The sequence below is a fragment of the Beta vulgaris genome, chromosome 9 (assembly GCF_026745355.1).
Source record: "Beta vulgaris subsp. vulgaris cultivar EL10 chromosome 9, EL10.2, whole genome shotgun sequence".
In the NCBI taxonomy this organism is placed as follows: Eukaryota; Viridiplantae; Streptophyta; class Magnoliopsida; order Caryophyllales; family Amaranthaceae; genus Beta; species Beta vulgaris.
The window spans coordinates 36,743,542-36,815,630 of NC_079210.1; the positions used below are offsets into that span (position 1 = coordinate 36,743,542).

General features: G+C 35.4%; 2 protein-coding genes across 11 annotated transcripts in view; both read right to left on the bottom strand.

The window, feature by feature from the left end:
• Positions 1-1,445: 1,445 nt before the first annotated feature.
• LOC104903667 (inorganic pyrophosphatase 2) lies at positions 1,446-33,017 on the bottom strand. Of its 3 annotated transcripts, none has more exons than XM_048636440.2 (5): positions 32,746-32,992; positions 3,641-3,762; positions 3,320-3,524; positions 2,400-2,747; positions 1,446-1,829 (listed from the first exon to the last, which is right to left on the bottom strand). In XM_048636440.2, the coding sequence occupies exons 1-5, from the start codon at positions 32,881-32,883 to the stop codon at positions 1,647-1,649; spliced, it is 996 nt and encodes a 331-aa protein (XP_048492397.1). In that variant the 5' UTR covers positions 32,884-32,992; the 3' UTR covers positions 1,446-1,646. The 3 variants fall into 3 exon arrangements, with proteins under 3 accessions (XP_048492397.1, XP_019107434.2, XP_010690045.1); XM_019251889.3 differs by lacking the exon at positions 32,746-32,992 and adding an exon at positions 4,119-4,343; XM_010691743.4 differs by lacking the exons at positions 1,446-1,829; positions 2,400-2,747; positions 3,320-3,524; positions 3,641-3,762 and adding exons at positions 30,782-31,415; positions 31,991-32,195; positions 32,311-32,432 and having other exon boundaries at positions 32,746-33,017.
• Positions 33,018-65,008: 31,991 nt separating this feature from the next.
• LOC104903669 (hypothetical protein) overlaps positions 65,009-72,089 on the bottom strand; it is an 11,280-nt gene continuing 4,199 nt past the window's right edge. For 7 of the 8 annotated variants that reach the window (XM_048636429.2, XM_010691747.4, XM_048636430.2 and 4 more), the window contains 11 exons: positions 72,021-72,089; positions 71,258-71,325; positions 70,797-70,850; positions 70,358-70,707; positions 70,151-70,219; positions 69,989-70,077; positions 67,273-69,390; positions 67,049-67,126; positions 66,820-66,931; positions 65,727-65,798; positions 65,009-65,641 (listed from right to left, as the gene is read on the bottom strand). The exon at positions 72,021-72,089 is cut by the window's right edge. In XM_048636429.2, the coding sequence (XP_048492386.1) occupies positions 65,591-65,641; positions 65,727-65,798; positions 66,820-66,931; positions 67,049-67,126; positions 67,273-69,390; positions 69,989-70,077; positions 70,151-70,219; positions 70,358-70,707; positions 70,797-70,850; positions 71,258-71,325; positions 72,021-72,089 (3,130 nt within the window). In that variant the 3' untranslated portion in view covers positions 65,009-65,590. The remainder of the gene's footprint in view (positions 65,642-65,726; positions 65,799-66,819; positions 66,932-67,048; positions 67,127-67,272; positions 69,391-69,988; positions 70,078-70,150; positions 70,220-70,357; positions 70,708-70,796; positions 70,851-71,257; positions 71,326-72,020) is intronic. The other variant, XM_010691748.4, reaches the window with a different exon arrangement.

Consider the following 72,089-nt stretch of genomic DNA (forward strand, 5'->3'; position numbering starts at 1 on the left):
AAGTTCCCTGGAGGAAAGCTATTTGTAAGAGCAGATATTCTCCTAAAGCTATTTTCATTGCTTAAGTGATTATTGATGAGAGGTCAAGCACTAAAACTAGACTCTATTAGTGGGGTTTAGTTCCCGATAAGGATTGTGTGTGTAGTAGAGTTGAGGAAACAGTGGAAAATTTGTTCTTTGAATGCACTCTCAGCGCTCATATTTGCAAGAATTGCTTCCAGCTACTAGGCATTAATAGAAATATTCTTGCTTGGAATAATGAAGTTCACCTGATCATCAAAAGCAATAGAAAAGATCAAGGAGTTATACAACTGTACAACATGTTGTTTACTGAAGTAATCTACCATATAAGGATCCATAGAAATACTTTACTCAAACTATGCTATCGTCACAGCAGACCATGAATTCAATCATTTTTCCTATTGCTGGTAGAGTTGATGCTAAGCTTCGAAATAAGTTGTTAATGCAATTTCTCTGGGTTTTTTTGGAGTCTGTAGGTTATGTTGATTTGTTTTTTGCTTAGCTTTGGTTTGGTTGAATGTTGCAGGGAGATACTGAGCTTGTTCAGGTGGTAGTTGCTGCATTGCTTAGGAATTGCTCATGAAGGTGGGAGTTTAGGAGTAATGAGGCTGTTACTCTCTTTGCTTCTGTGATGCTTGCTTATACTCATTTTTTTTTTGGTGTTCAATAATAACTTTGAATTGTCAAAAAAAAAATAGAGTAGAAGTAAAAATAAAGTAAGGGGAAGGGTAACTGGAGGATTCCACCACACATGTGTATAAAGAGGGGTGAGGGACTGAGAGTGAAATAAAGATAGTTAGTGGAGGGACCTACATCACATATGGTAAGTATGTTTGGTGGGAGTAAGTATTCTATTTAAGATAATAGGACAATTATTTAGGAACTAATTATATAGTATAAATAATTAATTAAGGACGGAGTCTGTATATGTCACCATCTAGAAGTTTTAAAACGAGATACGTAAGGTTTTATTTCAAATGATATTTTTGACATATTACTTGTCGAAAAGATCTGGGACTAAAATTTGGCAATTTAGTGTTCAGGATATACTTCATCTTTTTTATGTATTTGCAACATTAGACACTAGTGAAAGATAACCTTATGTGCTGAATTTTTTGCATGAATAATGTTAAAAGGACTATTAATTCCTGATATACGTCAAAGTTCAAACTAATTTCATGGATACCGTCCACGTCAACGTAGGACAGTATGCGAGAAATTTTTGCTTTTTGTTTTTATCAAATTCAACCGCTACTCAAAGTAGCAGCTCAGTTAAACCGCTACTGATGAGCTTGAACCACCACTCGAAATAGCGGTTGGCTATGGCGAATTGGCCGCTGCCCAAATTTGGGCATTTTTAAACCATTATTTAGAGTAGCGGTTTACATGCCCGGCCACACCTCTAAAAAATTAAATACTTATCATAACACAAGGTCTACCTCTCTCTACCATGAGGCGATAGATCTCATAAACTAATCAGGTTCAAATTCACACATTAAGTTTAAAGTCTTAAAACATAAAGACAGAAATACAAGGATATAGATCCAAAAACAAAGGAAGTATGGAACAAAAGACGGCACCAAAAAATCTGAGGTTTACACGTCTTAAACAAAGTTCTGGCAGATTTAGAAACCGTGCGAAATTCGAGAGTTTGACTGCAATCGTGCAGTGAGCAGGTTCTTCAATTGATTTGGTCCTGATGTTTTTCCGCCACGTGAACCCTTCGGTATCTTGTTCTTGTATGATATGCCAAAAGACGCGGATCTTGAAATGTGTGGATGCACAATGCAACATTTTTGCGGACCAACCTGCATGTGAACCAAATATTTTATACAAACATTAGCCTAAAACTATGGCAAATGTACAAACCATTCATAATGATAATGCTTCACAAGAGTCCTTTCAGAAAAATTTGACAGTCACAGACCTATACATTTTTACAACAGGATAACTAAAATATTTTTTCTCAATATTCAAACAATTATAAGAGAAATTAAAATAAAATAAAGCTTAGAAATGTAGGCTCGTGAAAACAAAATTTGTTTTAAACTACGATGATAGAATAACATGAGAGGATAGAAGAAGTGTTAAAAAAAATATTGTGACTTGCAAGTGGCAACATTGAAAGATTTCCATTCCTTAATTGCTTTATTTGAGCAACACAAAGGTTAGTTACATATACGTAGGGTCCAATCCCCAAAAACAAAAAGGAAATTTGAGGTATTGGTTAATTAACTATCAGTTTGATTCTAATCCTACCAAACAACACTCACAAAAGTGATGTTCTTTATCTTTCGCACATTTGGTTCTCTTAGTGGCATTACATGCAGAAAAACTATAGTAAACAAGAAGGTAATTTAAAGTTTCTAAAAAGGTACTCCGAGAGCTTGAGGCAAGGTGTCATGGGAAGAAATTGGCAAGGACTCAAACTTGCAGTCACGATTGAAGAAATGAGCAGCATCGTTATCATCTGCATTTGAGATGATAGCTTGAATCAGTGACAATAGAACGCGTTCGAAATCTTCGCCGTTGGTCCATTCATGGATTTTTGATGTTATGAGCTCTGGATTGTTTGAGATTAAATCCCAAACTGGGAAGTTCTTCCTTGGCATAACATAATCACCTTCTCTTAGCCTCAATGAAGGACAATAATCTCCAAGTCCATCTCCTAAATAGATGAATTTCTTGTTTCCATGCTTACATAATAGCCTTTTGATCACCATACCCTGCAATTTTTTTACAAGATATATGTTAGGTATACTATGATCTAGAGTAATAGAAATGCCATGTAGACAATTGCTATTCTAGATTGATTCAAGTTCATGCTGGTTTAGTACATAGTAATGAATTAAGTACATTAACATTAACAAGTATAAAATGATTTTGCAACTTAATTTTCATGACCATATCAATAAGTAATGATTGTACAGCCTCAGCTATTGGTTTTTTCACATGAATTTGACGATTGTATAATATGTGCATGCTTTTTTTGTTACTATTAAAAGAAACTAAGATTCTTTTCATTACCGCCATTTATTATCGCCTACCAAAACCGGTAATACTTCCTCCGTTTCATATTACTCGCTACACTCAAGAGGTAGAGGGTAAAAAGAAAAGAGATCCATGTGAGAGGAGATGTGAAACTTCCCACAATGAAAAGTGTAGCGAGTATTAAGAAATGGAAAAAGTATATCTCTTACATGAAAAACAAACCCACATAAAAATTATCACTGTTCTACCATGAATCATCCAAACTATACCAACAAAATGTGTAACCAAATATAATATAATATAATACCTTGCACATATTTGGAGGGCAAGGGTTGGTGCATCCATGAGAAGATTTGGTGAAATCATGGTGAGGTAAAATCCTTAATCTCCCTTCTTCATCAACATAACCAGGATTAGTGTTAATCTCCGAGAAGTAATCGCTCAAACCTAAATGTTCCAATATGGTCTCAATGAAGAACAAATTTGCATCACTAACAATCCTCAAATCACACCTGGAAAAAATAACCCAGATCAGAAATTAACAATTTGAAATTACCCAGAAAAACCCACAAAAAAAGATTTTTTTTTTTTTTCTTCTGAAATTTAAGAAAGAGATAATTTTAATTACCCTGCAGCATGGGCAGCTCTAATGGCTGGAACAATTCGAGGATGAATTGGAATTCTTTTCAAAACATCAGCAATATCATCGATTGTTATTCCTTCTTCATGCATTTCCTTCATCAGTACATCCTGTAATTAGAGAGAGAAAGTCAGAAAAACTTACCAAAAACAAAGAAATTCTTGATAAAGAAAAAACAAAAATAGAGTTGCAAATTATTTTAATAATGTAGATACATGTAAAATTTCAATAAACCCCAATATTTTCAAATCAATTCACCAAATACAGGAAAGGAAGTTCATCAAATTAACCAAAAAAACATAGAAATTGTTTAAACTGCAGAATTTTTTTCAAAACGAATACAAAAAAAAAAAAAAAAAAAAAATCTCCAATTGTTTGAATTCAGAAACATAATAAGAATGGACGAAAATAAACTTTAAATGAAATCAAAAAAAAAAAAAAAAAAAAGTTAATTGAAGAAACTAACCATCATAGAATTCCAGGGCATGGTATTAAGAAGTTGATTGAAGAGATCAGTAAAACCCAATTCATCAACAACCCAATTATCACTATCACAATCAATAATGGTTTTATCAAAATCAAAAACAACAACTATTCCTTCCATTCTTAAAAATACTCGAACAAAAAATAACTAACTCTGAAGAATTCTGGGTTCTTTTTTCTTTGTTATAATTTTGGTTGTGTTAACTGTAATAAGTAACCTAGTCGAGTGGTTGTATTTATATGTAAAATTTGATACCAAGGAATATTACTATTATATGCTTTTTTGTATGGCAAGGCATTAAGGACTCCTGTTTTCTAGGTGAATTAGGAATTAGAAAACACGTTTTTTGTTATTAAGAATTCTCTGGTACAGGATTAGATGCGATAGAACACACCCATTAGAAGATCAGGATCGTTGAAGAGGAGGATAAATCTAATCTAACGGTCAGGAATTATAATCAGTGGGTTTTTACCAAATTGATTCGGTTAAAGCAGTATTTTGAGTAGCCTGATTAGAGAAATATACTCAATATATTGATAAATAAGGGCGGGAAATATACTATACTGTGTACTTGACAGTCCCAAAAACAATTGGGTCGTGGATGTCTACTTTGAATAGCATTTTACCCAAGCTAATATTGAAGGGAATATCCTAAGTTTTGTCCGATGGATATTAGGATACTAGTTGTAAGTTTTAAGTTAGGTTTTATATTATGCTTTGGACTTTAATTATCACCAAAGGATTTATGCTCCTTCTGTTATTGACAAGTTCAGTTGTACTCTAGCACATTTTAATCATCGTCAAGGGGTAATTATATCTATATATATATTTAAAGTAGAATTCTTGAGGCCACGTGTCGTTCTGTTAGCGATTTCAATCCCACGTGGCATGACGTGGCATGCTCCTTTGATCAGTATTTTTTTGAAGCTCATTTAGACTGTCCACGTGTCACACGGTTCAAAGATTGTGAAATTGACGTCAATTAAGGATTTTAATTGATACGTAATCTACATAATTAAGGAAACGTTTATTCCCATAATTATGTTTAAATTTGTTTAAATTTGGCCGAAAAATTTGGAGATTCACTCCATATGGAAATAAGCAATTATAAACTTCAATCATGTACAAGTTGATCACCTAAATCAAAATCATTCCTAATTTGAATGACGTAATTTTAGGGATTAATTCAATCAAGCTTTAGTATGGAAATTCGTGATTTAATGATATTTTATTAATTTTTTTTTAAAAAAAAATGAGTAAAAAAACAACCTTTATTTTTCACTATAAATACCCTACTCATATCTGCATTGCACTACAACATCAGAATTTATAACCCTAAACATGTTTCCATACATCATTTGAGAAAAAAAATTATGTCAATCATCATTCACGGTTTGCAACAACATCCAATTTTTTGTAGAAGGTGAATTCGTCACAACATCAAATGGGAATATCAATTCGTTATTCATGGCTTGCGTGAATGAAATAGTGTATCATATCTCACGTGGTTGCTTAATATTTTTGCATGGGATTGCATTATATTTTTTTGTAACAATGTTTAACATTATTTATCATTTTATTTTTGTCGTGATTGTAACACAATTTGTCATTAGTTTCTTCTATATCATTATTTTTTTGTAACAATGTTTGGAGTTGAAGGGATGAACCAAAGAAAAATTTACTAAAAAAACGTTAGCACTCATCCTAATGACTTCCTAACCAAATTGAACATTTCCTTACTTTTGCATTACTAGCAATCAAATTCATAACACGCTTTTATACAATCTTCAATCATCAGGCAAATTCCAATATATCTCTCACTAATCTAATTCAAAGTCCAAATCATCTGTAATCAATAGCACTTATCCAAATCATCCCACTAATCTAATTCAAAGTCCAAATCATCTAGAGTTTGATAATAGAATTTTCTAATCTTACTTTTCACTTATGGAAAAAAACAAAGTCGTTTTATTAGTATTATAGAATTTTCTTTATCTTATTAGTACTAATAAAACGGAAGAATCTGATCTTTAAATAAGTAAGCCGGCCAAACTAAATTATAAAAGTACTTAACATGTTCATAAAAACAAATAATGAAGAGAAAAAAGAATGAAATATGGAGGTATTGTTGAAAGTTGAAACTGAAAAAAGATCAGATTCTGCAACAAGATTATTTTCCTTAATTATGAGGAGCCTTCTTTCCTAAATTGATCCAAAGCCGGCAACTTTCTAACCCGACTAAGATAACTTACCATCATTCTCATCTTTTTTTTATAGCCATACATTCAACATGTTCATTCTCAATTGCTGCTTTTATTGTATACATTGCTATGTCTTCTTCGTAGTTCCACACAGCTGTAGCAAGTTAGAATAAGAAAACATTAGACTAACACTATAATAAAAGTATATGTCTAGTTGAGAAGGCGTCTATAGATGAATATGACAGACGTTTTACTACATGAGTTTCTCATAAACATATATAAAAAGTGATTTCTAAAAGATAGTTTTTATTATAAAAAAAAATAGTTTTTGATAAAATTCAAAAAGAAGGGAAAAAAAAGGTGAGAACTCAGTGTCTTTGAAATTCTCTATGGGCATGTTTGGCGAAACTAGATCTATTCTATCACATGAAATTTTCAAATGTAAAGAAATGGGTTGGTTATTTTATTAAACACTTATCGAATCGTATTAATCATACTATAAGTTTAAATATTGACAAATCCAAACTTGGTGTGTTAATTTTCTTTAACACCTAAATATTCAGATCATGATTTTAATAGTGGAACTAAATAAATGTCTATAATACCCCTTTATTCTAGAGATAGGCGATAGGTGAATGTCAAGTAGTATAAATTGAAGTCAATATTTTTGTTCAATTTGAAGTTAATTGTATGATTAGTGGGGTGGCTATGGGAATAAAATTAAATGGATGAGGGTGGTTTATATTTAAGGTTGGTTTACATTGAATAGGGCAAAACAATATGAAAAATAGTATATGCTAAATTCTGATTTTACTAAGTTGCATAATAGAGGTGTGGTTTAATTTAGTATGCATTTATTTAGGTCGAGTAGGACCACTTTCTATTAGTAAGTTATGATAATTATGGTAATCATAATTCTTTATGTTATTCACTTATAATTTTTAAAGAAAAATCATAAATTTGTTTGAATAAAATTAATGACTTTAAAATAACATGGATTATATAAATAATGACATTAACGTGATGTATTTATCTCATGTCGTTTCATTTTTTATTTTTTTTGCACGGGCTATCTTATCACGTGCATTTTTATTAAACGTAAATTATGAATTATTTAATTTTCTACGAAAACAAATCATATTTTCTACCAATGGGTAGCGTATTTTTTCTACTAAATTTATTTAATTGTCGTACATGGATACTCGAACATTCATCTTCGAGGTCATAAATATGTTCAAGCTAAGGGGCTCTAAATAAAAGGAGACTACACTACTAAAATGAGAATAAAAAAAGATGGAAAAACAACCAATCAGGCGATGGTAAGGACACGGGGTGGCTCAAGGAGCCAGCAACAAGAAAATCAATCACGTTACTTTTTTAGCTGGGGAAAGGGAAATGATCATGTATATATCAACTATATATAGTAGAAAATATATATTTGGTATTTCCTAGAGAATCATTTAAAGGGGGCATGTCAAGGAAAGGGGAGTAATATGGTATTTATACTCCGTATGACACTCATTCTGTCAAATGGACAAAATTTCCCTTGGATTGTGTTTTGCAATGACTATACATAAAAGTCAAAGATATCTCTATCACATATGGGTTTGTATCTTCCAAGTTCGGTTTTCAGCCATAGTCAATTTCATGTGGTCATTTCTAAAGTCACGGGTAGAAAGTGTATAATAATACTGATTTGTGATAAAGAACATGATATGTCTAATATTACAGCTAATGACATATATAATTAAGTCTTCTACAACCCTAAGAGTGTCATGTATTTGCAAAACAACTTTATAATTAACATAAAGGAGCATTTTTTGTCTTTCTATGTAAAGTGCATCATTGATGCTTTGTTTTTGGTTAAATATGTATAGGATTATTCTGTATTTCAATACGTCGTTCAAAGTTTATTAATTTAATATGGTATAGAGGTTAAATTTATTTTAGTTTCGAGTAGTACATAAGCGTATATTAACTCGAGTAGACGTAGAGAATCTTTTATATGCTTTTACTGTAGTTGGTATATAAACACGCTTATTAAACAAAAAAATTCCCGTGCATTTTTGCTCGGGTCCAAATGAATTTAACCTCTACGTCTACTCGATACAAATAGATGAGTAAAAGATGGTGAAAATTCAAAAGTTGCTTTAAGTAGAAAGTTCATTCCTACCGTAAAAATGTAGATGGTATATATTATGAGACAAAAGAAAATAAAGTACTAAAATTACTCTAAAGAAAAGTGAGTACTATTATAAATTAGTTTACATTAATTTTCAATAGAACACACAATGCTACAAGACTATAAATTAAAACCAAGTCTATATAACAAAACTATTATAAGACTTTTATCACATGTTATTAAAAAATCTTATTTATGTGCAATCACTCCGTTATTTGTAGTTACTGCCAAAATTTTCTATATAGATAACGTCTGCCAAAATAGCCAACGATACAGAACATCGGTGGTGCAAGACAATAAGAGAGAACTGAATGCACAAGTTAAAATCATAATATAATTTTTGTAAGAGATAATTTTTAGGTTGTTATGTATAATTAATAATCAAGTTTTTAAATTTGATATTTTTGCATGTTTTTTTTCCAGATATTTCTGATTTCTTTATGAGTATTTGCGTTTACTCATATTGTAACAGTTATTAAATAACGATCATTTTTAAATTTGGGATAAGCGTAATGTGAGTCAACTTTATTGCAAGTAAATAAATCTATTGAATTCTTTTCTATTGATTTGGGACAAAAATAGATGCAAGTAAATGTTATATATATATATATATATATATATATATATATATATATATATATAATAATATATATATATATATATATATATATATATATATATATATATATATATATATACAAGATATAATACAGTTAAGCAAAAGGTATATAACTATATGAGAATCTTGACAAGAAAATTACATAGTGGTATTTCAAGTTCAACAAGTACATGCCAATCATAAAATTTTGACGAAGGTTCTTATTAATCTTAATGTAAGATCTATAGCTTTGTTTTGTTAATTTATTTATTTTATATAGTTGTTGTTAAATCGTTTCAATCATATATATTAAGGATAAACATATTAGTCTATATAGTGTAATTGCTTGCCATAATGTAGAAGGCAGAATCAAATTCTAATAGAAAGTAACAATAAACGCGATTTTTTTGGTGTGATTTTTAGTAGAATAATTTAAATTGTGATATAAATAATATCTACAACTTTATAGAATATAACACCAACTACAAAAAGACACTAGATGTAATTAAGTATACAATAAAATACTATAAATACTCAAGCATATCGGAATATTAAAGTTTTGTGTGCAACCTACACTGGAGTATAGCAATATGTTCAAAATGAATATATTTTTTCAACAAAGTAATAACAAACATTAAAAATAATTTTGGTGAAAATACCACTCCTTCTATTTTCTTTTGTAATCGAAAAAGCCAATATAACTTTAAAAATGGGAAAGATTTCATTATTTTAAATAAAATGAAATGAACTAAAATAAAGAATATAAGCCTTTGAGTTAATCTGATAGGCAACCATTAACACAAAAGTTTGAGAGGTAAAAGATGAAGTATTTATCATTAGTGTGAACAAATTTGTTGGAGTTTAAAATCAATGGAGATTTAAGTCATAAAATCAATGGAGAACGCACCCTAAATTTTTAAAGCATTTATGATATGGTGAATCATATGATACATTATCAATCACGAAAATCATGAAAAATATCTTGAAAGATGACCATAAATTTTTGGGGTGAGAGTTCATGTTGCAGAGAGAAAACACTTGGAAAGTGTATTATGTATATTATACATATACATATTTTCATGGGTAAAAGTATATACATATTTTCATGGTTTAGTGTGCATTTTGGTCGAGTAGGACCACTTTCTATTAGTAAGTTATGATAGTTATGGTAATCATAATTCTTTATGTTATTCTCTTATAATTCTTTAAAGAAAAACCATAATTTTGTTTGAGTAAAATTAATGACTTTAAATAACATGGATTATACAAATAATGACATCAACGTGATGTATTTATCTCATGCCGTTTGAGTTTTTTTTTTATTGCACGGACTATCTCATCCCGTGCATTTTTATTAAACGTAAATTATGAATTATTTAATTTTCTACAAAACAAGTCATATTTTCTACCAATGGGTAGCGTATTTCTTACTTCTACTAAATTTGGTTAATTGTGGTACATGGATAATCGAACATTCATATTCGAGGTCATAGACATGTTCAAGCTAAGGGGCTCCAAATAAAAGGAGACTACACTACTAAAATGAGAATAAAAAAAGATAGAAAAACAACCAATCAGGCGGTGGTAAGGACACGGGGTGGCTCAAGGAGCCAGCAACAAGAAAATCAATCACGTTACTTTTTTAGCTGGGGAAAGGGAAATGATCCTATATCAACTATATATAAGTAAAAACATATATTTGGTATTTTCTAGAGAATCATTTAAAGGGGTCTGAGTATGTCAAGGAAAGGGGAGTAGTATGGTATTTATACCCCGTATGACACTCATTCTGTCAAATGGAATAAAATTTCCCTTGAATTGTGTTTTGCAAAGATTATAAATAAAAGTCAAATATATCCCTATCACATATGGGTTTGTATCTCCCAAGTTCGGTTTTCAGCCATAGCCATTTTTATGTGGTCATATTTAAAGTCACGGGTAGAAAGTGTATAATAATACTGATTAGTGAGAAAGAACATGATATGTCTAATATTACAGCTAATGACATATATAATTAAGTCTTCTACAACCCTAAGAGTGTCATGTATTTGCAAAACAACTTTATAATTAACATAAAGGAGCATTTTTTGTCTTTATGTGTAAAGTGCATCATTGATGCTTTGTTTTTGGTTACATATGTATAGGATTATTTTGTATTTCAATACATCGTTCAAAGTTTATTAATTTAATATGGTATAGAGGTTAAACTCATTTGAGTTTCGAGCAATACATAAGCTTATATTAAATCGAGTAGACGTAGAGAATCTTTTATATGCTTTTACTGTAGTTGGTATATAAACACGCTTATTAAACAAAAAAGTTCCCGTGCATTTTTGCACGGGTCCAAAAGCTAGTTTATATTATATTGAGAGTGAGGGATAGCCTAGTAGTTAGAGCTTCCCTTCCGGGTTTAGGAGGTCCTGGGATCGATTCACACCCTTAACAAGTTGAGATACCTTTTACTCCCCCCAACTTATTAAGGTTTCTCCTTACCTTACATATATATATATATATATATATATATATATATATATAACGCCAAGGATCTGGGGGTTTTAACAGATAATACAGAGATAAAATAAAATCTTAAAAATAAAACATTAAACAATTAAAACTAAGGCGGTTTAACCAGCCATTGCTTAAAATGAAAGACTTACAAATCGTCTTGATATGAAACTGAAAATACTAAAGAGAGTTACAAATTTATTTGTGGAAGAAGAGAGAGAGAGAGAGATTTTCTGAGGAGCTTTTGTTCTTGTGTATTTTGCTCTGCCCTTAAACTGAAGGAGAGTCCTCAATATATAGGCAGGGGAGAAGTAGTAATGTCACGTTGTTTTACTGTGTATGAATAATTTGTCTTCTGCTTTAAACTGTTCACAATTTTGTCTTGTAGAAGCTTTATACTGTTGATGAATAGTTTTGTAGCTTTATACTGTTGAGAAACTTGTCTGTTGCTGTTCAAAATTACTAGTAAGACTGTAGTTCTGAAGCATTTTGTCTGTTTGCTGCGTAAAACCTGTTGCTGCTTTGAGGATAGTGAGCGATAACTTCTTTTTTTTCTTTTTTTTTTTTTTTTTTTAAGTCTGGAAACCAGCATCTTCTTCATCGTCACTCAGGTGGATGGAGGAGTCTGCTATTGTTTCATTGTCCGAGGTTATGGAGGATTCAGACATGCTATTAGCTAGCTGTCGAAGGATCCGTGCGTAATCTTCGGGGGTTTTAGCTGAGGCAAGCAAGGAATTTGCTTGTGATTTTCGGGCTAGGAACTGAGATTGTTCTGCCCCTGATGTCATGATACCTGTGTTACTATTTTTCTTTAGCCATTCTCTAATGGCTGGTTCGAGAATAAACTGCGGAGCATTGAAATTTGACCACCATCTAGTTTTAAATTTTCTTTGTAGGACCATGCCCCTTGATCTTGGTTGATTTCGAGGAACCATTGACAAACCCAAGGGAGGTAGAACTTCATTGAAAATAAACATAAGGCAGGAAAACGCCTTTCAATATTTGAAGGTTTATATTGGGTTCTAAAAGTATTATAGCTTTTTGTGACTTCAGGGTGAAGGATTTCTGTAGAAGAGCCATAGAATTTCCACCAATGTGTAAACCAAGATGGCAATTTTTCTGGCTGTATGGTTTTAGTGTTAAAGTAGATTAACCAAGAATGGGATAATCTATTGTTTTGTATTAGGAAGGTGGAGAACCAAGCCTGTTGGTAATCCCAATAATTAAAGATTTTACAATGTGGGAAAGTGTTGTTGAAGCTAATAGGGAAGGCTTTGTGTTTTGAAAGGTCTTGATTCCAGTCGTGAGGACTGAGAACCTTTAGGATTTTGATGGTTGAATAAGAAGGCTCAGTATGTTCATTCTTATAGAAAAAATGCTTGAATTCAGCAGAGCCAGTGGTTTCAAGGATCGTCTGGTAATAATCTGTTGTTTTAGTACGATCCCATGGTTTGTAGAACCAGTTTTTCCCAAAAATCTTTTGAATTGAAACATAAGGATCATCATCATGATACCCATGTTCAATAGTTATAATGTTTTGAGAAGCAGTTTTTACAAAATATTCGGAAGTCTCATTTTTCTTTGGTTGAGCCAACACAACCTGAGAGCTGCCTGTTTTAACAAATTGTTTTTGAGGAAGGGTTTTTTGCGAAGATTCTCCTTCCTCTGGTTTTGAAGTAACTGTAATATTTTTACCTGCGTTATTTTTGTCTTCTATGACTGCTTTGTTGGAGTTTTCCTGGCTTTGCTTTGAGCTTTGGAAAGCTTGGAGTATTTGGGGGTGTTTTAGGATAGAAGAAGGGTGCTCAGAGATGGAAAGGAGCCATCTTGAACTTCCTGAGTTCTATCAATGGAGGAGGTTTCACTTTCCATATTCTGAACTGCGTCGTACCAGGTTTTTATTGGCTTTTGTGTGGTGCATATGGTTTTCTCAGGAGGAGGTCGGGACTTCTCCTTATCTTTTGTCTTTTTTGGCATTTCTGTAAGAAATTCACGGGTTAAGAAGTCAGGGATAGAATTCTCTTCTCCTTTTATATGCTCAATCTCAAATTCAAAAATGCTTAAAATAGACTGCCATCTGGCAAAAATGTGTTTTGCAGCAATGTTTTGGACATCCTTTTTTAAAACAGCTTTAGCAGCTTGACAATCAACTCGTAAGAGGAATTTTCTATTTAATAAATCAGACTGGAATTTAGTAATACAAAGAACAATTGACAACATTTCTTGTTTTATAGTAGAGTATTTTTTCTGGGTATCATTCCAGTGCCCTGAGGTAAACCTGATAATGTATTCTTTTCCATTGTCGACTTGTTTTAAGATACCTCCGTAACCTTTGTCACTGGCATCTGTTTCAACAATTTTAGATAGGTTAGGGTTTGCTAAACTAAGGCATGGAATTTCTAAAACACGGGTTTTTATTGTTTTAACAGCCTGGGTATGGACATCAGACCAAGGTGGTGGGTTTTTCTTTAATCTATCATGGAGAGGTTTGGCAATTCTACAAAGATTTGGATAAAAGTCTAAGACATAATTTAAGCTACCAAGAAATCTCTGTAGCTGTGTTTTGTCTAGGATTTTATCAGGAAATTTGCTGGTGAATGGAGAGATCTATCAATAGGGGTAATAGTTCCACAAGACACCAAGTGACCAAGGAATCTAATCTTTGTTTGAAATAAGGAAATCTTTTTTGCTGAAACGACGAGACCATTTTTTTTTATTAGATAGAAAAAGGTCTTTAGATTTTTGAAATGCTGGTCAATCGTGCTTGAGTAAACTAGCACATCATCAATGTAAACTATGCAAAATTCTGAATAGGGGTTAAAGATATCGTTCATTATCCGTTGATATTCAGAAGGAGCATTTTTAAGGCCAAAAGGCATTACATTCCATTCATATTGGCCAAAAGGAACAGTAAAAGCGGTTTTATAACGGTGTTGTGGTTTGATCTGTATCTGCCAGAATCCAGATTTCATATCAAATTTTGAAAAGATGAAAGCATGGTGTAACTTCTGCATCAAGTCTTTTTTATTGGGTATAGGATAACGAATCCATCTAAGGGCGTCGTTAAGAGGTTTATAATTTATAACTAATCTGGGTGTGCCACGTTCAATTTCTGAAGCTTTGTTAACGTAAAACGCTGCACAACTCCAAGGGGAGCGGGATTTTGAAATTAAGCCTTTACTCTCGAGAAATATAATCTCTTCATGACAATGACGTTCTAAATCGGCATTCATATGGGTTGGCCGGGCCTTGGTAGGGATATTCTTCTCATCATAATCTGGTTCATAAGGTAAGTCGACCATGTGTTGCTTTCTATCCCAGAAGGCATTTGGAAGATCAGAGCAAACTTCACGTTCAAGGAGACTTTGGAAGTCAGCTATTTGGGTTTTTAGAGCACTACTTTGTAACTGATCTTCGATCTTTTGTAAATGGATTTTTTGTTTTAGATCGTGCACATATCTTTGCTTTCGGTTGATAAGAGAATTTATCTCACTATTGTAAATAGAACTTGCTTTTATAATGTTGAGATTCCTAGTTTTTGGTTTTTCTAGGAAAAGGAATTCTAGTTTCTTTATTTTTGGTTTTGAAGGATATCCTATCATAGCTAACATTGTAAGGGGTTATTATATTTATGAAAGGCGTTCCCAAAATTACAGAATGGTGTATATTGGTAACAAGGACAAACTGGCTTTTTAGCGAAAGACCTTGATTAAGAATGCTGGCTTCAGTTTTTCCTTCTATTTGCATCTTGGTGTTATTAGCCGAGCTAAGTCTTTCAGAAGTTTTTTGATGAAAACGTCTCGGGACAAGACTAGATTTAATACAATTTAAATCTGCCCCGGTATCGAATAAAGCTATGGTATTAATTATGAAATCACTAGAAAATTCAAGTGTAACCTTTATATAATATTTTCTAGAACTGATCTCTTTTAAAACAAAGAGGAAATCCTCTGGGACTTTTGGGCTATTTTCTTCACCTGGGTCGGTGTCAGGATCACTCTCGTTAGGGGTGTCTGTAGTAATATGAGAGGTTAGAAGTTGAATTATGGCAGAGTCATGCTGTTGTTTTGTTTTAAGATCTCTTATGTCAGCTTTAATGGTTTTAACTTCGGCCTGAAGATCCTGTATGGTTCTTTCTGGCTTCTTTCTAGAACTCCTCTTTTCTAGAATAGAGGTGAGGTTGTATGGTTCAGTGCTGGGGAGGGGGGGTTGAGATCTTTTTCTTTAGGTTTTTCTTCAAGGGATTCACGAAGGCGCTCAAGGTATTGTTTTTGTAAATCAGGGTTGCTAATATCCTGGATAACATCTAGGATAAGGCTTTGTTCTTTGGTTAGAACGTTTAGGGCATAAGGTTCATCTTCTTCCGAAGATGAGGATTCAATTTCATCAATCTGAGGTCCATGACTCTCAGCAGAATTATAAGATTCAGTCTCTTCATCAGAAGATTCTATTAGAAGAGCTGAAATTCTTCCTAGAGTCTCATCATCTAGGTCAAGATTTTGGATCTTGTTAGAAACTCTACAATATCTGGCAGTATGACCCTTTTTACCACATTTGAAACAAGTTATATTTTTAAAGTCGGGTTTTGGGGTGGTTTGTTGGTGTTTCTTATGGGACTTCCATTTTCGTTGCTCAAAGGGTTTTTTATGGAAGACTTTCTCAGTCTTTTTATAAAACCTTCGGGTTCTATAGGGTTTTTGGTAGGTGGTTGGTTTACTACAACTTCCTTTGCAAGTTTTTGCTTGGGGGAAGGAGTTATCAAACTGTTGGCAGAAGGATCCTAACTCCTTTTTAGTTTCTTTTAACGGTTTTTTCACCATATACCCCTGACAAATTTTTTTTTGCACCATATACCCTTTCAACTTTTGAAATTCACCATATACCCCTCACTTTTGAAAAAATACATCCAGTTACCCTTAATGACTAACGGCGTTAAACTCCGTTAGTCATTAACCCCTAATCACCCTCTAATCCTACTTAACTAACCTAAATCTAACCCTAAACCTAATCCTAATCCTAATACTCTATCCCTAATACCCTAACCCTAACCCCATCCCCCACTCCCATCCCCACCCCCACCACCACCACTACAGTCTCCCTCCCCACCACCCCCGAACCCCCCCCCCTCTGCCACCCGCAGCGTCGCGCCCTCCCCATTTCGCCGCCCACAGCAACGCAACCCCCTCTACCTTCCGACATCTATGCCGCAGCAGTCCCACTCCCACCCCCCCATTGCAGTCCCACTCCCACCCCCCACTGACGTCCCGCCACTGCAGTCCCACTCCCACCCCCACTCCAGTTACCTCACACTACAGTCCCACCCCCCCTCCCTCGCAAAATTGATTTCGGCCTGAAATCTGGCTTTTATCAGGGATGGTGCGACGTTTTTTTAGGGAGGTACAATGATGGTGCGAGGTTTTCGGGGTGGTGCGAAGGGTTTTCGAGGTGGTGCGAGGATTTTTAGGGTAGTTGCGAGGGTTTTAGGAGTGGTGCGAGGGTGTGCGATAATTTTAGGGGTGTTGCGAGGGTGGTGTGGGGGTTGTGCAACAGTTTCAGAGTAGAGAATCCGGCGGGGTGGGGTCGGCGAAAATCCGGTCAGGGTGGGAGTAGGGGTCAGGTGCGAAAATCCGGCGGGGTGGGGTTGGTGCGAAAATCCGATCAGGGTGGGGGGTAGGGTCAGGTGCGAAAATCCGGTGGGGTGAGGGTGGGGGTCAGGGGAGTAGGGAAGGGGGTTGCTGGGGAGTGGGGAGGGAGTGGTGGTGAGGAGGTGGTGGTGGCGAGGGGGTGATGTGGCAGTGGGTAAGGTGAGGGGGTGATGTGGCACTGAGGGTGATGTGGCAGTGGGTAAGGTGAGGAGGTGATGTGGCACTGAGGGTGATGTGGTAGTAGGGGTAAGGGGTGGGGTGATGTGGCAGTGGGGGGTTAGGGTTAGGGTTTAGTTTAGGTTAGTTAATTAGGGTTAGAGGGAATTAGGGGTTAATGACTAACGGAAGTTTAACACCGTTAGTCAAAAGGGTAAGTTGATGTATTTTTCGAAATGTGAGGGGTATATGATGAATTTGGAAAGTTGAAAGGGTATACGGTGCAAAAAAAAATTTGTCGGGGGTATATGGTGAAAAAACCGTTCTTTTAACTCCTTCTTAAGATGTTTTTGAAGCTTTAAATCCTGACATATTTGAAGGCCTTGTTTAGAGGTTAGGCTAACTAATTCACCGTAGGTTAGTCTATCATAAGGGATGATATGTTCCCCAAAGTCTTCCCGGATTCTGTTTCTGACTTTTTCTCCTAGGATGGTTGGGAGTCCTGCTAGGAATTTTTCTTTCCAAAAGGGTTGGTTAGAATTAGGGATGGCAACGGGTCGGATCTGGACCGGGTCCAGGTGGACCCGGATCCAGATCCGTTTTCGGACCCTGGGTCCAGATCCGACCCGGATCCGCCGGGTCTAAGAATGTTGGACCCAGATCCAGATCCGACGGATCCTGCGGATCCGGGTCCAAAACGGGTCCAAAACGGATCCGGCTTATTTCATGCAATTTCACCTACTTTATGATATTAAAATGATTTAAAAGGCGATTAAAATGATTTCCGAAGCGTTGAAACGCTAATTGTTCACATCTCCTAGACTCCAACGGATGGAAGATCAATTTCATTACAACTAAGAAATAGAAAAACCAATAAAACTACAATAAATTGTACACAAATGTCTTTCCAATAACCATCCGAATAATATAATAAAAAGAAACAAAGTATCAACAACATCTCATCATGAAACGTTCATCTCCCACACTTCCATTTCCCAAGAGCTCTAATCTTCATCACTACTAATATCATCAACATCCTACAACATAAAACCAACCAACAAAAATTTATTAAAAAAAATCTATGATATCATATTTGTAAATATAATATGTAAATAATAAATTTCTTAGCATTACCATGTCAATAATATCTATCATTTCCGCATCATCCTCACAATCTTCATTAATAGTGGAACAAGCATGAGTTCCTTCAAGGGTGTCTTTATCATAAAGAAGAAAAAACAAAAAAAAAATTAGATAATAATATCAATTACAAAATAAGAGGGAGAACCATAAGTATATACGACTTATAAAGTTAAAATTACCTTTGACATCATCAATCATCCAATTTTGCAAACACATCAAAGCCTCCACGGTTTGTGAATGAAGCCTAGAACGGTGAGCACTAACTACTCTTCCACCCATGCTAAATGCACTTTCCGAAGCAACCGATGAGACCGGAATTGCAAGAATATCTTTTGCAATTTTTTTCAAAGTAGGGTAATGTTTGTCTCTTTTCCACCAATCAAGAACATCAAATGCATTATCCTCGGGTTCGGTAGCACTCTCCAAGTATTGTTCAACCTCACCCTTCACCGGCATCACCCCTATTTTTAGTCTCTTTGCTCTAGCAAACTCATCCTCATCACCATCCTCATGAAACCCTTTTGTTAATGGTGATTGTTCATTCACTACATGACTTTTATTTTGATACTCAAGGACAAGATTATCAAGAGTCTTTCTTACTCTTATCAATTCAACATTAGCACCATCTCCATACAACCTCCCAAAATAATGAGTCACACAATCCATTTTGTTTCTTGGATCTAAAATAGCGGCAATGGCCAAAATCCCATTAATGTGTGACCAATATTTGTCAAACTTTTCAACCATACTCTTAGCCATAGTCCTAACAACCTCATTATCTCCATCTTCCATCCAACGACTCAAAGCAAGTCTAATCTCACAAACCGTCCTAAAAAACAAATTCGAAGTAGGACGATTCCTAATAGAGAAAACCTTAGTCGCCTTATAGAAAATTTCCAACTTTTGACAAACAATAGTAGCCATATTCCAATCATGTTCACTAGGAACAACAAATTTCAACCTTTTATTTAAACGTTTCAACTTATTAAAAACTTCTTTGAAAGGCAAACTAGATTCAAGCATCAAAAAGGTAGAATTCCATCTAGTTTTGCAATCAAGACCAACCCTTTTAACCTTAGTCATATTCAAAACACGACAAACCTCTTCAAACTTTTCAATCCTTTTAGGGGTGGACATCCAAAAAGCAATACACTCCCGAACTTTTACAATTGCAGAATCAATCATATTTAACCCATCTTTAACAATCAAATTTAAAATATGAGCACTACACCTCATATGTAAAAAGTCTCCACCCAACACTAAACAACTACTTTCCAATTTCTCCATTAACACATTAATCATGGCATCATTTGTTGTACAATTATCAACAACAATAGAAGAAATTTTGTTCTCCAAACAATAATGAGAAAAACAATCCATAAGAATCTTAGCAATAACCCCCTTAGTGTGCGGGCATGGAACAAAACAAAACCTATACAAAACCATACATAACAAATAAATAACCACCCAACACTAAATTATTATCATATAATCACAAAATAAACAAACTAATTAAAACATTACCTCAATGTTCGATTATGCAAGACCCAATTTTGATCGATGAATGTGATGTCACGGCCATATAACCCTTTCTTTTTGGTTGGAAGCAGTCCACATGTCAGTTGTAATAGCCACTCTACCCCTCACTATTCTCCAACAAAGCTTTAAGCGAACTCCTCTCATTGTTGTACATTTTCAACACATCACTCTCTCAATGTGTTTCTTGAAATCATCTTGAAATTATCATTCAAGCTCTTTACAAAGCTCCTAAAACCCATGTGATCAACAATGGACAACGGGTATTCATGGATTACCACCATTCTAACCAACTCCCTCCTCGAAACTTCTTGATCAAATATCACTTTCTTTTGCTTTTCCTTAATCGCCAAAGAAGTAGATCCATCTGATTCTTCTTTGATCTTCAACTGTGTTTGACCCGCTGCAAGGTTTAAATGTCTTGCTGAACATGTTTTATTGGCATGTTTGAGGAGGTGTGAAGTGCCACTACTTCCACTATAAGAGAGTGTTTTTTTACAATTCTTACACTTTGCCTTTTTCACACCATTAACCATTACCAAGTCAAAATAATTCCATGCCCCAGAAGTTAGTTTCTTATTTGACTTAAGATCACAACTTGCCTCTTTTTCTTTGTCACCCTCAACAAAGCCTTCGGAATCCCCTTCTTCCCCATCCAAATCATGCACCTCAAATGGTTGTTCATTAGGGTGAGTAGAACTAGCATCACTATGTTTAGGAGTAACTCCATCCATATTCTAAAATCTGAATATATTATTTAATAAATTCAAATCAATTTTTCAATTCAATTTAAACAATACTAACTACACTAACATACTAACTATAGTAGCATATTTTAGTATACTAAGTACTTGCAAAGTTGCAAAAAGATACAACATACTAACTATACTAAGTACTAACATACTAACTAAACTTCAAAATCAAATTATTTGACTTAACTATACTAACATACAAATGAAATTCGAAATTCAATGGCAAAGAAAACATTCACTATACTTTAATCTTCATAATTCTAACTTAAATTTAATTCTAACAAAAAAACCACAACAAACAATACAAGTACAACAAACAACGAACAATAACCATAATTCCACAATTCCACAATCATAAAAACGAAACAATAACCACAAAGTCCACAATCCACAAACAATACAATTTATAGTATTATACAAACAACAAAACAAAATAAAAACCGGCCGGAATTGGTGCAGAGAGAGAAGCAGAGAACAAATGAAACATTAGGGATTAAAATAAAAGAGAGAGAAAGACCTAAGCGTTGGAGAAACGCGCTGGAATTGATGCAGAAAACCGGCCGGAAGTTGGTGAGCCAGCAGCAGCAGTCGCCGGAACAGGTGGAGAAATTGCAAAAATCGCCGGAAGTTGGTGACAGGGACCGTAGCAGTGAGCCAGCAGCAGGGACCGTAGCAGTCGCCGGAATTACTAGGGTTTTAGACTTTGTGACTTTTGAGTTTTGTGTTTTACGTGTTTAGGAGAGGAGAGGCAGAAGAAGTAAATTAGGACTTTAGGAGAGTTACTAAAATGGACCAGCCGGCCCAGCAGAATGTCAACATTTTTTTAAAAAAACGGATCCGCGGATCCGGGTCCGGGTCTGTTATGCATATCCGGATCCGGATCCGTGATATGACAAATGGACCCGAATCCGACCCGGATCCAACGGGTCCATAATTCTAGGGTCCAGACCCGGGAAAACGGATCCGGGTCCACGGATCCGGGCCGGGTCCAGGATCCACTGCCATCTCTAGTTAGAATCTTCCCTAAGCATAACCCTAGTGAGAAAAGTATTCTTATACCATTGAAAATCACTAAGTTTTTTGCACCTAAGATTAGATAAAAGATCTGCGTTTTTATCTCTTAGATGGGAGGAATCTCCAATGAAATGTAGAGATAAGGTAAAGATTAGGGTCGAGACAGAATCTTGGGTTGGTTCTCCATTCTGGTTGAGAATGGGAACCCCATCTTCTGTTGTTTGGATAGCATTTAAAATGTCCAGTTGCTGTTGTTTGGTGAGATAGAAATCCCACCATCCCTTTAACTGGCCAGAGAAGCCTGCAATTAACAGTTCTGCAACCGTTTTATCTGACGTACCAGATTGGGTTTTATAAGCATTTGAAGCCATGGTCATCTGTTGTAAAAGGTTTAAAATCTGGTGTTCACTCATGCCATCTATGTTCCATTCATAAATGGAAGATGCGTTATATTTTGGTTGAACAATTGTGTTAGGCTGACTTCCAACCTGGAATTCACTAGATCTTATAGGAATAACATCAAGAGGACCAGAATTTTGCCAAGAGAGCTTAGCTATTTCAGGTGTTTTGTCATGGATGGAGGTAGTCTCGGTATCGGTGTCTTCACCTAAGTTTAGGACACTGATAGTGTTATTCTGGACTGTTTCTTCCTCAACAACTCGTGAGGTAGAAGGTTCCACCCTGCTAAGTTGGTCTTTGATAGCCTGAAGAAATTCGGTTTTTGAAGTCATGACCTCGTTTTGTGCCTTTTGCGAAATCTGAAATGGTTTAAAAATCGGATTTCGGAGGATCTTATCTACAGGGGTTGAGAACCGAGTTTGTATCAGTTTTAAGGTTATGTTTCTCAATTCTGGAAAGTTGCTTTCCTAACGTGTTGAGGGTAATATTGGTGAAGTTGTTTTGTAGGACAATATTTTTGAGGTTTGTGGTATCTTCATCTTGAGGTATCTTTAGAGGTGAGGCCTCTACCTTGTGTTCTCCTACGGAGAAGGTAATTTGTCGCAAGGGAGGATGGTCAGCTTGAACAGTGCCATCTGGAGTCTCCCAGACGGATGTCCTTCTGCTGGTGTTTACAGGTTCTATGGATTTAAAAGGGTAAACAATGTTGTGGTCAAAACTATAGAGTTCAAACCAGTCAAAAAATAAAATATGAGCTTTGTGTTGAACTAAAAAGTTGTAGTAACTTTCTTGTATTTGTGCACGTATATCTAGGAAATGTTCAAAAAACCACGTTCTCTTTGAGAGATTATGTGTGGCATAAAAGTCTTCATGAACTAATTTTTTATTGACCTCAAAGTTCTTTTCAAGGACGTTTAGCTCATTTGCAATGTTCTCAGTTATAACCGAAGCCGATGGCGAGTCTGGAGGAGACTGTCGTTCAGCATAAACGGGGTGTGGAACTTGGGTTCTATATTCAACATTTTGGATGGAAGGTGAGGGTATATCTGAGGTAGAATACCTTGGCCTTTCTGGATAATTATTTTTAGGACAACTGATTTGTCGTTTGTAATGCATGTTGTTTATAGAAGGTAGATGAGAAGACCTTATAAAGTTTTATATATATATATATTTATATATATATATTTATTTATTTATTTATACTAGATTAGCCAATTATAGGCATGAAAATTTTATTATATGCCACGTCACATATTTAATCGGCCCATTAAAGTTTTAGAATCAAATGTTGACTTTTATTAATGGGTGATCATCTAAGTTAATTAATTTGCGCTTATTATTAAATTAGGCTTATTTTAATTTAGTCATTTGTTGTTGGGTCATTGACTCATTAAATAAAAGTTGGACTCTTAAGTGGATTATGTTCATGAGGCCTAGGATGTAAGATAAGTGGAAACCATAGGGTCATCCTAACTTTATAAATAGAGTTCTCCTATTCATTTGTCAGGAGAAAAAAAATAGAAGACTAGAAAGATAGAGAGAGAAAGTTGCTTCAGAGTTCAGAAACTCTCCCAGTCTACACATCCAAATCAAATCATTCAACCTAGAAGAAGAAGAACAAGCATTAAAGTCGTTCTGTTCTAAAAACCATACTTGAAGGAGATCAAGCCCAGAGGCCCTCATTTAACGAAATCAAAATCAATTCCTGGAGATCGAATCAGTGGATATATATTAGAGATTGTACTCAAATTTTAATATTAATAAAATTATCATTTGTTCATATCTTTTGATTCTATTTTGCAGACATCTAAAATTTATGTTTATAAATTTTTGGCATGCTCGGTGGGACAATCTCTACCACTCATCTCTTTCTCCAAACAAAGTTCAAATCTTTTCCAAGCAATGGCACCAAAGAAAAATATATCTCATCCTGATGTGGAGAACACTGATCAATTCCAACGAAGATCCATGACTCAGGGTGATTTTATTGATGATGTAACCCTTGGTTTCCATATTAGGGGGATGAAGAAGGCTTCTATCAAGAGTGCTGCTTCCAACTTGCGCACTAAACCATGTGTTTTATCCAATTCGGAATCATCCATGGCACCACTTTTCATTGGAGCGCGTGAAGTTGATGTGCTTAATTCAAACCCTTTTACATATGAAAAGTTAAATTATGCTATGTTCGAAGGGTTCTCCTCGAACCCCCTCTTCCAACCACGTGGCCAACAATGATGATAGTAACAGTTGTTCTTCCTCTGCATCACATCTGTCAATTCTGACTACCACTATGACTGCGTCCACCGCTTTGGCGTCCTCCCCTCACATCCTTTGCTACCTCCTATTAGACCACTACTATATCAATCGATATTAGGACCTACTAGAGATGGCAGTGGATCCTGGACCCGGCCCGGATCCGTGGACCCGGATCAGTTTTCCCGGGTCTGGACCCTAGAATTATGGACCCGTTGGATCCGGGTCGGATTCGGGTCCATTTGTCATATCACGGATCCGGATCCGGATATGCATAACAGACCCGGACCCGGATCCGCGGATCCGTTTTTTTAAAAAAATGTTGACATTCTGCTGGGCCGGCTGGTCCATTTTAGTAACTCTCCTAAAGTCCTAATTTACTTCTTCTGCCTCTCCTCTCCTAAACACGTAAAACACAAAACTCAAAAGTCACAAAGTCTAAAACCCTAGTAATTCCGGCGACTGCTACGGTCCCTGCTGCTGGCTCACTGCTACGGTCCCTGTCACCAACTTCCGGCGAGTTTTTGCAATTTCTCCACCTGTTCCGGCGACTGCTGCTGCTGGCTCACCAACTTCCGGCCGGTTTTCTGCATCAATTCCAGCGCGTTTCTCCAACGCTTAGGTCTTTCTCTCTCTTTTATTTTAATCCCTAATGTTTCATTTGTTCTCTGCTTCTCTCTCTGCACCAATTCCGGCCGGTTTTTAATTTGTTTGTTGTTTGTATAATACTATAAATTGTATTGTTTGTGGATTGTGGACTTTGTGGTTATTGTTTCGTTTTTATGATTGTGGAATTGTGGAATTATGGTTATTGTTCGTTGTTTGTTGTACTTGTATTGTTTGTTGTGGTTTTTGGTTTGTTAGAATTAAATTTAAGTGAATTTGAAGAATTAAAGTATAGTGAATGTTTTCTTTGCCATTGAATTTCGAATTTCATTTGTATGTTAGTATAGTTAAGTCAAATAATTTGATTTTGAAGTTTAGTTAGTATGTTAGTACTTAGTATAGTTAGTATGTTGTATCTTGTTTGCAACTTTGCAAGTACTTAGTATACTAAAATATGCTACTATAGTTAGTATGTTAGTGTAGTTAGTATTGTTTAAATTGAATTGAAAAATTGATTTGAATTTATTAAATAATATATTCAGATTTTAGAATATGGATGGAGTTACTCCTAAACATAGTGATGCTAGTTCTACTCACCCTAATGAACAACCATTTGAGGTGCATGATTTGGATGGGGAAGAAGGGGATTCCGAAGGCTTTGTTGAGGGTGACAAAGAAAAAGAGGCAAGTTGTGATCTTAAGTCAAATAAGAAACTAACTTCTGGGGCATGGAATTATTTTGACTTGGTAATGGTTAATGGTGTGAAAAAGGCAAAGTGTAAGAATTGTAAAAAAACACTCTCTTATAGTGGCAGTAGTGGCACTTCACACCTCCTCAAACATGCCAATAAAACATGTTCAGCAAGACATTTAAACCTTGCAGCGGGTCAAACACAGTTGAAGATCAAAGAAGAATCAGATGGATCTACTTCTTTGGCGATTAAGGAAAAGCAAAAGAAAGTGATATTTGATCAAGAAGTTTCGAGGAGGGAGTTGGTTAGAATGGTGGTAATCCATGAATACCCGTTGTCCATTGTTGATCACATGGGTTTTAGGAGCTTTGTAAAGAGCTTGAATGATAATTTCAAGATGATTTCAAGAAACACATTGAAGAGTGATGTGTTGAAAATGTACAACAATGAGAGGAGTTCGCTTAAAGCTTTGTTGGAGAATAGTGAGGGTAGAGTGGCTATTACAACTGACATGTGGACTGCTTCCAACCAAAAGAAAGGGTATATGGCCGTGACATCACATTTCATCGATCAAAATTGGGTCTTGCATAATCGAACATTGAGGTAATGTTTTAATTAGTTTGTTTATTTTGTGATTATATGATAATAATTTAGTGTTGGGTGGTTATTTATTTGTTATGTATGGTTTTGTATAGGTTTTGTTTTGTTCCATGCCCGCACACTAAGGGGTTATTGCTAAGATTCTTATGGATTGTTTTTCTCATTATTGTTTGGAGAACAAAATTTCTTCTATTGTTGTTGATAATTGTACAACAAATGATGCCATGATTAATGTGTTAATGGAGAAATTGGAAAGTAGTTGTTTAGTGTTGGGTGGAGACTTTTTACATATGAGGTGTAGTGCTCATATTTTAAATTTGATTGTTAAAGATGGGTTAAATATGATTGATTCTGCAATTGTAAAAGTTCGGGAGTGTATTGCTTTTTGGATGTCCACCCCTAAAAGGATTGAAAAGTTTGAAGAGGTTTGTCGTGTTTTGAATATGACTAAGGTTAAAAGGGTTGGTCTTGATTGCAAAACTAGATGGAATTCTACCTTTTTGATGCTTGAATCTAGTTTGCCTTTCAAAGAAGTTTTTAATAAGTTGAAACGTTTAAATAAAAGGTTGAAATTTGTTGTTCCTAGTGAACATGATTGGAATATGGCTACTATTGTTTGTCAAAAGTTGGAAATTTTCTATAAGGCGACTAAGGTTTTCTCTATTAGGAATCGTCCTACTTCGAATTTGTTTTTTAGGACGGTTTGTGAGATTAGACTTGCTTTGAGTCGTTGGATGGAAGATGGAGATAATGAGGTTGTTAGGACTATGGCTAAGAGTATGGTTGAAAAGTTTGACAAATATTGGTCACACATTAATGGGATTTTGGCCATTGCCGCTATTTTAGATCCAAGAAACAAAATGGATTGTGTGACTCATTATTTTGGGAGGTTGTATGGAGATGGTGCTAATGTTGAATTGATAAGAGTAAGAAAGACTCTTGATAATCTTGTCCTTGAGTATCAAAATAAAAGTCATGTAGTGAATGAACAATCACCATTAACAAAAGGGTTTCATGAGGATGGTGATGAGGATGAGTTTGCTAGAGCAAAGAGACAAAAATAGGGGTGATGCCGGTGAAGGGTGAGGTTGAACAATACTTGGAGAGTGCTACCGAACCCGAGGATAATGCATTTGATGTTCTTGATTGGTGGAAAAGAGACAAACATTACCCTACTTTGAAAAAAATTGCAAAAGATATTCTTGCAATTCCGGTCTCATCGGTTGCTTCGGAAAGTGCATTTAGCATGGGTGGAAGAGTAGTTAGTGCTCACCGTTCTAGGCTTCATTCACAAACCGTGGAGGCTTTGATGTGTTTGCAAAATTGGATGATTGATGATGTCAAAGGTAATTTTAACTTTATAAGTCGTATATACTTATGGTTCTCCCTCTTATTTTGTAATTGATATTATTATCTAATTTTTTTTTTGTTTTTTCTTCTTTATGATAAAGACACCCTTGAAGGAACTCATGCTTGTTCCACTATTAATGAAGATTGTGAGGATGATGCGGAAATGATAGATATTATTGACATGGTAATGCTAAGAAATTTATTATTTACATATTATATTTACAAATATGATATCATAGATTTTTTTTAATAAATTTTTGTTGGTTGGTTTTATGTTGTAGGATGTTGATGATATTAGTAGCGATGAAGATTAGAGCTCTTGGGAAATGGAAGTGTGGGAGATGAACGTTTCATGATGAGATGTTGTTGATACTTTGTTTCTTTTTTATTATATTATTCGGATGGTTATTGGAAAGACATTTGTGTACAATTTATTGTAGTTTTATTGGTTTTTCTATTTCTTAGTTGTAATGAAATTGATCTTCCATCCGTTGGAGTCTAGGAGATGTGAACAATTAGCGTTTCAACGCTTCGGAAATCATTTTAATCGCCTTTTGAAATCATTTTAATATCATAAAGTAGGTGAAATTGCATGAAATAAGCCGGATCCGTTTTGGACCCGTTTTGGACCCGGATCCGCAGGATCCGTCGGATCTGGATCTGGGTCCAACATTCTTAGACCCGGCGGATCCGGGTCGGATCTGGACCCAGGGTCCGAAAACGGATCTGGATCCGGGTCCACCTGGACCCGGTCCAGATCCGACCCGTTGCCATCCCTAGGACCTACATTTTGGACAGGCAGAAGGTGTATTGGAGGTGATTCCATTGCTAATGAAGTAACTTAAGGATCTTAACTGATTTAGCTATCTCCTTTTGTAAAACATTTTGGATTGTAGAATTCCTTAAAATTGTGATTTGAGTTTTTAAATTTGTTGATGTAATTATTTAATTCATGTAGGTGTTTCATAACTACAACTACAAGTGTATTTAAAATTGACTTATCACCATTTCTTTGTTGCTGAAAGGTTTTAGTTTGACTTTAACCATATATAAACTAGGATGTTTTGCACGCGATGCGTGCTAGAAATGTTTTCGAAACAGAAATGCGTTTTTCGAGAAAAGGTCCCATCCTTCAATATCATGATTGGGTTAACCAGGCCAGATCATGAGTCAAATATAATGATTGGGTCGACCCTCGATTTTCTTCGGCATAAGAGTCAAAATTTGAACATTAGACATATGAAATATAATTGTTTTTAGTTGCAAAATTTGATTGGTATAGTTTATGTCACTTAAGTCTCTCACCATTCTTTTTGTCTTTTTTTTTTTTTTTTACTTTTCAAAGTTAAATTTTATGAACTAAATAGAAATTTTATTGAATTTTTTTGAATTAAGTACAGTACTTCATAAATTGTAAAGAAAGTGGACACTTTGATTTCAAGTCAATTTTTTCATAAGTTGTATTTTGTAAGTGAATTTTTAAGTTTTTGTAAAGTTTTTTCATATTAGTAATTCGCATAACGTAAATTATGAAATTTTATGATTTTAGTTGACTTGTGAGTGATTGTTATAATTATATTTTTGCTATTTTTATTTGAAGCCCCCTTTGATTTGTAAGTAAATTTGTAATTTATAATAGAAAGGGGGTAACATAGTCTCTTCATTTAGGGACAACATAACTCCCCCCTTCCCTTATATAATAGAGATATGTTGTACTTTAATTCTTGAATGATATTTTACATAAGCCTTTTTACCTTGATAATTAGTCGCTATTATATAATAGAAAAAGATAGGTCCAAATATATGTAAAAGTTTCAATATATATAGGAAACACTATAAAAAATAAAGTAAATAATGTTTTTTCTTGTCTAACTTCTAAATTCTAATTTCACTACAAATACACCTCTATTTTTTATCATGACCCACCATAGCTGTGAATGGTTCTTGAGAATAGTGATTTGTAAGTAAATTTTTGCAAATATTTTTGTATGTATTGACGTTCTAGGTTATTAGTTTTGGTTTGTATGTTAATTTTAAGTTTTAATAAAGTTTCCTGATTATTTGAGCGATTTGCGTGATTTTCTCAATTTTATGAGTGATTTGTATTTTCTTCTTTTAAGTGATTTGTGAGTGAGTGTCGTAAATTAATTTTCGATAGTTTTCTTTGAGTGCGATTTTGATTTTGACATTCCTTTTGTAATTTAGAAAGGAAAGGAGGGCAAAATAGGCATTTCAAAAGAGGACACCATTGCTCCTCCCTTCCCTTATGTAATAGAGATATACATTAGAGATAAAGGTTTTAGCTTGGTGATTGTCTCGTAAAATTAGGATCGAATACTTCTTAGTAATGAAAGATGACTAATTGGTTCAATTTAATCTATTATACTACTGCAACTATCACAAAATGTGATATTTTATAATTACTTTAGAGTTTTTTGCGTGAATATACCAGGATAAATGAGCATTTTGTGGGGATATACCTCACTAAAATTTTTCTAAGGAAATACCAATTTAAATTTAAGTTTTGTTAAAAAGGTACAAAAAACGCTATTTCTGGCTAGAAAGTCAAATTTCCGACATTTGACTTGCTTAATTACTCTTTAAATAGTGCGTGATATTCATTTGCTTCTATTACGTTCATTTTCCTCCAACTTCCAACTGTCACTTTGTGGCTCACTTAGAGTTCTTACCAAATTAAAGGGCAGGCATTTGACTTTTTTTTAATCGAAAATAGTATTTTTAGTATATTTTAACAAAACTTAAATTTTGGTTAGTATATCCCCATAAAAAAAAAAAAATATCCTCATAAAATATCATATTACCTCGATATATCCCCACATAAAACTCATTACTTTATGATGGTAAATCGCACATAAATAAAATGATATGTGATATTATTGGGGCCAACAACTAGTTTGTTCTAAACAACCATCATAAAGTAACACAACCAAAAAGGACGTTAGCATGATATTCATGGTACGAAAGAAGCACTTATAGAAAAGAAGAACAAAAAAGTAGAGTGACTCACAACATTAAGAGATAATCATACACTTAATTGATTGCTTCATTTTAGCAACACAAAAGGTTAGTGACATAAACCTAAGGTCCAATCCGCAAAAAAGAAAAAGAAAATTTGAGGGCTTGATTAATTAACTTCTAGTTTGATTCTATTTCTACCAAACAACAGTCACAAAGGGTTTTTTTTTCCCTTCCCACATTTAAGTCTCTTAGTGGCGTCACATGAAAAAAAAAAAAAAACTGTATTATAAAAAAGGCAGTATAAATTTCTAAAAAGGTACTCCGAGAGCTTGAGGCAAGGTTTTATGCGAAGCAATTGGGAAAGACTTAAACTTCCAGTCAAGATTCAACAACTGAGCAGCATTGTTATCATCTGCATTTGAGATGATAGCTTGAATCAGTGACAATAGAATACGTTCGAAATCTTCGCCGTCACTCCATTCATGGATTTTCGATGTCATGCGTTCTGGATTGTTTGAGATTAAATCCCAAACTGGGAAGTTCTTCCTTGGCATAACATGATCACCTTCTCTTAGCTTCAATGAAGGACAATAGTCTCCAAGTCCATCTCCTAAGTAGATAAATTTCTTGTTTCCATGCTCACATAATAGCCTTTTGATCACTGAACCCTGCAATTATTTTACAAGAAATATGTTAGGCATGTTCTCCCCAACTTATTTTCAGTTCAGTTCAACTCCAGATAATACTTTAATTTTACTCTCACATATCACTATTTATTTCAATTCAATTCAGCTATTTTATGCCGAAGAGAACATGCCTTAGTTATACTATGATCTAGAGTAATAGAAACACCACGTAGAAAATTCCACTTTTAGATTGAGTCAAGTTCATGTTGTTTTAGTGGTTTAGTACATAGTAATGAAACACATTAACGTTAACAAGTATAGAATGATTTTGCAACTTAATATTCATGATTATATCAACAAGTAATGATTGTACAGCCTTAACTATTGGGTTTTTCACATGAATTTGACGATTGTATATACATTACTATCAATATGTGCATGCTCTTTTTGTTATTATTATAAAAAACTAAGATTCATTAAATTACCGCCATTATTATGGCCTACCAAAACCATAATATATGTCGTACATGAAAATCAAACCCACATAAAAATTATCACTCTTCTAGCATGAATAAACAAAACTATACAAACAAATGTAGTGTAAACTAATATGATACCTTGCACATATTTGGAGGACAAGGGTTGGTGCATCCATGAAGAGATTTGGTGAAATCATGGTGAGGTAAAATCCTTAATCTCCCTTCTTCATCAACATAACCAGGATTAGTGTTAATCTCTGAGAAGCAATCGCTCAAACCTAAATGTTCCAATATGGTCTCAATGAAGAATAAATTTGCATCACTAACAATCCTCAAATCACACCTGAAAAAAATAACTCAGATCAGAAATCAACAATTTGAGAACACTCATAAAAACCCACAAAAAAGTTTTTTTTTTTTTCTAAAAAATATAAAAAAAAAGAGATAATTTTAATTACCCTGCAGCATGGGCATCTCTAATGGCTGGAACAATTCTAGGATGAATTGGAATTCTTTTCAAAACTTCAGCAATCTCGTTGATTGTTATTCCTTTTTCATGCATTCTCTTCATCAATACATCCTGTAATTTTGAGAGATAAAGTCAGAAAAATTTACCAAAAACAAAGAAATTCTTGAAAAATAATACAAAAAAAAGGGAAAACAGAGTTACCAATTTGTTTGAATGCAGATACATAATTAAATAGAGTAAATATTAAATAAAACCCAAATTTCTCAAAAAAAAAGATTCTTCGAATTACAGGTGAATTATTTGAATTACAGAAGATTATAATTTTCAAAAATAAAGAATACTAAAACAGAGGAAAACAAAGTTGTCAAATTTTTTGAATGCAGAAAAGTAAAACAAACATAAAATAAAAGGCACAAAAACTAACCATCATAGAATTCCAAGGCATGGTATTAAGGAGTTGATTGAAGAGATCAGTAAAACCCAATTCATCAACAACCCAATTATCACTATCACAATCAATAATGGTTTTATCAAAATCAAAAACAACAACTATTCCTTCCATTCTTAAAAATACTCGAACAAAAAATAACTAACTCTGAAGAATTCTGGGTTCTTTTTTCTTTGCTATAATTTTGGTTGTGTTACTAAGTAACCTAGTTTGTTGGTGGTATTTATAGGTTTAATTTGATACCAAGGAATATTACAATTATATGCTTTTTTGTATGGCAAGGCATTAAAGACTCCCGTTTTGTAGGTGTGGATTAGGAATTAGAAAACACGGGTTTTTTGTAAATTAAGAAATTTCTGGCACAGAATTTGATGCGTGTTGAACATACATACTAGAAGATCAGGATCGTTGATAGAGGTGGACCAATTAAATCTAAGGGTTATAAATTATAATTGGTGGGTTTTTGCCAAATCTATACTAATATATTAAAAGGCGTGCGTAAACGACGAATGGTGCCACGTGGCGCTGTCCCTAGGGAGTTTTAGTTCATGTATTAAAGTTTTAACCACTAGACCAAGTTGTATTTAGTATTATCATATCAAAGTACAATATTAATAACTGAAATTTTTTTCTACCCGAGGCATAGCCGGGGCCTAATAAGTAGTTGATTTAGTAAGAGGAGTATTTTCATTAGCTTAATAATAAATTGATAAATAAGGGCGGGAATATGAGGGAATATACTTTGGATTTGGCAGCCCAAAAATAAGAAGAGACTTGGGTTATGGATGTCCTACTTTGAATCGCATTTTACCCAATTCTTGGAAGTATTATTAAAGGGAATAATGGCATGGAATATCCTAAGTTTTGTCCCATGGATATTAGGATTCTAATTAGGTTCTTCTTGGTCATTTTAGTCATGTTTTAAATTAGATTTTGTATTCTACTTTGGACTTTAATAATCGCGAAAGGATTTATGCTCCTTGTGGTATTGATGGGTTCAATTATATTCTTGGACATACTTTGATCATTGCCAAAGAGTAATTATATTGAGGATAATTTTGACATTGAGTATTTAAGGTTTGGTGAAATTTCACGTTGGATATCTCAGTTTGTAGGCTCGGGCAATGCCCCGGGAACTTATTGTTTTTATTATTAATATTTTACTTTAAAAATAATATCACCAAATATCATTTAGTTTAGTGGTTAAGACTTTAATATATAAACTTGAAGTCATGGGATCAAATTCTATATTAAGCATTTACTCTCTTTTTTTGTTGTACGTGGTCCCATGTCGTAAAATAATCTAAACGAGAGAGCCACGTGGCACTGTTCCATGATTTAGAACACCTTTTAATATATTAGTACAGATTTACTGATTGCAAAAATTCAATTTTGGTACCCAACTTTACATATATAATTCCACTTTTGATACCTAAGTTCACAACAGTTTCATTTTACCACTGTTACAATTTTTATTTATTTTTACCGACATAGCAAAACTTATTTGTCAAGCCAAATATTAGCCTCCTCAGTTATCAATTTAGCATATATACATATGCAATTGAATTCATGAAACAAAGAAATCTTAAACATCGAAAAAATGTGAATCTAAGTCCAATTCTATTGAGGGCCTGTTCTCCCCAGCTTATTTTCAGTTCAGTTCAGCTCTAATCAGTTCAGTTCAATTCAGCTCTAATCGGTTCAATTCAGTTCAGGTCCAATCAGTTCAGTTCAGCTCCATTCTTTTATAACCATTTTGTTAAATATTATTATGCTGGTATAATTTATTTTAATAATTACTCTTATTATTATTATTATTATTATTATTATTATTATTATTATTACTATTATTTATTTTTATATCATTACTATTAAGTATTATTGTTATTATTGTTATTATTATTGTTGTTGTTGTTGTTGTTGTTTCTATATATTATTTTGTTTATTATAGCTTTATTCATTATTATTACTATTATTATTAGGAGGAACATGGTTTACGTCAAAGCACAAATAAACCCACGTTTTTAGCCCATAAACGAATCAAATCGCGTCAAGACGGTTTATGATGTAATTTTCGCGGTCCAACCCAATCATCATTTTTATTGCTAAATATTATTATATTATTAAAATAGTAATATTGATTTACTTCTTAGATATTATTGTTATTATATATCATCATCAAGTATTATTATATATTAATACATATAATATAAAATAATTATTATTAATTATCATTATTATCATTAATTATTATTATTATTATTATTAATTTATGATTATTAATATTATTTATTTATAACTATCATTTATAAATATCCAAAATACTATTATTCATTATTATTACTTATCATTATAATTATTATTTAATATTTATATTATTATTATTTAAATATTATTTATATATTTATTACATTCAATTTAATTCAATTTAATTTAATTCAATTCAGTTCAGTTCAGTTCAGTTTAGCTGTTTTATGTCGAAGAGAATAGGCCCTAAATGCATTAAAGGTAAAATGCACTAATCTTCCTGTCATTAAAGATTTATAAAAGATTCATCTTCTTAAATCGTTTGTGAAATTCAACCATACAAATCGAGTATTTCATTCTACGAAAACTAAGAAAAAGTATTCCCTCGGTTTTTTATCCTTCTCAATTTTCTGTGTGCATCATCGCAATGCACCTCCTTCAACTTACATATATATCTTTTATTATATTTTAGTAAAATTATAACGGTTGAATATTAATAAAGTACGAATTGAGACGACTCAAACAAGACCTTACATGACTTTATTTTTTCTTATAAATTCAGAAAAATTAAGAAGATTCTCTTTAAATATAAATAGTGTCAAAATTTTAAGTGAGAAAGATAAAAAAAAAAAAGAGGAAATACTATTCAAACCTATTGTTGATAGTTTAAGGTAATTTTATTACTTGGAATTTTCATCGTCTTCCGGTCAATAAAGAAAAAAAGCGATTTTTTAGATTCAGATATAATCAGTTTCACATCAATAAAATTTGCTGAAAACCCCTACTAGATTTAGGAAAACTCCTCAACTGGAGTGATTATCATTGATCAACATATATTTTTTGATACATCCTAGGATAGTCCTATTATGATTAGGAAACCTATGCAGAGTAGAATTCTACGAACAAAATATATCATAACTATATTTATATTCTATTACACCCCTACAGTCGGAGCAGGAGGAGGGTGAATGCTGAGACTAGACTTGAACTCAAGAGTAACGGTCGTAGAAGACCTTTAGTGAAAATGTCTGCAAACTAATATTTAGTAGGAACATGCGATTCACGTACCTAACCCAACGCAACCTTTTCCCAAACAAAATGAATATCCATCTCAACACGTTTAGTGCGTTGGTATTGTACTGGGTTGTGAGATAAATAAAGAGCGTCGATATTATCTCAATAAACAATAGTAGCATGTCTGAGAGGACAATGTAACTCCAAAAGAAAATTACGTAACCAACAAGCTTCCTCGCAACAACATTTGCGACGCCTCTGCCTCAGCACTTGATCTAGAAAGCGTAGGCTGACGCTTAGACGGTCAAGAAATCAGGTATCACTAAGAAAACAACAATAACAAAAATTAGAACGACGAGTGTCAAGACACCCGCCCTAATTAGCGTCATTATAAGGGATCCAATGCAACTGAGTAGTAGGATATAAATGTAATCCATGATCAATGGTTGCTTGAATATAACGTAGGATACGCTTTAATGCATTATAATGAGTCTCCCGGGGATCATACATAAAAGGCAAACTTGCTGAATAGCATAACCAATATTAGAACGAGTAAACGTGAGGTACTACAGAGCATCCGCTAAACTGCGATAATGAGTCGGATTAACCACAGGAGGACCCGAATCAGCACTAAGCTTGGAGTTAGTGTCAACAGGAGTTGTTGCAGGCTTACAAGTCCCCATACATGCGCGCTCCAATATTTCCTTTGCATACTTTTTCTGAGAAAGAAGCATGTAGGAAGGTGTACGAGTAACCGAAATACCCGAAAAATAACTGAGTGGCCCCAAATTAGACATGGAAAATTCAGATTTCAAATGAGCAATGATACGATCCTGTAAAGCATTAGAAGATGTGCATAAAATAATATCATCTACAGAAGAAGATATGTCATATCGTTGCCCTGAGGAAAAGTGAATAAAGAGTTGTCACTCTAAGCAACAACAAATCCCATCTGAAGAAGAAAATGTGCAAAATGTTGATACCAACCTAGTTGCTTGATTGAGACCATAGAGAGTCTTGCGTAGGCGACAAACATAATGAGGCAATCTCTTATCAACAAACTCGGGGGGTTAATGCATATATATTGTTTCTTATAAATCACCATGTATAATAGCATTTTTGACATCAAGTTGATGAATAGACCAGTTCCGAGCCATTGCTAACCCGAACACTATACGAATTGTAGCAGGACGAACAACTGGATTAAAAGTTTCATCACAATCCACACCAACCCCCCGAGACCTGTCATCACAAACAAGACGAGCTTTGTGCCTTTGAAGGTCACCTTTATCATTTCCTTCGTGAGTATAAATCCACATGCAATTTACAATATTCACCCAGGCCTACGTATTAATTCTCATGACCCTGATTTAATTAAAGCACCATATTCATCATGCATCACCGCATTCCAATTCGGGCCAGTAAAGGTAATTTTGTGTGATTTTGGAATTAGGGATCTAGAGAGAGGGGAGGATATGGCCATAGAATGTAAGCTGTATTGGGGATTGGGATTTTTGAGCGTGTGTGCATTTGGTGAGGAGAGGGAGGGGTGGGCGTGTGAGCTTGATGAGGCCATGCAAGGGAGGGGGACTGTAGCATGGCTGGGCCAAGGAGGAGGCATGGGAGCACACAATGGGAGTGCAGGGATCTGGGTTAAACGCGGGGGAGCGTGGAGCTGGGCTAGGGTCTTGATAGGCCCAATAGGGGAAGGGGGCGTGTCAATGTGGTTGGGATGCGGGCAGGAGGGGGTGCTGAAGCTGGGCCCAAGCGAATTATGGTGAGGCCAAGCTGGATTGATAAGAGGGCTTGGGGTTGTGTCATCAAGGAATGTGTAATTCAATGGCCTAAACGTCCTATATTGGCAAAAGGAAAGGTTTGGTCATCAAAAGTGACATGTCTAGAGATAGATGAGTTTATTTGTGTTAAGATCAAGATAACGGTAACCATGGTGATGGGAGGGATATCCCAATAACACACAAGGAGTGGACCAGAGAGCCAATTTATGTGCGTGGAGCAGTAGCAAATAAATTTAGGAAGCAAAGACGACATCCAAAAACCCGAATATGATCGTAAGAAGGTATTTTCCCAAATAAACATTCAACATGAGTTATGTTAGGAAGGGCTTTGGTAGGTAAGAGATTGACAAGATAGCTAGTTGTTTCAAGAGCTTCCACCCAATATGGAGGGAGAAGAAGCATGGCATAAAGAAGTGCGGGACATGTTATTCAATGTTTTAAGCATGCGTTCAAGTTTCCCATTTTGAAAGGAAGTATGTGGACAAGAAAATCTAAAAATTATCCCATGTTGAACACAAAATAATTTAAAAGGTGTATTATCAAATTCCCGCCCATGGTCACATTGAAAAGCTTTAATACGTTCAAATTGGGTATGAACATAGTGATGGAATTTAATGAAAGTTTGATATACCTCAAAATTAAATATAAGAGGAACAATCCACACATAATGGGTGAAATCAACTAATAGCACTAAATAATATTTATGACCTTGACGACCCGTTTGGTAGTTGGTCATAAATGGTGGTAATGGGAATGAATTTGTGTGTAAATTTGTGAAAAATATCATTGTCCATTCCCATGGTAATGCTAATTTATCCTAAAGTGTCCACTTTCCTTCTTGAATTTTCATTCCCATCCAATACCACCTTGTAAGGTGGTAATGAGTGGTAATGAAAATTGCTTCCCCTTTGAAACAAAAACACAAGTTTAGGAGTGAGATTGCTTGCTCATGGAGAAAAAATGTCTCCCCATGGAGATTTTAAGGGTGATTCCCTAATAAAATTACACTTAAAATTCATTCCCATTACCGCAATTTATTAACGTCTACCAAACGGGCCGTGAGAGATACGAATAGGAGAGGTCCATAAATCAGCATGATAATGTCGAAAGCAGAACTTGTTGTACTATTAGATGTGTGAAACGGTAAACGAAGATGTTCGCCTACTTGATAAGAATTGCAAAAATCACTAGTAGGTTCATGATTACAAGAAATCAAAACTATAGAGACCTAAGAAAGCGTAAAGTTTGGGATCCCGGATGTCCAAGGCGACTATGCCAGGTTGTGGAAAATGATCTCGTGAGGGAAGTAGCAAGACAATTAGATGGGGAAGTATAGCTCCCCCAAACTACTGCATTTCGCTACGATATTCCCCGTTTGAAGGTCCTTCACAAGAAAACCATAAGGATCAAATTCTATGGAAGCATTATTATTAATGGTAAATTTATGGACAAAATTGAGGTTCTTAATGATTTATGGAGCAAAAAGGACATCATGGAGGGTTAATGATGGGTGAGGGGAGGGTAGAGTGGAGTGACCATAACCATGAAGAGGAATGTGATGACCATTACCAACTAAAATATGATTATTCGTGCTCAAATTAAAAAGGGGCATAACAGTACCTGAAGAATTAGTCATGTGGGCCATCGCATCAGAATCCATGTACCAAGAGTTGTCTAACGGTAAAGTCATAGTGGTAAAAGAATTACGCAATTCAGTTGGCGTTATTAAGGGGCCAAAATTAGAATAAGAGGTTGGGTAGGCCTGTTGTGCCTGTTGGATAAGGGGCAGGGCTGGAGGCCCATACGCTGGCTGGGCAAGCATGTAGTATGGCGCAGGCTGGGCCTGCTATAGATATGGGAGTGTTGCCTGGGCCCAGGTAGGAGACGCTTACTGATTTGTGCTGGGCCAGTCCATTGGACTGGAGAAGCATGGGGTTGCTACGTGTTATTGTTGTTGTGTTGCTGCTGGTTCATGGAACCTCGACCCCTTCCCCTGCCACAGCCTTGGCAGCCACCATGGACACGGCCACGAGCACCACCACCTGAACCACCATGGTGGCCCTGGAGAGTGGAGTACTTTGCTGCGACAATGAGGATGATGGTGGTTGTCCGACGTTGGATTGGGTAACAAAGGCGAAATTTTGCGGCGTTTGATCACTTGAACATAGCGTTTCTTCAAGAAGAAGACTTGAGCGTGCCGTTTCAAAGTGGGTAGGGGCTCAGTTTGTTGTATTATGGTTGCAACGACATCAAAATCGGTGTTGAGAAGGCCATTAACAAGACGTAGGACTGATTTTTGTTAGGAAACAACATGATCAACATTGGCTAATTGATCTTTAAGAGTTTTTAATATATGACGATATGAGAAGATATCTAAAAACTATCTAAAGAATTTTTCTATATTAATTGAAGTATATTAATTGATGTACATATAATGAAATTAATATATTGTTTTTAAAAAGAACTTCCTTTCCGAGATTCACCAATCGTCATGTCCTTTATTAGAAATGCCAGTCTTGTACGAGATTGTCGAATTTTAATTTAAAATTAGGCAACGGCCTAACCCAATACTAAGAAAAAAATGAACTACCTTTTTTGAATAAGTGACTAATTTAATATATTTAGTGATCAGTTTAATTCATTCAGTAATCATATGATTCTTTAGTCATTTAGTGACTAATGAATCCATTTATTGACTAGTTTAATCCTTTTGATAAGATTGTCGGGTTATTTTTTAAAACTAGTTATTAGCAGGAGTCATGAAACTAATTTTCTTGACAAGTCTTTAACACATAACCTCTGGCTTGAAAGGTAAGAATATATACATCATTCGAGAACAATCTTACAGTATCACACTGAAATATGAGATTCATGAATCTATATCTATATATATACAAATATATTAAAAGGCATGCGTGATAATGTATACACGCTACGTGACACCTCTGTTACTCCAATTAGAATTGCTCAATGTGTATATAACTCATGTCAATTAACAAAAGTAAAACTAGCTTACAATAAGATTTGAACCCGTAATCTCTCGCTATTATACATGACATAATTAGCATCTCAACCAACTTTTAATCATACTTTAAGTGTAAATTATTATATTCGTACCTTTTAAATGTTGAGTTTTCCTTAATATATTTAGGAATGGAAAAAAATGCATATTAAGTTACTAAGCAAGGAAGTATGCCATGTGGCGATATCGCGTAGAGTCTTTATTTATGAAAACACACCATACAATAAAAAAGAAATAGAAAATGAATCTTATAAGATGTGATCCCATGACCTCAAACTTATACACTAAAGCCTTAACCAACAAATCAATTACTGTTTTGTGTTATATTTATAAAGTAAAATGTTAGCAAAAAATATTATAATTAGCCCAAACCTAAAAACTAGTAAATATATTAAAAGGCGTGCATAAACAAGAAATTATACCACGTGACGCTCTTTCTTGGGAGTTTTAGTTCATATAATCCATGTATAATACTTTTTTTTTTAGAAATTGCGTAGTATAGGGTTTCATCCCGAGACCTGAAGTACATATATTAAGATCTTAACCACTAGACTAGGTTGTATTTAGTATCGTTATCATAAAGTATTATATTAGTAGATGAAATTATTTCTTACCTGGGGCATAACCCGGCCTAATAACTAGTAAATATATTAAAAGACGTTTTTAAACAAAGAGTAGGTGCCACGTGACGCTTTTCCTAGGGAGTGTTTGGTTTATATGATTCTAGTATAAGGTATGGGTTTAGAATGTATAAAACTCATACTTAGTGTTTGTTTAATAATTTGATAGATTTAAAATCCATACCTCAAGGCCATAAGGTATGAGGTTTAGAAACTCAAGGGGGGAGGTGGGTTTGGTTCATACCAATACCTCTAGGTATTAAATAGAAGAAAAAAAATTATTCCTAAATAAAACTAAATACATGGTATTAGGTATCAAGTTTCAAATCTATACCACCCTGGTTTCATTCCTTATTCCAAACCCGTACGACTATATGAACCAAACACCCCCTAAGTAGTTTTAGTTCACGTAATTCATGTACAATAAAATAATAAAAATTGCATAGTATAGGTTTTGATCACGTGACCTCAAGTTAATATACTAAAGTTTTAATCATTAGACCAAGTTGTATTTAGTTTTATCATTTTAAAATAAAATATTAGTAAATAAATATTTTTCTCATACACAACCTGTCTTATAACATTCTTTAGACTTATCTAGCTACTTAATTTTAGGAGATAATATCTTGTTTGGTTATCTTGTTATTCTACTATTAATGTAGTTGTGATATGGGTTAGTAGCAAATCTGTCAAAATTGATCTGACCCAAAATCGACCAAATACAATAAGATCTTAAACAAAAATGTTGTAACTGGAAATCTAAACTTATGCCAACCTAATTTTCTTGGATCAAAACTGACCCATTCCGGTTTTGACCTGGTTGAATCAAAAGTCATGACATTTATAACTATAAAATGGGATTACAAAAAAAAAAATTATGACTCCCTTTTTTGTAGATACAAAATAAAATTATGAAATACACATTATACTATTATAGCCAATTTAATAAGATATTCTATGATAATATACTTTATGATTAGGTTGAGATGGTGGAGTAGTGACATCACTTCTCACTTTGTATTCCTGGGGTTTAGGGATCAAACTTAATATGACTCATTTGAGGAGTTAAGTATAAAAGAAGATACTCAAATTTGCCCAAAGTTGCAGTTTATTCACACAAGTTGCAAAAGTTGTAGTTTGGTTACTCAAACCCAAATTTTGTTACTTTTGTTGTTAACTTTAATAAAATAATAATAATAATAATAAACTATTTGTGCATAAAATCTTCATTTCTCTTTCTAGAAAAAATATTATGTCTTCCTCTCACTTTCCCTCCACTAGGCCACTAGGCCACCAACCCACCACCTTTTGACCGCCGACAACCACACAACCACCACTTTCACCATCGTCCACCACACCCACCACCACCTTCATCATCGACAACCACACAACCACCACTTTCACCACCATCCACCACACCCACCACACCTTCACCAGCCCTCACCACTGCCAGTTTAGCGACCACCACACCGATCACCACCAACCAAATAAAAAACCACCAAACCAAACTCCAAAAATCAGATCTAAGAACCAATCGAGAACATTATAATTCGAGCATCCCAACCTGAAACCCCGACTTTAGATCTAAGAGAAGCACAAAAAAATCGAGCATCATAACCCCCACAACCACGTAAAGGAACCAAAATCCCCAAAATTGAACCCACAACCCAGAAAAATCAAACTCCACCCTAGAAATCATCTTCAACAACAAATAATCTTCAATGACAAAAACAAGAAAATCAAAACTAACCCACATTGAGCAAACCAGAAATTCGAGATGAGTCGATCCCGCGACAAAGGAAAGAGAGGTAGAATAGACGGAGGAAGAGGAGTTCATGGCGGCGTTGATCGACGAGGTTGGCTAGGTTATTTTTCGGCGGATCTCCTTCTTTGTTGTGTGAATTAATAGCATAAAGGGTTTAGTTTACATACTTTTCTCCGTCTGAATTCATGGTTCATTGAAGAGAGGAGAGAAAATTTACAAAAGAAAATTCACGGTGGTTGTTAAAGAAACAAGATCCTAAAAAAATAATGACAGGAGGTGGAGTGGTGGATGGAAGGTGGTGAATCTGGTTTTGAAAGTAGAGAGAAAGATTGTTATTCTCGTTTTCAGTGCCAAATCAGCCTTTTTTTGTTGATTTTATTTGAAATTAATAGAAAAGTTAAGAGAGTTGTACTTTTTTTTGAGAATTAACAGAGTTGTACTTTGAGTGAGTAAAGTGCAACTTTTACAATTTGGGTCAGTAAACTGTAATTTTATGCAAAATTTAGTACCCATTTATAGGCTTAACTCCTCATTTGAGGGATTCATTATCTCCTATGATAATATATACTGTATTACTAGAATTTTTTGCAAGCGATGCGTGCTTGAATTTTTTTTCGAAACAGAAACTCAATTTTTTTCGGTATAAGAGTCAAAATTTGAACATTTTAGAAAAAAAAATTATATATCATTGAAAGTTTCAGAAAATGTCATTGCGAACATAATTATATTCTGGAAATGCGCGAATATTGTTAATCTAATCATGACCTATTAAGTTATTAGCGTTTTAAATTTATTTTAGTTTTTTCCCTCTTTTGTTTGGAGCTTCTCTTCTGAGTTATAAAAAATTTATTAGATCATAGCATTGTGTAGTTATAAGCCCATAATCGAATCCGCGCAACTTGTATGATATATGGCACGAAATATTTTTTTCTTGACTGTGGCTATGGGAACTGGATATGGTAATATCTTTTTGAGGAAAAAAAAGAGGAGGAATACAGTTTGCCAAATATAGGCAGCTCTTAAATTTAGCAAAGTCAAAAATATACACACTATTTTGTAATTTAGAAAGAGAATGGGGGCAAAATTGACATTTCAAAAGAGGACACTATTACTCCCCTTCCCTTATATAATAGAGATATTCGTGTAAATGCGGTTAAAGACTTAAAGTTGCTGAATATTTAGGAAAGCAAATCTTGTTACCAAATCGGAAAATGAATCATTAGGCGGGAATGTATACTTTGGGTTTTGGAACAATTTTTCAGAAAAAAAGAAAAAGAAAAACAGTTGGATTGGGTTGTCCTACTGTGTATGAGTCGCACCTTTGCCCAAATTCTCAAAAGCTAGCACTTACTAAAGAGAACAACAGGATGGAATATCCTAAGTTTTGTCCCATGGATATTAGGATTCTTCTAAGATTCTTCTCGCGTTTAATCCATGGTTTCAGACCTTCAGTTAAGGTTTGAAATATTCTTTGTGCTTTTTCCATTGCCTAAGGATTTATGCTCCTTTTGTTTTTGACAAAGTTAAGGTATAATCATAGCTACAGTATTGTAGTATGATTATTAAAGTTTGTTTTTTGACAAAGTTAATGATGGTAATGGTAATTGTTTCTACCTAGAAATTGGTCAAAGATAAGAGATTTATTGAGAGTCTTAAATTTTGAGAATGTCAAAAGTCCCGAGGGTGAAGTCTCTGGCGATCTTGCAAAGCACGGCGAAAACTGACCCTGTGGTGTTCTTGGAAAAGCCCCTCCGACGCTCAAGTCATATGCAACTAAGATATGTAAAAAGAGAAAGTCGGTAAATGTAAATATAGATGCTCTAGGTTTTCTAGGTGAGACTTGAATATTTTTGCTCATTAACTGGACTGTAGAATTTTCTAGACTGAAAAACGTAATGGAGAACATTCCACCCTTTTAGGAAAGATGTCTCCTTTTTAAGGTAGGAAAAAGTGTCAAGAATAAGTCAACCTTTGGGTTGTCTTCTCAAAGTAAGTTAGTCTTTTGATTATTTTTTTTAATAAGTCTAACTTTTATACCCCTCAATTTCAAACAAGTCAAAAGACCGGATGACCGTTCTATGTGTAAGGGCCTTTTTTTTTTATGTTCATATTTATATATTTTTTGTATTTTTGCATTGTTTTGAGTAGATTTATTTGTGTTTTTGCTATTTTACAATTTTTGCAATTTTTTAATTTTATTTTTCTTCTTCCTCCACTCTCATTCCACCACCAGTAAACCACCATCTCCACCCCTCTCTTTAATTTCTCCACTCCATGTTAATTAAAACGATGGCTCAAGGTATTTGAACTCGGCTATCCGTCTCAATTTCTCTCCTACTCCCTTTAAGAATATTTGGATAAATAATTAGACAGACACCACCGTGTTTGCTAACAACATCCGGTATGAAAACAATTTCAACGCTGTCTTTTGTTCTCTCACCTCCAACGCTACCGGCTACACACAAGTAATATCGACAAACGGTTCAAACGAGACCGTCTAGGGCCACTTCCTCTACCGTGGAGATCAATCTGCATCCTCATGTCGCGATTGCATGGTACCTACTACCCCCTAGACCTAGGCATGGGCCGGACCGGACCAGACCTATTCACGGGTTCGGCCTGCGGGCTTGAAGAAATGACGGGTCAGGCCCGAGCCCGTGAGTGGCGGGTCGTGCCATGTCAAGCCTGAAATTTTTAGATTTTGTCCATGACCTGGCCTAGGCCCATGGGCCCGCGGGCCGGGCTCGTGCCTCCTGCGGGACTAACCCGTGTTTTAAGTTGTCTTTTTGGTGTTCTCGGAAGTCCACAAACGAAATCCATTGAGATCGAGTCCCATTTCCATGTAGGAACCTCTAAAGGTTGAATCATTCCTTGAGGCCTCTTGTGCTCACTCTTGACCTTTTGACAAGTCAAGCATCTCGAGACATACTTAGCAACATCCGTATTATAATATGAGGCCTCCAAAAAGTTTGCTTGAGATCCTTGTAAATTTTATCCCCTCCAGGATGAATTGAATACTGTGCTGAGTGAGCTTCTTCCAAGATCTTTTCCTTCAACTCAGGAACATTAGGAACACACCATCTCCCCTTGAATCTCACGCTACTATCCTCAACCACTGTGAAATTGACATGCTCATTAGCTTGCTCGTCCTTTAAAAATTGATCATGTACTTGTGCTTTCTTTATTTAATCATACAAAGTGGACTGAAAATATCTTGAATGATGTGCCAAGCAGGTAATGACGCCAGATCTTAAGTGCAAAAACAACAGCTGCCAATTCTAGATCATGCGTCGGATAATTCAACTCATGGTTCTTCAATTGCCTAGAAGCGTAAGCAACAACATTTTTATCCTGCATAAGCACATAACCAAGCCCATTCTTCGAAGCATCTATGAACACTTCGTACTTAAGATTACCATCAAGTAATTAAAGTCAACACAGGAGCTGTGGTGAGACGCTCCTTCAAAATCTAGAATGTTTTCTCACGATCATCATCCCAACGATACCTAGTATCCTTCTTCATCAATGCAGTCAACGGGCGAGCTATTTCCGAAAAGTCCTTCACAAACCTCCTATAATAATCTGCCAAGCCAAGGAAACTGCAAATCTCAGTCACACTCTTTGGAGTAGGCCATTCTGAAACAGCTTGGATCTTCGATGGATCAACCGAGACACCCTCCCTAGAAATAATATGACCAAGAAAAGCAACTTTCTCCAGCCAAAATTCGCACTCAAAGAACTTAGCATACAACTTATTCTCCCTCAAGACCTGCAGAACAGTATGAAGATGCTCTTCATGCTCACTAGCATCCTTTGAATAAATCAGTATATCATCTATGAACACCACCACAAACTTATCCAGGTACGGCTTGAAGACTCGATTCATCAAGTCCATGAACACTGATGGCGCATTAGTCAACCCAAAGGGCATACCTGTAAACTCATAGTGCCCATAGCGAGTTCTGAAGGCTGTCTTAGGAATATCATTCTCTGCAATACGAAGTTGATGGTATCCAGATCTTAGATCAATTTTTGAGAAAACTCCAGCTCCCACCAACTGATCAAACAAATCATCTATTCTTGGCAAGGGGTACTTAGCTTATTTTTTAGAGTAACATTATTGAGCTCTCTGTAGTCAATGCATAGACGAAGACTCCCATCTTTCTTCTTTACAAACAAAACAGGTGCACCCGATGGGGATACACTAGGGCGAATGTACCCCTTATCAAGCAAATCTTCTAATTGAGCCTTAAGCGCTTTCATTTCAGCAGGAGCCATTCTGTAAGGAGGCTTAGAAATAGGTCCAGTTTCAGGCATCAAGTCAACACTGAACTCAACATCACGTCTCGGAGGCATGCCAGGAATATCATCAGGAAAAACATCTATAAACTCATTGGCAATACGGACATCTTCAAAACGTGGCTCTTCCTTACTAGTTTCATGAACATGGCACAAGTACATAGGAAAAACCTTCCTTAAATAGGAATTCAGAGTCAAAGAAGAAATGATTTTCAAAGAAGACCCTTAATAAATCTCATGAACTCCACTAGGACCAACTACATACACCTTTTGCTTCTCACAATCTATCTTGGCTTTATGCTTACTAAGCCAATCTATCCCTAGAATTACATCAAAATCATGCAAAGGAAAAGCTATCAAATCAGCTACTAGGGTGGTACTATCACACATAATAGGGACATCTGGATACAAGTTATTACAAGTTATAATCACACCAGTTGGAATAGAGATGTCTACATCACAAGTCCTAGAGTTCTCTAACCCTAACTTTTTCACAAGAAGTTCAGACATAAAAGAATGAGAAGTACCAGAATCAAATAGCACATAAACAGACATCGAATGAATAGAAAAGGTACCAGTGACCACATTGCCCTTGGTGTTTGCCTCAGTCTGGTTCATCACATGAACTTACCCAGTGTTCTTCCTCACATCACCTCTGTGTCCCTGAGTAGCATTTGCACTCCCCCCATTGCGATTAGGTGCATCATTCCCTGGTGTAGAAAGAGCAGGACGACTGTTGTTACCATTCTGGGGTCTCTTATCTGCTTGTGCCCCATTCCTCGAACTCATCTCAGGCTTGAAGTTCCCCGATCTAGGATTACTAAAACATTCATAAGCACGATGCCCTTTCCTCCCACAGTGATTACACTCCACCAAATTACCATCACAATCCTTGCCAAGGTGGTTCTCACTACAACGTTTGCAATAAAAAATCCGATCAGTCCTCTGAATCTTACCTTGGGGCTGGCTACAGGAAGGAGTGGAGTTCTGGTTGTCCTTTGAATACTGCTGACTTGAACCTTCCTTGTTATAGTTACCACCAGAATCACGTTCCCAAAGTTTGATTTTTATTGAACCCCCTCTACCTTTGTTGTAACAGTGGAACCAGATGTATCACCCTTTTCTGTCGCCTGAGTAGACCCTGCTGGAGTGGATTTCAACTTCTTTGCAGCTACTTCTTTTCCTCAATCCTCTCAGCATTACAAGCACGAGTGTACACCTCCTTCACTGTAGTATACTCACCAACTCCCATCCTAGAATGAAGATCGGGGACTAACTTCTCCTCGAATTTCACCACTCTCTCCTGCTCATCAGGAACTAACCCTTAGCGAAACGAGCCAACTCCTGTAATTTCACATAGAACTCATGAACGGTCATACTCCCTGCACGAGATCATTAAACTCCGTCCTCTTCCTCATATGGGCTGGAAAGAACTCATCACGAACGCCTTCTTGAACTCAGTCCAACCAAACTCTCTCTCTTCCATGAGCTCTTCTCCTTCCTCATCCACAGTCACCTTAGTAGTCAGATCAAACTTGTTTGAGTCCACCAAATATCAGCATCCTCAACCAGATAATAGGCAGCAGCATCAACCCTCATCTCATTCGGGACTTGGAGAGTGGTAAAAATTTTGTCAAATTCTCTAATCCAGTTCTCCATCTTGGTAGGGTCACCCTTACCATCAAAAGAAGAAGGTTTCTTTTGGTCAATTGCTTTAGAAATCACAGTAGTTTTGGAACTAACACTGCCAGCAACAGGAGTAATAGGAGTATTAAGAGCAGCAGCTTGAGCCTCAACAAGTTTCTCCATAGCATCAGTTAAGGCTCGAGTGGATTGAGCTATCCCACGTATCATACGATTCGAGCTTGAGTTTCTGGCACGCGTGTGTCTACGCATCATCTTAAAAGCACAATAGAAATAAAGATAAACCAAAAATGATTCACCCTTACAAAATATTCTTAACAAAAGAAGGGAAAGAAAATAAATATAAATTAATCAAGCAAGAACATGAAAAGGGAAGTATATATCATCAACAAATAGTATAATTCGTTACCTTCCCATAACACTTCCTCACAATGGCTTTTCAATTTTAATAAGTTTATTTACCTACTCTTGTTTAATGTCGTCGTAAAAGAATCTTAGTAAAGTGGCTCTGATACCAACTGTAACAACCCTGAATTTCCAATACTTTAAAATCAACTTAATATAAATAAACTCGGAAATCCAAAGGTGCTACGCCGCGATAATTATTAATAATAACCGCAAGGCTAATGGTTCTAATAAAACAATAACCAATAAGTTTTAACTAATTATTACAGACAACTAAATAGAATGTAAATAATTATTACAAACCAGAACATAAATCTTATAGCAAATAAATAACAGGGAAGTCTTTTTAAAGTCCTATTAAATCAAAAGGGATCCAACGCACTCTTTAACCCAACTGAGCTAACTATCTTCAAGTCCATGCACATTAAATACTGTAATATCGCCAAGACTGAGCAAGATTTAATACTGTAATAAAACAAAACTATTTAATGTGCAGGTAAGATATATATATATAGGAATATCTTACAAATTCATTTAAAAGTTGTACAAATTATATAATTAACTTTCTAATAACCTCAAATACGATTACTTTCTTTTGAACTATTCTGTAAAACTTTCAAAATAACTTTCGTAATCTGTGAGTAGGAAGTAATAAAAATCCAATGAGCTAGCTAGGCTCACTAGACAAGGTAAACACCAAATCCCTAGTATGCATACCCCTAACTTGATAACGTACCAAGAAGGAAGACAATGGCAAGTATTGATCAACATACCCAACTACTAAAATATATTGTTAGACACTGTTAACTCAACTACTTCCAAACTCGGAGAATACCGCTTACCGGAACCCACAATAAAACTCTATAAACCCTCGTAAGGGTGAGGAACTTCCTCCTTTCAAAATCTCAACTTGGTAACATTGAGGAACTTCCTCCTTTTAATATAAATCTCATGAATAATCTCATAAACTCTTTCAATATAACTATCGAGAACCATTTAAATCTCAACGTATAAACGTCATGAAACAATCTTATTGTTAAAATAAATTTCCAAACAATGTAAAACAATTTCTGAACTCATTTGTCCAAGCACAATAAGAAATCTTACCTTGTCAGCAATAACAATTAACACACCTCAACTCAAGTCAAAGGTTCCTCTACAAACCCGTGATCTACAATACAATAATATATATAGTATGAGTCACTTATCATATACCTAGAGTTGACTCAACTCAATCCAAGACAAAACTACTTATACCATCATATAAACAATATACTTAATAAGCAATTATCAAACCACTATCATAATTCGACCACTACTACTTCTACATGTTAAAGCAATAATACCACACTAATAATTTGTAGAATACTTTATCACTGTTATCAACCTCCATTACCTACCCTTACACGCATACAACATTATCCGCATACAAGACCACCAAAACAACATGAACTTGCAGCAAGCATAACTTCTAGTATACAACTCCGAATCATGTAATTATTGTGTCTAAATTCATTAGCTTTTCGAGCTCTACAACTTTTATGAAGGAACCAAGGCCTAAAACAGACTGTATCAATGAGAAAATTCGCCCAAACAACAGCAGCGAGCAAAACAGAGCAACAACAACAATTGCAACCACAACAACAATTAACACCTAAAGGAACCACTACAAGATTAATCTTTCTATGAACATTACTCATATTAAATCAAAAATTAAACATGAATCAATTATATAAACATGTTAGTATAGAAATTTGCCCCAATTCTATTTATTCAAGAACCCTAACCTAACAACATACCCAAATTTGAAAATACATTAACTAAGTTGAATTAAACATGAAACACAAACCAATTACACCAATTTCGCATAGTAGGAATTTCCCCCAATTCGATTTTGTTACGAACCCTAATTTATAAAAGCCTAAATTCTGAAAATTGAACAAAAACTGAAATTAAACTTAGGATTAGAACTTACTTGAATAGAGAAGATAAAATTACACAATAACAGACTCGAAAATGACCCTTTCGATCCGAAATTCGTCCCAAAAACGTCCAAAATAAAACCCCAGAAATTCACTCTTTGAAATACCCACAAAATCAAATATTGTTGAAGGTAGAGGAAGGAAGATTGATTTGGGAGAAAAGTTGAACAAAATTTATGAAATTTATGGTGTTGAATCAATGAAATAGGAGAACATAATAGAGAGGATGAATGGTTTAGGGCGTCGATGGAAGAAAACTTTGTTTTGTTCTTTTGGGCTGGAAACTAGTCTCCCGTAGAGGTTTTGTTCCTTTTTTTTTCTTTTTTTCTTTTTTTCTTTTTTGGTTTTAAACTCCTTTTTCCTTATTATTATTTCTCTCTCTCTTTTCTATTTGTTTTCCTTTTACCATCTAAACCTAGAGGTGTATACTTATATGATGACCCTTTTTAGAAATATAAAACTTAGTTGACCACTCTTGAACTAAAGCCTAAGTGAGAAAAATTATATTTTCATAAAAGAATAATTTAATTTACTTTCATAAAATATTTAATATACAAATAATAAGCATATAAATAGATATAAAATTGTGGGGTGATACAGAAACACTTCTCTAAAAAAGCTCTCGCATAAATGAGAGAAGTGTTTCACTTATTATGGGACGGAGGAAGTACTACTTTTACTAACTACTAACTCCTATCACATCTACTTTTCAATAAAATCACAATGGTTAACCAAACAACTTATCATCTAAAACTACTTGCATTCACTAGTGGAAAAAAAACGAAAGGGTTGCGCTTCAAGGGTTGCGTTTTTTGAAAAACACAGCCCTTCTTAGTGAAGGATTGCGGTTAGCCCAAAAACCGCAGCCCTTCACTTACGAAGGGTTGCGGTCAATGTAAAAACTGCAGCCTTATAAGTAATGAAGGGCTGCGTTTTCTAAAACACGCAACCTTTTATGGGGTTTTTTAAAAACAATTTCGAAAGGAATTAATCGCGGGCTTACCATATTAAGCGGGCTCATTCTCCTTCCTTCTCCTCTCCCTCATTCTCTCTCCTCTCTCACGTCCTTCCTTCTCCCTTCTCTCTCACCCTCCTTTACTCCTCTGCTGGCCTATTATTGCACGTCTTCATCACTCTCTCTCTCTCTCCTCTTCTCTATAAATTCTAACCTAAAAAACGGATCTCTCCTATCCTCTCCCTCAGTTTCGCTTCCAATTTTTGCCATGCTCAATCTTCAATTCGTCTTTTCAATCTTCTTCATGGTTTTAAATTCCATCTTCACGGCTCTTTAGTGGGGATTTTAGCCATTCTTCAAATTATCTCTCTCCTAAACAAACAAACAAACAAAAATATTCGTTCTCAAAGTATCACCCTCTGACGGGTGAATATTCGTTCCTTCTCCGTTCGTCGTTCGTTGACCTGCGCCACCTTGTCGTGCTGTTCCTCGTCGTTCGTCCTTTTCTCTCTCGGTCGAACTCCGACCATCTTTTCGTCGTCGTCGAACTCCGCTTAAGCAACGACAGCAACAAGTGATGATTTTTCGTTTTCCAAATCTATAATTTCTTGACCTTTGTTTTGATGAATGTTCATGTATTTTCAGATCTATAATTTTTTCTCTTTAGTATTTTCGTTCGTTTTTTTCATTTTCGTTCATTTTCGTTCATTTTTTTTTCATTTTTGTTTATTTTCGTTCATTTTTTTCATTTTGTTCATTTTTCGTTCATTTTATTTTTCATTTTCGTTCCCTTTTTTTCATTTCCGTTCGTTTTTTTATTTCCGTTCCTTTTTTTTCATTTTTGTTTTGATATTGAATGGCTTAGATTTATGATTTTCATGTGTGGATTAAAGTTAATCATGCTATTTAGCATAAGTTTTTCATAGTGGGGCAATGTGTGTTCCAAAATTGTGTTCTATATACTTCAAGACCTTTTCTGTTTAGCATAAGCCTTACAATTCTGTTTAGTAAAAAAAATGCAAAAAAAAAATTCTTATTTTTTTTTGGGCCAAAAGGGCTGCGGTTAAGGTCAAAACCACAGCCCTTTGTACAAAGAAGGGCTGCATTTGAGGCCTAAAACCGCAGCCCTTCCATATTGGAAGGGCTGCATTTTTTGGCCTTAACGAAGGGCTGCGGTTTAAAAACTCTTTAGTGAAGGGCTGCTACGGAAAGGGCTGCTGTTTCTTAACAACTGTGATAAATAAAAGTACAAGTTCTAAGAGACCCGGCGTTCACTCTATCCAACTCGTCCATTTGGAGAAACTAACTATCAACAAGACGACGACAGCCTTGAACATCCAGTCTGTCGAGACTATAGGTGAAGAGGAAGATGAGATAAGTATCAATTACACTAAACCCATCCTAGATTATTAGACTAATTAACGATACTCTACCAAGTGACAGGAATGAGGCAAGGAAAATAAGATTTAAAGTGTCACAATTTATAGTCATAGAAGGAGTCCTCTTTAAAAAAATCAGCAGCAGGCCCTTATTCACGTTGTTTAGAATGTGACCAATGGCCGCAAGTTTACAAGAACTCCATGATGACACTTGTGGAAACCATTTTAGTGAACTTAGCCTCTCTAACCATGCATTAAGGATGAGACATTGTCGGCCGATGATGAAACAAGATGCTATAACGTATGTGACAAAGTGCGACAGTTGTCAACGTCACGCAGGTATGATGCACAAACCTTCCGAGTTATTACATCTAACTTTAACTCATTGTCCTTTCATGAAATTGGGAATGGACATAGTTGGCAATCTACCTTCAGCCCCACGATTGAAGGTCTTTATGTTGGCACTAACGAATAATTTTTGTAAGTGGATAGAAGCAAATTCATTCCAACAGGTGCATGAAAAAGAGGTAATCTCCTATATACATACTAACATTAATGCAAGTTTGGAGTACTGTCAGAAATTATATGCGAGAATGGGTCACAATTTATAAGCGATAAAACCAAGTGTTTATGTGACGAATGGAACATCACTTTGCTTATGTCAACACCACGGTACCCACAAGCCAACGGACAAGCAAAGTCCAGCAACAAGACTAATTGAAGAAGCGCCTAAAACGAAGAAAAGAGAAGTGGGCAGAAGAACTACCATTTATCATATGGGCTAATCAAACGACACGAAGGACATCAACAAGCAGACACTATTTTCATTGGTATATGGATGTGAAGCCGTCCTACCGTCTAAAGTTAACATCCCTACTGCAAGGTATGGTCTCGTGACATAATCGCAGAACCGAGACAAACTCATCCATGATCTAGACACCCTAGACGAACTCAAAGACGCAAGCTAATCAAAATGGCAGCTCAACAACAGATTGTCGCTAGAAGCATCAACAAACATGTCCAAGCCAAATTATTTAGAGAAGGAAACTGGGTAATAAGAAAGGTATTCCAAAATACTCGAGAATTAAACGCAAGTAAATTAGGAGAATCGCGGGAAGGTCCTTATCAAATCGATCGAGTCGTCGGGAATGGGGCATTCTAGGTGTGATGCCAAGATGGATCGATGATCCCACATAGTTCGAATGCCACCCACCTCAAGAAATATCATTTTTTTAGTACTCCATCGTTTTTTTTTCCTTTTCGCATTTATTCTTATGTGACGAAATAAACGATGACGTGAGCATTGTCATGTTGTTGGCAAAAAACCAACAACCTAAATCTAATAATGTCATTTTAGGAATAAGTCCAGAGATATGTAGAAGATACTATGGACAGTTAGACAAATTAAAGCTCTCAATAAATCGCGACATATAAAGCATGAATGCCTAGGTCGCAAGACAGTAATAATGACGACGAATAATTATGGTGAAGAGTAGCGCTTATGCGGCGTCGATATGATCCCTATACAAATCAGTTTGGTGTTTATATTTATTTTCTTATTGGAGATCCAAAATATGACTGATGTGTTTGATATAGAAGTCGATGTTGAAGGAAGGCTTTCATTGGTCCGTCTACTTCATCGAGAATTGATGCATTAGCTTGGCTCTGATTCTCGCCCTCGTCTCGGCTTCGACCAAGTCTAGTTCTTGCTCCAGTCTTGGCTCAATGCAAACTCTTCCAGCGTCTTCACATTCTCTTTCCATCCTTGAACCTCTTCGTCCTTTTTCTTCAGCAATTCGTCAGATAGCTCCAACCTTTTTGTTAAGGCTTGATGTCCTTTAACCATCCCGTCTATCCCTTTCTTGACCATCACAAAATGTTGCATTGCCTGTCAACATATATTAGCGACAGTTATACTAAGTAAGACGTTATGGTAGAAGAACTATTAAGGTCTTGCGGCGAATACTTGGATCATCAATTTTTTCCCTTCCATCATAATGTTGGGGAGAGATTGATTTTTGAAGCGACGTTCAGCTGCCGGAAAAAGGAGACCTTCAGCCTCGGGCCACATCTTCATGCGAGGGTCCAAGAAGTCCTTGGGCACGACGAGTGTGTGCGTCGAAATAGATGGTTCTTTGAAATGCGTAGTCAACTTTGCTATTTTTCTCAGTTCGGTGGTGAATTGGTCGCCTTCAGACCTAGTAGTGGTCTTATCACCCTGTTGATGGACCAAAGTCACAGGAGACGATGCAGGTACATCTTTTTCTTTCCCTTTTGCTTCGTCTGATCGTTTCCTTTTAGCTAGGATGATCGACAGTGTAAGTCCATATACCCTCTTTGACGCAATTGGCTGGATCCAATTGTCCAAAGAAAGAAGTGATGTTGAAAGTAATAGACGATGGAGTACGACGAGAAGAAAAATAGAGTACGCAAATATGATGCCATTGACGAACTCTCCCTTGGTCAGCAACAACGATCTTCTTGAAGTTGTTTTCTTGAACGTCTTTTAAGACGAATGTGTCAATTTTACTTCTAGAGCTTTTGCAGTAGTCCAGAAGGTCAATTTCGATACCTGCAAAGACAAAGGTGTGAGCACCAAGTTAATGACGCAAAGCTTGACGAAACGATAAAACTAAAACAAAATGGGCCTCGAGAATTATTTCATCCTGATAGAATTTGTGGCGCACACGAAAGTTTTGTTGGACCCGAATAGTATCATAAGTTTGCATTTTCATTGATAATTAATTTGTATAAGTGTGTTTGTGAGAGCTCATGTCTCTCATTCACCTTGGTAGAACCACCTTGTTTTTCGTCTGTCATTCACCGGCCCAGTGGCTACCCTAGTGCTACGACGACGGGGAGGCATAATTTGGAAGTAGGAAAGGCAAATTATTGAAAAGATCGGCCGAAAAGTTACATGGGTCATCGGAGCTCCTTAGCGGATTTGTTTTTACCCTTGGTTGCTTCGAGAATTTTAGAAATTGGAGAATTGCGTGCGAGAATGGAGAAGGACAGAAATAACGTTGCTTTTATATTGGCTCGTTCCACAATTTCATCATTAGTTCATGACTCTAATTGATAGAAAAACCTTAAATGATAAAGATTCGGATGTTTTTAAATTTTATCTTTTGTCTCTCGGGTTATCTTATGTTAAATGCTAATGATTATCTTTTTTGATGTACAAATAGAGTTCAATTATCTCATGATTATGTTGATATCCCCACTTAACAATTGGGGGTAAATTGTTATGGTCAATTTTCTATGTAGGTCTAGACCAAGATAGCGACTGTCATTTCGTCTAAACCATATGACTATGCGGATTGTCCAGACTAAGCTTATAACTGATGAACTATAATTGTGGAAGACTAAGTCAACAAGAAGGAACGTGCAAATGAGAGCATAATAAAGTTCAAACGAAGTCTAAGAGTTCTTGGGATTTTCCTACGGATCTCGCCCCTATTGGCGGAACTACCAAGATATGCGGTTGGGCGCAGGGCTCTATGACAATTTTTTCTACACCAAGTTATTGAGAGAACATTCATAAGCATAAATTGTTCTTAATTTGAGCAAATTATATTTACATTATTGAAGTTTATTCATTGATAATGTTAGTGATAGATTTGTATTGGTTGTCGTACATCATTGATGATAGTTGCATTAGTGTATTGGTGGTCTCATAGCCACCCGTGGTTTTTTACCCATCTTCATTGTGGTTTTTTCACGTCAACATTTCCTTGTATTCTTTTCCTGTTTTTCCCTTCATCCATCTCACTAGTTCGTTGCATAATCTAGTTGTCATTGTCCCTCTGATCGATATTGCCATAAAGCGAATTTTCACATAAACACTCGTTAAGATTGCATGAGCGCAAACCTTCTTATTATTTTAGTGTTACCTGATAGGAATACTTCCAAATTTTATTGATCTTATCAAAAACAATCTTAAATTTCAAATGTTTAAAATACTCCCAACTTTGGGGTGTCCTTCTAGGAATAGTCCAAAATGATATTTTTTCTTATGTACAATAGAGCCAAGAAGACTCAACAATATAACACGACAATTCATTCAAAAAGGTTCCTGTAAATTTGGGATAATTTTCAAATAAACAAAATTTATCTTTATTATAAAAGTCAAGGGGGAGTAATGGTGTCCCTCTTGGAATTTACTTAAATGCCCCAACATAGATATTACATTTCAAGTTTCCACAAACAACCTATAGCCACCTAATCGACTCTAATTTCCATAAATAAACTTGTCAAAACAAAAATATCAATCAGATCAAATTTGAACCCAATCAACTCATATAAGATTCAATCACGTAAACTTGTCAATAAATAAGATTCATAATCAAGAACTTATTAAACATTAATACTACATACAATAACAATAAAAATTACACGGCATAACATTCTCTCAAATCAATTTTTCCATAACACAAACTCCAAACAAAAAAAAAATCAGTATTTTATCATATATTGGAGTTTCACGAGATTCTCAAATATGGAACTCTAAAATTTGCCGATTCATTACCTGCTAATCAGGTACGCAGTTAATTACTGAACATAAAATTATGTGTGTTGTTCTATATTCAGTAAATCAATAAAATTAAATTCAAATTATAGTAATTCTTACGAATATGTGTTGTATTATATTATTTTTTTCTATAATTTAAATTACCATTTATTTAAAATTTATTTTGAACATAGTTGAAATTAAAATTAAAATTACATCATAAATGATCGAAAAAATGAAATTTTGTCAAAAATAACTTCAATATTCGTGTCTTGGATATAAAAAAATATTGACCAGACACAAAATATAAGAACTCGAATTGTATTTGTGCCCATATATTAAAAACAATTTGAGAAAAAAAAATACTTAAACCTATATATATTAAAATAAAAAAAAAACAAATTTCGTGAGTATAACTTTAATATTCATTCCCAAATATTGAAAAAGATTGAGACATAATATGAGAACTCGAATTCGGGGGAAATAAAAAAAAAAACTTAAATTCATATATTAAAATCAAAAAAATTGTCCCCATAATTGAATTTCAACATAAACTACAGAGATTGGGTCATGACTGCAAGCAAGCTCGACAATTCATGACGGGCTGAGCGAAAGCCAATTCCATGATCGCCAAAGCCAACTCTGCAACTTGCATGAGATAATCTCAGCTAACAATCGACGGTCTCAATTGAATAGAGAGAGAAAAAATCAAGTGTGTGGTTTGAATTGGGGAAATTGATGAAAATGATGTTCAATTGAAAAGAGAGAAAAAATATTGCGTGAAATTCAGAAATATTGGGTATGGTAATTGGGGGTGTAGTGGTTTGATTTGGGAAAAATATTGTCGCATGTATCGCGTGCACTAAAAGCTAGTTTTAAAAGATAGATGAAGGTTGGAATTATTCATTTTCAAATTTTCATTATTTTAGGCCGCAATTATTAAGAGTATATGATTAATGTTTATAATATACGTACATGTTGAATTTCTTTCATTAATCACTGCAATCATCAAATGTCCATATCCCCCTTATGGCCTTACAAAACAAAACAAGAAAAAGAATCAAATGTTCAAATTTTCATAAAAGAGAATTTCAAAGTTAATAGAATTCTCTTTAGGTACGACAAAATCATATTGGGTAATGACATGGCCCAAATCTAATCTGCGAGCTGTACTGTTAATTAATTCAGTTTCACGTATTGCTTCGTCGTAGTCACCCCCACAACACTTGTTGGTGTTTGGTCAAGTACACTGTTCTAACAAGCTATAATTCTACGGAAAAACTTTAAAAATTAAAGAATGAGTGTATGATGAGCTGATTGCATAGAGAAGTTTAATTTTTGCCATAAAATAATCCATTATTAATTAATCAGAAGTTGAGTTGTGTTAGGAACTTGGTTAGAGGTGTCTTCTTGTGTCATAAATCATGGGCATTCCTAGTAGATTCCAACAAACAAGTCCTTGATGTATACAATGCAATAAGTTGGAATATATGATGTAATAGTTTGTCTTAGACAATGGGTTATAGATAGATCCAACTACATTGCGTGAGCAAACAAGGGTTTGCCTCTTGTAAAGTTTTTCGGTATTAATGTGCTTAGACAAGAATTTGGAAAGAAAAGAAAGGAATAGTGGAGCATCAATCTTCTTTTATTTGATTATGAATTAAATCACCGCAACGTAGTAAAGATTTTAGAGGTAAATTCAAGCTCACTTCTTCCTTTCCTCCCTTTTATTCCCGCTCTTTTTTGTTATTGAAGCATCGTAGTAAATCCATAATCATACAACGACACATAGCACATATGTTTTTTTTTTACATCGAAGAAATTGTGCATCAATGAAACTCGAAAGTACATCTTAATGCTAAAAACAACTAAATGAACATAAAAAACTAAACTGAGATGAACTTGCTCTTACACAACAACTGCAAAAACATAAATAACATAAAATAAAATAAAGCTGCTCGATCTGGTGGATGACGATCGCCAGAATCCTAATAAAAGGAGTAGGAGGAGAGGGCTGATTTCACGAGCGGAGTAACTAGGTACCAGCGAGATTATGTATTCGCAACATGACCAATGCCAGTGACCTTCTGTCACCTGGAATTCCATGGTCGAGTTTCTTGAAAGAGTCACATTCTTGTGTGACTTAATACCCTTTCGGAATTGCAGGCTTCTCCTTTGAGGAGAAGCTTAAATAAGTTGACGCGCTATAAACCCAATTGATAAATTGGGGAGCCGCCTTCAGATTTCGTTTTGTCAAGGCAATGATAAATGAAATCATTACCAAGCGAGATTGAAATCTAACCAAGGTTAGATCTCGAAGAACTGTCAGATTATTAAAATCGGATAAAACAAACCCCAAACATGAAATCGCTCATAGCAAGGAAGTTGATCGTAACATATTCCTTGTTTTGCATGGCTATAATTTGAGAAGACTTTTGATTCTATTAACTTTTAGTATGGAAATGAGTAGTTAATACTATTAGTATTTTCTGCCTCAATTCAAATGCTTGATTGGTTAAAAAGAAAAGTGAATTGTTTAAATTTTTGATGTCGTGTTTGGTATAATAACTATTTTTTGTCTGGGTGATGTCTCGGGTCAGTTACAATAAATAAATATGTTAGTTATTTTTAAATTTTATAATTTATTTTGCTACTTTTCGTATTTTTTATCCATCAAAAAATTGAAAAATTCACGTAATATGATATCAATATTCTCTTGTAAGGTACATAATAAGAGTGTTAGAGATGTATATACTTTTTTTTGTTTGCTAGATAAGTAGAGATATATTGATTAAACCAAAAAGTTTACAACCTAAAACACTTCCAAGAGAAGGCGAACCAACTAGGTTGGACCCCCTATACTACAAGGAAGGGAAAACAACCAAGCTAGGCCACAAACAAACTAGGGAGATACAAACAAATTCTTTACATCAAGCAGCTATCTGTTCTTAAGCAATTCAAACCAAGCTCTATCCTCAATAGAAGTTTTCTTAGGAATAACAGTACTAATCCTAAGAAGTATCAAACTTTTCACACGTTGAACAATCTGAGTAGGCCTCCAACCAACAAGATTCCACACTGCCTCATTTCTTGCCCACCAGATGAAGTATACACCAGCCTTCAGCACAACAGCCATAATTTTTTTCTCAAAGCTTGAAATTCTTCTGTTTCTCCAGAATCTTACAATTCTATGAAAATCATATTGGTGACTCACTATTCCCAGCCAAGCCCTCAGTAGGTCAATGCATTTCCTGGAATAATCACATTGAAAGAATAAGTGTTCATGAGTTTCTCTGCCTATAGAGCACAGTTGACATTTATCATCATTTATTAGGCCATAATTCAGTAATCTATCTGCTGTATTTAGCCTATTTTTCATCACCAGCCAAGCAATAGCTTTGTGCTTTGGAATAGAAATCCTATTCCAAATAAATTTGTCCCAATCTACATAATCACCTTCCACATATAGCTTTGCATATATGCTTTTGAGACTGTACTTCTGCATTCCAGTGAGGTCCTGTAGAGAGACCTTTGTTTTCAGACATTCTTTCACCTCACAAACTTGTTTCCAATACCAACTACACCCTACTGGATGTCTGTAGTCCCACCAATTCTGCTCTTTGATGTACACAGCATGGACCCATTTGATCCACAGGTTATCCTGCTTGGTAGCCAAAGCCCACACATATCTAGCCATAGCAGCTTTGTTCCACAAATGGACATCTCTAATGCCTAATCCCCCTTCACTTTTAGGTTTACAAATGTCCTCCCATTTAACCCTGCCAGGTTTACTGCTGTAGTAAGTCCCATACCATAAAAAAGCTCTGCATATACTAGTGATCTCATTAAGAACTTTCTTGGGAAGAACAAAAACCTGAGCCCAATACATTAGTATACTCATAAGTAGTTGTAATCTCCCTGCATAAGACAAATGTCTACTGCTCCAAATCCTTATTCTAGTAGACATTTTCTCCACTAGCACCTGACACTCAGTAGTTGACAACTTTTTGCAATATATAGGCACTTCTAGAGATGTATATACTTGTTTAAGTCTTTTCAGTTAATTATAATTATGACAAGACTTCATCATATTTTATTTGAAATATTAGACAACAAAGTCATAGTGTATTGATGATTAAACTCTTACTTTTCATTTCAAATGTCACGTATTCGATACCTTGCATTTACACTTTTTTTTTAAAGTGAGGAGTACACATAGACATACAACCTTTGCATTAGAAATGTGAGGAGAGTGCCACGTGACATATATACTTTCTTTCGCACCCCTTTTAGCATATATTTGTATAGATATTTAACTTGCGTATATATAATTTGAATGAAGTTATATGTTTGATAAGAATAGATTATCTACCCGCTTATCATTCACATAAATTCTACGTATGAAAGTAGTAAAATTTTAACAGAAGTAACTTGGGTTTTGCACTTAACTTTTCTTTTTCCAAAATAAATATCTCGTAACATTCCAAAATAATAGGATTTTTTTAACTAGAATAATACAAACTTTTGTCCATTATTTCGCAATAATACAAACTTTTGATTATTTTTATATAATACAAATTTTTGCCTAAAATTTCTCCAGTAGAGCATGACCGGTTATTAACATGTTGTAGGAGGTCACTAGCTGACGTGGCACTAATCAAGCCACGTGTTGTTATTTCATTGATTGTTTTAAAAAATAATAAAAACAAAAAAAGAGTTTTTCCTGTTTTCCTCCTTCCCCTCCACTAATCTCTTTCCCCCTTCTCCACCATAGCCCATGTCCTGCCTTTCCCCTCCACCGACACCCTCACCCTCACCCTCACCCTGCCCACTGGAAAAACGCCCCTCTCCTCCCTCCTCCACCCCAAAAATAACTACCACCACTGTTTTTTTTTCTCTATATCTCATTCTTTTCTCTTTCTGTTTTTGCAAGACAACAACAACAACCACTCCGATCTTTGACCTTCAACAATGACGCATTCTTCACTCTCTCTAAAACCTTCATTTTCTTCTTTCTCCTCTCCTGTAAGCCCTTGCGTCACCTTCTTCAATTTCAATTTTGTTGCAATAGAATAATAATTGGGGAAAGTTAAGGTTGGGAAAACAGATATTAAACCCATTTCAACTCCAGTACCATTATTGATAAGACAATGAATGTTGGGTGTCGGAGCTTTGAATCGATAATCAAATCAAAACCCGTCAGACGAAATTAAAAGCACAATATCGGCTGGGGGTTTGCTGGTTAGAGTTCGGGCGATTGTGCGGATGACAGGTTCGGGTTTAACGGCGAAGAAGACGGCAGCAATGACGACGGTGAAGGTGGTGAAGAGGAGAGAGAAAATGATGGTGTTGTTGGTTTTAAAAGTGGATTTTTAGGTGGCGGATGGATCTGGATTGAAGGAGAGGAGTGATATTTTGGAATTTGGAAGGTCATCTTCTTCTTATGATGTGTTGTTGGTGGGTGGAGAACTCGAGATCGGAGGCCATTGTGGAGGCGAAAATTGAGAATTTTGATGGGGGAGAAGAGAATGGAGCAAGATCGTTGAGTTTCAGGGTGCGGGAGTGGGGTGGGGTTGCTGGATGGTTGGGTTTTTGGGGGTGGGAGTGGAGGTGGACTGTTGATTTCGTCCGTGCGGGGAGGGGTGAGGGTGGGGGAGGGGTGGTGGGGTTTCAGTTGGTAAGGGAGGGGAGGAGAGAGAATGAGATTTTGAATTTAAAAAAAAAAATTTTTTACCTGTTTTACAGGTTAAAGGTCATACTTCCCTACTACAGTAATTTTGGGCTAATATTTTCTATTATTTAAAAATAATCAAAAGTTTGTATTATTTTGAGAGAACGGGCAAAAGTTTATATTATTCTAGTTAAAAAATCTAGAATAATATAGTATGTGGTGATTATTTACTGACTTATATTATGGTTTAGCTTGCAACAAATCCTAGTTAACTAGCTATATTTTGAGTTTTGACACCACTAAAAAAAACTATATTTAGTGAACATTTCTTGACACCTATCAAGGTTTTCACATCAAATCTAGCGTAGTATCTATACAAATATATTAAAAGTCTTGTCTAAATAAATCTATGTGTCATGTGACACTCATCTCAAACTTATAATGCAAATGTTATAGGTCCATGTATACCCCTCAATAAAAAAAAATTGTGTAATTACAAGACTTTAACCATCAATATACTCTGACTTTATTGTCTAATGTTTGAAACAAAATATGATAAAATCTTATAATAAGTATACTTGACTCAAAATACTTAAACAAATATATACATCTCTAACACTCTTATTACATAACTAACAAAAAAAAACTATAGATGTCATATTTTCTTACCACAATTCCTTTTAAGCTATTATTTTCAAACTTGAAACTTTCATATTTTTTTTACTTATCACGTCATGATGTGAACTTTTCAATTTCTTAATGGAAAAAATACAAAAAATGGCAAACTAAATTATAAAATTTAAGAATAATAATATATATGATTATTGTAACTGACCCGAGTCATCATACGAGCCAAAATACTAGTTGTTTTTCGATAACAAGCCACCATATGAAAACATCCATGAGGATGCTAGATAGCCGGAGGAATTAACATAAACTGATATTTTGACATCGTAAATACCATCTTTTAAAGAGCATAAATTTATGTTTTCTTTCCCGAACTCTTACAAGGTACAATTACATATTAGGCATTGGGTTTGTCGAATAACCAATTGAAATTTAAATGCCGCTATACTGCCATTCTGAATTTACAAACTACAAATCTACAATGGTCATGATTATTTCAGACGAACCAAAAATGAGGGGCAGACGAGAACTTCTCTCAATCAAACAATCTAACTTTGTTCATCCTATACATTCACATACAGCTCTCCTTGTCTGAAGTTTCTTGAGCTTCCACCAATATTGCCAATTTGCCATTATATCCAGGTAAATGATCTACAGTGAGAAAGGGGGCTGCAAAATTTCTCAGGGTCCCAAATTAATTGGATCATTCGAGAAAACCCTGTTCAATGGAAGCTCTAACTCATGTATGTTGCTGAGCAAAAACTGCAAGTCAAGACAGACCTCGAGAAAGAGAAGGCAACGGATCTGATAAATGATGACCTTCATTTAAGAAGGTTCCCAGATATGAACATGGAAAGCTCATAATTGAGCTTAGTAGTGTATTCATTCCCTCAAACGGTCTACGTCAGCTTCGTGTATCATCTGCTTAAGATGCTGCAATCACCACACAATACACATGTAAACACACAAAGGACATCATGATTACGGCAGGAGGAAAAGAGTGAATATGCAGTAATACCTTCAACTCCTCATGAAGCACAAGAAATATTTTCTTTAGTCGTTTATGCCGCTGCACAAGTTTATAAACAAACTGTTCTAACATACAGAATTTTAGTTCACAAGTTTATCAACATAAGAGCTAGATAAAACAGTCATTTTAAACCCTGTCAAGCTTTGCAGCAAACAGCAGGTTACACAAGTTAGTAACTATATGACAGGAAGACATTCATTTATTGATAATTTTACTTCATTTTTCAGTTGGCCAATTAAAATAGAAAACATTAAGCATGTCAATCTATGAAAGCAGTATACATACACATAAATCCACAATTAACCCTTGTATCATACTCCCTCCGTTTCCTAAAGATCTTCCCACTTACTGTTCCTACAGATACCCAGAAAAATCAAGTTGTGTGGGGCATGGTGTGAATAAAATAGGAGAGAGAAAGGGGTTAAGATAAATAAACAAATAAAAAGGGGTTAAAGTTGGAGAGAGAAAGGGAGTAAAATTGAATTAATAATGTAATGGTGGACCATATGATAGTGACATGAGAGGGTAAATAGGGAAATTTGTTTTGCCAAATAAGGAATAAAGCAAAAGAGGGAAGATCTTTTGGAAACACCCTTAAACGGAAAGAGGGAAGATCTTTAGGAAACGGAGGGAGTATATATTACTCCCTCCGTCCCAAAATATAAGTCCTGTTTTCTTTTGCACAGTCTTCAAGGCGCACCTTTGACCTTCTCTATCTTCAATTTCGTATTAGTAAAATATATAAAAAGTTGATAATATGAAACTACATATTATGGCGAATCCAACAAGATCTCACACGGATATGTTTTCTTGTATATATTAATAAGAATATTTGGTCAAACTTTTTAAAGATTGACTCCCAAAATAGAAAGGGGACTTATATTATGGGACGGAGGGAGTAGCAATATTTTTTTCTGGTTTGCAACTCAGTGTATAATTATCACTCTAAGCAAATCAAAGTTTTTTTTTCTCACTGAAATATCCATTGCTCTCCAAGCAGGACGACTTCAACCAACTCCAAGCAAACTCACATCCACACCAAAAACAAAAGAAAAAAAAAAACAATCACACAAATGCTTACCATCGCACAACGGCTATAGCTTTCTTTCAGTTGACCTATAGTGTCGTAATATCTCTCCATATCTCTACCTTTGGCACTTGCAAGGTCCATTCCAAGCTTCTGAAACTCGTCCCTTTAAATTGAACAAATTAACAAAGAAAAACAACCTTTATTAAAATACAAACAATTTGCAGGACAGAAAACACTCACTATACAAGGCAAAGACAATTAATTAACAGCAGATACCTACTTGTATCTCACCAAGATCTTGAATAGAGAAAGGTAACTCTCATACTTCTCACAATACTCTTGCACATAATCTTTAAACCTAAGAACAAAAATCAGAGAGACATCAATTCTGGATGCAAAACAGCATAGCAATTCGTTCACTCGAAAGGTATGTTGGCTTTTGGCACCACAGAACCTTCAGAAAAAGCCATAACATTCACGAAAACAAGTACCAAAACTACGTACTGAGAGAAAATTTTAATTGGCCCCTTAAGCTCTGGCTCTTCCTTTTCATACTTAGTGTATGGAGTATCTTCATCCGAAGAAGAATCCCTCCTTGTACGCTTGCCATTAAGGTCTTGGGTATAGGAAACTTGCCTTTTTTTACCACTAGCATCTTTAGATATGTTGGATTTTCTGGATTTATTTCCTTTCCCCTTATGTGAACCAATTTCCTGTCTGGAGTCTTCACGCTGTGCAATGATTTGTGTTTTCTTTTGTGTTTCACCATAACCTTCAACATCAGTCCCTTGATTAGCCACAGCCTCATTGTGCCCCAATCTGCTGCGATCCATTGCGTTGTTAGACAGAGGCCCAACTTCAGCGCTACTATTCCTTGACTGTTGTAGCTGAGATGGTAGAGTCCCATGGGGTCGAGAACTATCTTCAGCATAAGGCTCCAGAGACCTTTTCCTCGATGAATTGTTAGTATTATTAGGAGCTCCTTTTGCATTTGGGGAAGAAGTCTTCCCAGAATCTAGGAATGGCTTGCTCACAGGTATACCCTTCAACTCTGCATTCCGAGAACCTGAGGTGCCTAATTTCGCCTGTGATTGCTTGAAGGAGCCAGCTCTCTCAAACTGCCTTTTGGTCCCTTCTGGTTCCTCAGGAGAGGGATCACGAAGTTCACCCTGCTCCAGGTCTGACAATTCTCTTTGGAGCCTTCTCCTGTCAGCAGAAGACCTGTCAAAGTCAGCCTTACCGCTATCCTTCAGTGAGGATCCCATATGCAGCCTCGAAGAAGTCCCCAATGTATGGGAATTTTTATACCGTACACTATGCTTTCTATGACGGGGCTCTGGGCGTATAGAGTTTTTCTGACCAAGAGGACTTTCTTTGAACTTTCCATTTGCTTTCTCATTTGGACTTTCCTCTTCATCCTGTGTTTCTCGGTAGCCCTTATCAGCATGTTTCAAACTACCTTCTTGTCCATAAGCATTTGTGTCCTGAAATTTCAAATCTACCCCAGAATTTGGAAGCTTCTTAGCAGCTTTATCTGTAGCTTCAACATTATAGGCAATAGCAGTGGGCCTTCGACCAGAATGTATCAATTCCACAGCAGACTTTCCAGAGACAACATTGTTATATCCTCTCTGCACACCAAGATGTGTGTTAGCACTATCATCCCTGTTAAACTGATTTGACACGTGTAAGTTGCGGTTCTCATAGTTGTCTTCATTGATTATATCAACAAAGTGTTTTGGTGGACTCCCAAATGTACGGGACACTATAGGCCTAGAAATTGACTGAGAGGTATTTGCTTTAAATTTTTTGACATGATCAGCATCATGCTCAAACTGGATCAAATCGGATCCTCTTTTAGATTTACCTCCAGACTTAACAAAGCTGTGATGCTCACGTTGAACTTCATCTTCAAAACCTTCTCGCTCACTAACATCTGTCCTATTATTACATGGTTCATTTTGATCGTGATCAGGTGAAACAGTCCTTAACTTCTCAGTGGCTATACCAAGATGCAGAGGGGCCGTTGCCAGCTGAGATTCATTATCATCAAGGAAATCATTCTCAATATCAACATCCTCAGATGCATAACCATCTTGATCTCCACTTCTTCCGTCTTGTAGGGGTACAGCTTCAGGCATACTCCAGGGAACAGGTGCCTTTGATAACCCATGTTCGGTACCTTGTAATTTCTTGGTTTCTTTGTCATCATCGCTCATTATATCGATATCCACATCAGATGACTCTTTACTATGGGAAGAAGAAGCGTCACCTTCGCTATCACTGCTACTAGCACTACCACTTCCAGCAGGGCTTCTGCTTCTACTTCGGCTTGCACTATCGCTACTGCCACTATCACTATTACTATCACTATCACTCTCACTACCATTAGTTTTGGCTGTCTGTCTCTCGCTGCGCTCAGGCGGTTCATCATCACCAAAAAGATCAGAGAAATGTTGAGAGGCATCAAATTTTTCAGCCATATTTGACTCTTCATCAAACTTCTGCACCTGTTCCTCCACATCCTCAGCTGGGGATTTTCTGGCAGATCCTGAAAGTGGAGCTGGCATTTCACCACGGCTTTCTGGAACAAACTGCTTCCGGTTATTGTCTTCAGGAGAACTGGAAAACAAAGAACAGCACCAAGAAAATGATAAATATGCCAAAATATAGCTAGATTCTGGTTGTGGTTACGTTCAATTAGTGTGCAAAACAACCTCATTTTCTTAAAAGTTCACAATTAACCAGGTATAACTTGTGCTAGTATTTGATAAATGACAATTTTCAAAGCTCAAAAAATGATGGCTAAAGATCCCTCCCCCGGGTCTCTATCGAGATTCCATCCGTGCCCCTAGGCAGGCAAAGCTGCTTCGGACCCCTTTTCAAGTTTCTTGAACTTGAAGGAGGAATCACGTCGCGCTGCACAAGCCCTGCGCGCCGCAAATTAGCTCGAGATGGGACCGAAAGGGAAAAAATTAGACAACAGCATTCTACTCCATCAAACACCAGCATAAGAGCAAACAATCAAGTCAACAAAAAACAACCGTCTATATTTGTTGACTGAAATGGTATACTCTCCCAATAACAGACCTTATTGGGTTTTCAACATACTCAAACTAACCCCTCAGCCGATAATGTTAAGAAATAAGCTTTCCTGTTTCCATAATCTCTCCAGATTCCAGACATAATATGTTTACGAGAATATAAGGACAAGTGTTACCTTCCACTATCAGAATACGACTTCTTCAAGCTTTCTAGCTCCATTCCTGACTTCAGAATATATCTTCCGGAAGGTTCATGAGTTGCGATCTAAGGCAGCAGAGCTCATTAGCAAATATTATATTATAAAAACAAATCAATGAAGTATAATAAGTCCACTCACTTTCTTAAGAATGGGCTCAATTTTGCGGGCAGAGTTAGACTTCATATCACCAACAGCTTTCTCCAATGCCTAGGCATCATCGAATATACAAAAGAAATCCCCTATTATTTCAATTAAGGTAAATGAACAAACGGAAAAGAATTCTTGAGAAGAAAGATAATGCTATGCACTAAGAAACCTTCAAAAAGAAATCCCACTTCTACCAACCTTTATGCTCAGTCCTTTTGGATTATCCTTCAACAATGTTACTAGCAAATTCCACAGATCTGATGTTCCAACTCCTTGGTTATCCCCGTGTAGTGCTTCTGTCATCCTGCCAGAAACTTGGGCAGGAATTTCATTCTCGAAGTTAACAGCATTGTCTTTTGCTCGTGTTTGGATAGTTGGATTCTCTGCAACAGTCTGACTTTCAGTAGCATTTCCTCTTACAAAAGCAGATGCCAAAGAAATAGACTGGGTCTGGGGTGATGGCAAAGGTGAAGTTGAATGCCTTCCCTTTGCATTAGCAGTTGAAGAGGATACCGTCGATGACTTGACAGGCTTAGGATGGCTACCAACTAATATATCAACAAGAGCAAGAAAAAATTAAGAAAAAAGGAGAGGGAAAGACTTAAAAAGAAAATTGTCAAGATCCAGGTAGTGTTACCTTGTGATGGCTCAAAAAATTTCTTGTTTTTCTGTTTAAACTTCCATGGACCAGCTACAAAAGAATAAGATCAGAAATATAAGCAATGTTAAAGAGTAAAGCTTCGAAGATTTTGATTCCCGAACTGATTTATCTACCACAAAGATTGAAATTATTTTACATAAAACCTACTTTTCCCCGCTTCCAACCTCCTAAAGTGGAAGTTCATGAAGACATGAACTCCAACTTAAGTTGTAATGAGAAAAGGGCTGCACCATAGACTTTTGGTAATACATCCATCATATCCATAGGGTCTAGTTACGGAGTCCTCAAACCAAAGGAAAAAAAGAAAAAAAAAAAGTGTTGCTGATCCATTATTTGCTCTTGATTTGTTTATTCTAAACAGACTCAAATAAGCTTTCTCAACCTTTTTCTTATGTGTGGGAGGGGAAGGGGATGAATATAAATTAGCTAATACTCACCCTCTGCAGCAGCTAATGCTTGCATTTGACTCTTCATAGAAGGATTGCATTGGTCCAAGACAATGGCCCTATCAAGATTGTAACAATCACAACCAAATGAATGTAAGAATCATAACAAATAAGTAATCACTATACATGGAAAGGGGGAAGGATCACATGAAAAGCATTATCTCTTTGCAGTAAACCAATAAAACGAAGAGAGGACCAGTCATGAATCACAGCACATAAAAATTCCAACCATCCAGAAACTTTTCTATGCATCATGTATTAGCAACTCCCCACCTATCTCAATGCCCCATGTGCATATAAGAACTGGTGCCCTTACAGTATTTAAATAAGACAAGGTTGTCCACATTTCAGACATAAGTTATATACCAATACAAGTAGGAGCAGAAGAGAAAGGTGCCTGAACAAGGTTAGCACTTTCCTCAGAAACAAGAACCAAAACTAATATTCAACAACAAGACCCAAAAAGACTAAGACAGATAGAACTGGGGATGCCTTCTAAAATATACCACAATGTGATCGCCTAAAAATGTAAAACAACATCAACTCCTTTTGCAAATTGCTCAACAAGATTAATTAACTACGCATCAGGTGGAGAGACATATACCACAATCACACCCTAATTTCTCAGCATCATTGGCTATAGTATGAGATGAGCTATGAAATAAGACATAACAATATATGTAAATGTAAACATGCATGTATATACACAGATATATATGCAGCTGTTTGTGTATATGCATTATGTATAACATACTTGCGTGATTTGAGTTTTTGCTCATATTCTTCTGATCTCTTCTTGACATGCTTTTTAGTGGACTCATCT

Coding starts and splice junctions, on each gene's coding strand:
- LOC104903667 (XM_048636440.2), bottom strand. CDS start 32,883: ATGGAAGGAATAGTTGTTGTTTTTGATTTTGATAAAACCATTATTGAT. Junction 3,525..3,640: donor AGAGCTGCCCATGCTGCAGG/GTAATTAAAATT, acceptor TATTTTTTCCAG/GTGTGATTTGAGGATTGTTA. Junction 1,830..2,399: donor CCTTGCCTCAAGCTCTCGGA/GTACCTTTTTAG, acceptor GTTCACATGCAG/GTTGGTCCGCAAAAATGTTG.